Source organism: Vombatus ursinus, unplaced genomic scaffold, assembly GCF_900497805.2.
Source record: "Vombatus ursinus unplaced genomic scaffold, bare-nosed wombat genome assembly UNPS02008996.1, whole genome shotgun sequence".
Taxonomy (NCBI): Eukaryota; Metazoa; Chordata; class Mammalia; order Diprotodontia; family Vombatidae; genus Vombatus; species Vombatus ursinus.
The window spans coordinates 12,598,897-12,670,985 of NW_020948774.1; the positions used below are offsets into that span (position 1 = coordinate 12,598,897).

At 35.1% G+C, this 72,089-nt stretch overlaps 1 protein-coding gene and 1 non-coding gene across 2 annotated transcripts; both read left to right on the top strand.

Annotated features, from left to right (window-relative positions):
• The first annotated feature begins 17,182 nt into the window (after positions 1-17,182).
• LOC114034436 (heparan sulfate glucosamine 3-O-sulfotransferase 3B1-like) lies at positions 17,183-57,006 on the top strand. The gene is made up of 2 exons (XM_027850115.1): positions 17,183-17,706; positions 56,388-57,006. The coding sequence occupies exons 1-2, from the start codon at positions 17,183-17,185 to the stop codon at positions 57,004-57,006; spliced, it is 1,143 nt and encodes a 380-aa protein (XP_027705916.1).
• An 8,056-nt stretch (positions 57,007-65,062) lies between these two features.
• On the top strand, positions 65,063-65,169 carry LOC114034545. Its single transcript, XR_003568116.1, has one exon. It is a non-coding gene; the product is annotated as a U6 spliceosomal RNA (small nuclear RNA).
• Positions 65,170-72,089: the final 6,920 nt, after the last annotated feature.

The window sequence follows — 72,089 nt, forward strand, 5'->3', positions numbered from 1 at the left end:
TATCACTCTTTGCAGATGATATGATGGTATACTTAGAGAATCCTAGAGAATCAAGTAAAAAACTACTTGAAATAATAAACAACTTTAGCAAAGTTGCAGGATATAAAATAAACCCACATAAATCGTTGGCATTTTCCATATATTACTAACAAAGTCAAACAGCAAGAGATAGAAAGAGAAATTCCACTTAAAGTTGCTGTAGACATTATAAAATATTTGGGAGACTACCTGCCAAGACAAACCCAGGAACTATATGAACACAATTACAAAACATTTTTTGCATAAATAAAGTCAGATCTAAATAATTGAAAAAATATCAGTTGCTCATGGGTAGGCTGAGCTAATATAATAAAAATGACAATTCTACCTAAATTAACTTACTTATTCAGTGCTATACCAATCAAACTACCAAAAATTATTTTATAGAGCTAGAAAAAATAATAACAAAATTCATCTGGAAAAATGAAAGGTGCAGAATATCAAGGGAATTAACAAAAAGAAATGCAAGGGAAGGTTGCCTAGTCATAACAGATCTTAAATTGTATTATAAAGCAGCACTCATCAAACCACTTGGTACTGGCTAAGAAATAGAGTGGTAGATCAGTGGAATAGGTTGGGTACACAAGACACAGTAGTCAATGACTATAGTAATCTACTATTTGATAAACCCAAAGACTCCAGCTTCTGGGATACGAACTTACTATTTTACAAAAACTGCTGGGAAAACTGGAAAATAGTATGGCAGAATCTAACATCTTACACCCTGTACCAAGATAAAGTCAAAATGGGTACATAATTTAGATATAAAGGCTGATACTATAAGCAAACTAGAAGAGCAAGGAATAGTTTACTGGACAGATCTGTGGAGAATGCAAAATGGATCATTTTGATTACATTAAATTGAAAAGTTTTTGCACAAACAAAGCCAATGCAACCAAGATTAGGAGGGAAGCAGAAAACTGGGAAAGAATTTTTACAATCAGTGTCTCTGATAAAGGCCTCATTTCTAAAATATATAGAAAACTGAGTCAAATTTATAAGAATACAAGTCGTTCCCCAATTGATAAATGGTCAAAGGATATGAACAGGCAGTTTCAGAGAAAGAAATTAAAGCTATCTCTAGTCATATGAAAAATGTTCTAAAGCATTATTGATTAGAAAAATGCAAACCAGAACACTAATGCATTGTTGGTGGAGTTGTGAACTGATCCAACTATTCTAGAGAACAATTTGGAACTATGCCCAGTAGCACTTCTAGGGCTGTATACCAAAGAGATCATACAAATGGGAAAAGAACCCACAGGTACAAAAGTATTTATAGCAGCTCTTTTTGTGGTGGCCAAGAATTGGAAATTGAGTGGATGCCTATTAATTGGGGAATGGCTGAACAAGTTGTGGTATGTGAATGTAATAGAATACTATTGTTCCATAAGAAATAATAAGCTGGCAGACTTCAGAAAAACCTGGAAAGACTCATATGAAATTATGGAGAGTGAAATGAACAGAACCAGGAGAACATTGTACACAGTAACAGCAACATTGTGCAATGACTAACTTTGATAGTTAGTCTGAGCAATGTAATACAAAGAATTGTATTCTCAACAATGCAAGGATCTAAGACAACTCCTATGGAGTCTGAATGCAGATTGAAGCATGCTATTTGCTTTCTCTCTCTCTCTCTCTTTCTCTCTCTCTTTGTTTCTTCTTTCTAGTGGTTCCTCCCATTGGTTTTAATTCTTCTTTACAACATGACTAATGTGAAAATGTCTAATATGTATATATAAGTGTATTTGCAAAGCCTATTACACACCATGTTGGGAAGGGGGAAGGGGATGGAGGGGGAGAAAATTTAGAACTCAAAATCTTATAGTCTCAAACCACTTGACACTCTGGGCAAGTCACTTAACCCCATTGCCTAGCAAAAACAAAAACAAAAAAAAATCTTATAGAAGTGAATGTTGAAAACTAAAAATCAATTAATTAATTAATTAAAAATATATTTGCAGGAAAAAATGTTATCTTCTTTTACAGAAACATATGTCTGATTGCAGCAAGTAAAAACAAAAGCCCTTTAATAATATTTCTCCACTATCACTGCTGTATGTATATGTAAGTGTAATCATCAATTTTTTAAAATTAAGCACAAACAAATGTAATTTCATACACTAAAGCTAGTATTTATTTGATAAATTATTAGCAATATTTATTTATATTTTAGGACAGAAATATTTTTTGATTATTGATAAGTGTTAAATTTAGAAAGAAGAGGTAAAAATACTGATGACAACATGGCAAAGTCTTTGCTGCCAGGTTGTAGTACATCTAAACTGACAAGAAAAAATAAAGCAAATCATTTTTGCAATATGGATTTACTTTTAATAATGATGATGGTGTGGTAAAACCTCTTTGCTTAATTTGTAATGAAGTTTTGACTGCGGAGAGCATGAAACCAGCCAAACTAAAACAACATCTCACACCTTCATTTATTTTATTTCATCCCAACATAATTGACTTATATCTATGCCCTCTTGTCTGTGTAGATTTTTCCTAACTGTCCTAATAATGATTTAGTCTTGTGTCTGAATGTCAGTTTTCTATTCAGCTCTGGCCTTTTCATTAAGAATGCTTGAGAGTCTTCTAATTCATTAAAATCTATTATTTCTGTGAAAGATTGAATGAATTTTGCTGAGTAGGTTAGCTTGGTTGTACTCCTAGCTCACTTTGCATTCCAGAATATAATATTTCAAGTCCTCCATTCCTTTAATGTGGAAACTGCTAAATTTTGTGTGATTCTGACTGGAGCTCCACAATATATGAGTGGTTTCTTTCTGGCTGCTTGCAGTGACCTGGGAGCTCTGGAATTTGGTTATAATAATCTTGGAGTTTTCATTTTTGGATCTTTTTTTTAGGATCAATGGATTTTTTTAGATTTCCATTTTACTTTCTACATCTACATCAAGGTAGTTTTCCTTTAAAATTTCTTGAAATACAGGACAGCTAAGTGGCACAGTGGATAGAGCTCCAACCTTAGAGTCAGGAGGACCTGAGTTCAAATCCAGCCTCAAACATTTGACACCTAGTAAGTCATTAACCTCAACTGCCTCACCAAAAAGAGAAAAAAGAAAGAAAGAAAATTTCTTGAAATATGGTACCTAAGTTTTTTTTTAATCATAGATTTCAGGTAGTCCAATATTTCTCAGGTTATCTGTCCTTGATCTGTTTTCCCAGATCAGTTGTTTTACTAATTAGATACTTAACATTTTTTCAAATTTTTTCATTCTTTTTACTTTGTTTTGTTGTTATTGGTATCTCATGGAGTAATTAGTTTTCATTTGCTTAATTCTAATTTTTAAAGAATTATTTTCTTCAGTGAGTTTTTGTACCTCCTTTTCTATTTGCCATGTTTTGCTTTTGAAGGAGTTCTTGTGTTCAATGAATTTTTGTGCTTCTTCTACCATTAGACCATTAGGCTTTTACCATTAGTTTTTTAAGATATTTAAGATCTTCAGTATTTTTTGTACCTCTTTTACCAAGCTGTTAATTTTCTTCTCTCTTTTATCTTAACATTCTTTTAAAAATAATTATTATTCATTAAATTAATATATTATTGACATTAATATTATTATAAAATATTATAACATTCTTTTCTTTTCAAATTTTGAGTTCTGAATTCTCTCCTTCCTTCCCACCCCCACCTCCATCCACTGAGAAGGCAAGCAATATGATATCAATTATACATGTGAAATCATGCAAAACAAATTCCCATATTAGCCATGGACCCATATGGCTCTGGAGGAGAAAGTGAGGCTGGTGACTTTGCACAGTCCTCCCTCACTCAAATCAAAGTCAATTGCAAGTCATGTCATCATCTCCCTGATGCCATGGTCCTCTTCAGGAACAAAGGACTAACCACCATATGAGTAGTCAGAGCTGCCTGAATGGGGACCCAGCTGGCCAGTTCTAGTTGGGCAACTCAGCTCCTCCTCTCTTCTCCTCCCCCCTTCCTTCCCCTCCTCTCCCATTTCCTTACCTGAGGGTGTTCTGCACAAAGTAAGGTAAATTTTGATGGTAGAAAGCTACCTAGTTAACTTGGGGTTTACTGGTTATATTTCTTTCTCAAAGACCAAGTCTTAAATCCAATTCACTCTTGATGTCACATTTTGGACACCAATAGGTCCTTGCCCAGGCATCACTTAATGGTTATTTTGTTTTGGCTAGCAACCCTGAGGATCTTCCCCTCCCAGTTTGATTTTTTTTTTTTTATTAAAGGGGCCATCCCTTGACTCACTTCTCAAAGAGGCCTATTCATGGAATGGGCCTTGCCTCACTCCAAGTGAGAACCTGAAAAGACCTTAGCTTAAAAGGGCCAAGGTCTCCCACTGCATCCTGGATCATCTCCAGTCATCCTGATTGATATCTAGCCACTGGACCCAGATGGTTCTGGAGGAGAAAGTGAGGCTGGTGACTTTGCACAGCCCTCCCTCACTCAAATCAAAGTCAATTTCAAGTCATGTCATCGTCTCCCTGATGTCATGATCTTCTTTGAGAATAAAGGACAAAGCACAACCACAATTGCCAAAAAAAAAAAAAAAGCAAAAGATCACTTCAATTTGCACTCAGAGTTCATCAGTTCTCTTTCTGGAGGTGGATTGCAGTTTTTCATCTTTAGTCCTTCAGAATTGTCTAGGATCATTGTATTGATCAGAATAGCCAAGTCTTTCACATTTGATCATTATTACAACATTGCTGTTGTAATGCACAATGATCTCCCAGTTCCTCTCACTTCATTTTGCATTGGTTCATAAAAATCTTACCATGTTTTTCTGAAACCACCTTGTTCAGTCATTTTCAGTCATGTCCCACTCTTCGTGACCTTGTGGGGTTTTCTTGGCAAAGATATTAGAGGGGTTTGCTATTTCTTTCTCCAGCTTATTTTGCAAATGGGGTTAAGTGACTTGCCCAGAATCACACAGTAAGTGCCTGAGGCCAGATTTGAACTCAAGAGGATGAGTCTTCCTGACTGCAGACCCCAGCACTTAATCCACAGTGCTGTCTAGTTGCCCATAGCACAATAGTCCATCACAATCATATGCCACAACTTGTTCAGTTGTTCCCCAATCAATGATCATCTCCTGCATTTCCAATTCTTTGCTGCCACAAAAAGAACTGCTATAAATATCTTTGTATGTATAGATCCTTTTCCTTTCATCTCTATGGGACACAGACTTACTAACAGTATTATTGGGTCAAGGGGCATGCATGGTTTTATAGCCCTTTGGCTATAAAGGTTTAGGGGTGCTGAGACCCTGAAATCATGACACGCAGGTCCTGCCCAAATGAATTTGACCCAAGCCTTCTTTCAGCCTGAGACAAGGTTTATTAAAGATCTGCCATATTGGGTAGAGTCTTAAGGAATCTGAGCATCTTAATGGAGACAATATGGACCTTATATACAGAAAGACTGTGGGAGGGATCTAAGAAGGATCTTGATGGGAGTGACTGGGAGGTTGAGAATGGGGTCTAGTTAGGGTCAAGGGTGGGAGGTAGCCAGGGACCATAGGGAGGTAAGACAATGGAAGGCTAGGCTAGGTTAAGGGTAACAGAGAATTGGGAGATTGGGGGTAGGCAATAATGAAAGGACAGTTGATAGGATTATAGCCTCAGAGGAATGCCAGAGACCTCCTTGATCAAGTGGGAGAATTCAAGGAGAATCCCTTAGACAAATGGGACCCAAATTCTTTTTGGAGTAAGAAGCAAAGGTCTCAGCTTGGGCCCATACCCCATCAGTTCCAAATTGTTCTCCAGAATGATTAGACCAGTTCACTATTCCATCAACAATTTATTAGTGTACCTATTTTCCCTCAACCCCTCCAGCATTTGTCATTTCTGATAGGTGTGATGTGATATCTCAGAGTTGTTTTAATTTGCATTTCTCTAATCAATGATTTAGAACAATTTTTCATATGATTATAGATATTTTTTACTTCTTCTGAAAACTGTGTGTTCACACACTTTGAGCGTTTATCAATTGAGAAATTACTCTTATTTTTATAAATTTGACTCAGTTCTCATTTATTTGAGAAATACAGCCATTATCAGAGAAACTCTCAGTAAAACATTTTTATGTTACTTCGTTGTCTATAGTAATTTTTAGCAAAATGTAGTTTCCCTGATTATCGCTTTTATTTAGGTCTATTTCTGCTTTTGCTTTGTTTGAGATAATGATTGCTACCCCTTCCTTTTTTACTTCTACTGAAGCATATTAGATTCTGTTCCAGTCCTTTATTTTAACTCAGGAGGTGTGTCTTCTTGTGTCAAGTACATCTCTTGTAAACAACATATTTTTGGATTCTGGTTTCTAATCCATTCTGCTATCTGCTTCCATTTTATGGGTGACCTCATTCCATTCACATTCACAGTTATGATTACTATGTATTTCCCTCTATCCCATTTTCTTCCATTTATCCTTTTCTTTCTCTTTTTATCCTGTCAGTCCTGGAAAAGTCTATTTTGTTTCTAACTACTGCCTCCCTTAATTCACTCTTCCTTTTATCATCTCCTTTCTCTTAACTCTTTCCCTTCTTATTTCCTTACTGGGTAATTTAGATTTCTATACCCAACTGAGTGTGTATATATATAGTTCCCTCTATAAACCAGTTTGGATGAGAGTGACATTCAAGCATTGACCACTTGTATACCTCTTTTATCTGAGAAAAATTTCCCCATTTTACTTCTCCTTCCCTCTTCTCCCAGTGCATCCCCTTTTCTCCTCTTTCATTTTTTTTAAACATAATCAACTCATACCCATCCCCTCTGTCTTGGTAAACTCCTTTTAACTGCCCTAATAATGATAAAGTTCTTAGGAGTAACATGAATCATCTTCCCATATAGGAATGTTAACAGTTTAACTTTGTTGCATCCCTTATGATTTTTCTTTCATGTTTACCTTTTTATGCTTCTCTTGATTCTTACATTTGAATGTAAGACTTTCTATTCAGCTCTGGTCTTTTCATCAGGAATTCTCAAAAGTCCTTTATTTAATTAAATATCCATTTCCCCCATGGAGAATTATATTCACTTTTGCTGGGTAGATGATTCTTGGTTGTAATCCTATCTCCTTTGCCATCTGGAATATCATATTCCAAGCTCCTTTAATGTGGAAACTGCTAAATCTTGTGTGATCCTGACTGTGCCTCCATAATATTTGAGAGGTTTCTTTCTGGCTGCTTGTGATATTTTCTATTTGACCTAAGAGCTCTGGAATTTGACTGTAATATTTCTGGGAATTTTAATTTTGAAATCTCTTTCAAGAGGTGATGAATTGATTCTTTCAATTCCTATTTTATCCTTTGATTCTGGAATATCAAGGCAATTTTTCTTGAAAGTTTGAAATTGAAATATGATGTCTAGGCTCTTTTTTTTTAAAATTATGGCTTTCAGGTAGTCCAATAAATCTTAAATTATCTCTCCTCAATCTATTTTCCAGGTCAGTTTTTTTAAATGAGATATTTCACATTTTCTTCTATTTTTCACTCTTTTGACTTTGTTGTATTGTTTCATGATGTCTCATGGAGTCATTAAGTCATCAGCTTCCCGTTGTCCAATTCTAATTTTTAAGGAATTATTTTCTTCAGTGAGTTTTCAGACCTCTTTTTCTATTTGGTCAATTCTGCTTTTTAAAGAGTTCTTTTCGTCAGTGAATTTTTGTGCCTCTTTTACCATTAGGCCAATTCTATTTTGTAAGGTATTGTTTTCTTAAATATTTTTGTGCATCTTTTATCAAGCTGTTAATTTTCTTTTCATAATTTTCTGGCATCACTCATTTATTTTCCCATTTTTTTCTGCCTTTCTTATTACTTTCTTTTAATTCTTCCAGGAATTTTTGTTGGGCTTGTGTACAATTTATATTTTTCTTTGAGGCTTTGCTTATTGCTGTTTTCACATTGTCTTCTTCTGAGTTTGTGTCTTTGTCTTCCTTGCCAGCATGGTAGCTTTTTGTGGTCATGTTCTTTTCTGTTTGGTTAGTTTTTGCTCACTTCCAGATTATTTCTTAACTTGAACTTTATGTTAAATTTGGGCCCTGTTTACTTGGTGATGGGGAGGCACTGTCCCAGGCTTCAGACTTTTTCATACTGCTGTTTTCACAACTAGATCTGGAGGTATTTAAGTTTTTGGTGCTTCCAAGGTGGTGTGATCTGGGGAGAGGTGTGGTTATTTGCTCTCCTGTTTTGCACTCTGGTCTTTCCCAGGAAGAGTCCCTCTTCCCCTGAAGCCACAAGAGCTAAAACCCCTTTGGACCCTGGCACTGTTACCAGGTTCCCTGCTTTCTTGCATCTATAAGTGCTACTGCTTCTTTCTGCCTTGAAACTGTGGCCAAGGCCCCTGCTCCCTTGTGACTGACCACAAGCACTTCTCTCTGCCCTGGAACTATGACCCAGAACTGCACATGGGCAATACAGTTACCAAACAGTTCCAGGCCTTACACCCAGTGCCAGCAAAGGATCCTCTGTAATCTCTTTCTGACTAATTATCTCACCCCCTTACTGTCTCTGGGCTGAGAGCTCCCAAAGCTGCTGTTGCTATTGACCCACCTCCAGGGCCTACCACTGGTCACTTAATGACTTTTAAGTGCCTTATTTTGTGCCAACATTGAACTATAAGAGTGCTGACATTAATCATATCTCAGATAGAGGGTAAACTGAATTCTAAACATGAAAACTTAGAAAAGTCTTAAATTATTCAGCTAGAAGGCTCAACCTAACTGGAAGGAATTAAAGACTGTTTATCACAGTTTTCCTTAAGGTACAACTTTCAAGGAAACAGTATATTCGAATCAGTCTGAGTGGTTTATTCTCTAATCTTCTGGTAGTATGAGTCATAATGGGTTGGGGGAGTGGGCAGAATAGGTGCTTCACAATAAACAACGATTGTCTCTAGAAAAGTACTACCAAAATCATGAAGGCTCATCTTTCTCTACACTGTCCATTTGCAAACACAATGACACATGCTATATGTCATTTAACAGTCAATAAAAATGTTTACTTAGCTTTATGTAGAGAAATATATGTAGAGGAAGATAGGCACTGGGATGCATTTACTCACAAAACAGAAACAAATAGCAGAATGCATTAAAAAAAATCAGAATCCAACACTATGTCATTTACCAGAAACACAATTAAAATGATAGATACACACAGAGTTAAAATAAAGGACTGGAATAGAATGTATTATACTTTTGCTGATGTAAAAAAAAGCAGGAGTAGCAATCATCATCTCAAAAAAAGTTAAAGCTAAAACAGATTTAATTAAAAGATATGAAGCCCTCTTCAGGGAAAGTACACTATGTATCACCAATATTATTTTAGTTATGCTAATAATAGCAATAACAGAAAAAAATGAAAGGAATTAGAATGGAAAATGAGGTAATAAACTGTCTCTTTTTGCAGATGATATGATGATACATTGGAGAAATCCTAAAGATTAAACTAAAAAAATTAGTTGAAACAATTAATAATTTTAGCAAAGTAATAGTATATAAAATAAACCCACATAATCATCAACATTTGTATGTATTACCAACAAAACCCTACAAGAAGCAATAGCAAAAGATATCCTATTTAAAATAACTGTAGCCAGTATAAAATACTTGAGAGTCCCAGGAACATAATTACAAAACATTCTTTATTCAAATAAAGTCTGATTTAAGTGTTTGGAGAAATATTAATTGTTCATGGATAGGCAAAGCCAATATAATAAAAATGGCAATTTTATCTAACTAATCTATTTATTCAATGACATCCTAATTAAACTACTAAAAAAAGCAACTTTTACTGAGTTAGAAAAATAGTTATAAAATTCATTTAGAAGAACAAAAGTTCAAGAATTTCAAAGAATGAAAAAAATGTAAAGGAAGGAGGTTCAGTAGTACTAGTTCTCAAACTATATTATAATGCAGTAAATATCAAAACTATCTAGTACTGGCTAAGAAATAGAAAGGTAAATCAGTGGAACAGAGTAGACATAAAATAAAGTAGTAAAGGATTATAATAACCTTGTGCCTGACAAATGTAAAGATTTAAGCTTTTGGGATAAGAATATACTATTTGGTAAAATTTGTTGGGAAAACTGGAAAGCAATCTGGAAGAAATTGGGCATAGACCAATGTCTTAAACCATGTACCAAGATAAAGTCAAAATGGATACATGACCTATATATAAAGGAAGATACCATAAGAAAATTAGAAGAACATGGAACACATTATCTATCAGACCTATGGGGAGGAGAAGAATTTGTGAGTAAACAAAAGATCAAGAGTATTGTGAGATATAAAATGGATAATTTCAATTATATTAAATTAAGAAGTTCTTATGCAAATAAAACCAGTGTAGCCAAGATTAGAAGGAAAACAGAAAATTGGGGGAAATTTTTTTGTAGACGGTCTCTTAGATCTCAAATATATAAAGAATTTTGTCAGATTTGTAAGAATACAAGTCATTCCCCAATTGATAAATGGTCAAAGGATGTGAACAGGCAGTTTTTGATGAAGAAATCAAAATTACATATGGTCATATGAAAAAGTGCTCTAAATCATTATTGATGAGAGAAATGAAAATTAATACAACATTGGGATATCATTTTGCATCTATCAGATTGGTTAAAATGATAGATGCCTTTCAGTTGGGGAATGGCTAAAAAAGTTGCAGTATATGATTGCAAGGGAATCCTACTGCACTGTAAGAAATGATGAGCTGGTTGATTTTGGAAAAAGCATAGAAAGACTTGAACCTATGAAGGAAGATGCTATCTACCTCCAGAGAAAGAATTCATAAATAGAAGTATGTACAGTATGATTTTACATATATGTGTGTATATATATGTATGTATATAGGTATATGTGTATATACAGGTACGTAAATAGGTATAGATATGTGTATTATCTATATTCATGTTTAATTGTAGCTTTTTGTAAGGTGGGATGGGGAGGGAGGGAGAAAAAAGTGCATGGAAAAAAACAAAAGAAAACTTAGAAGAAAGCACAGAAAAGTTGAGTAGCTTTGAAAACAACATGTAGTATTTATTACATAGTTTCTCCCAAAAAAGTAAACAGTCTGAAATGAAAAGAGAAAATAAGATAGGCACTGAGGACAATCAAGTTGATTAAATTGAGGGAAGATTTGGCTTAAGTAGGATAGAGTAAGAAATATAGGATCCCAGGCTTAGCCTTAAAATGTAAGGTAACAGATATTCTTTGAAAACCCAACCAGAGAATAGGAGTAGAATTTGGGAGGAGAAGGTAAGATGAGGTGTTACACTAAAAAAAAAAAATTGTACAGGCTCTCTTTCACTCTTTTTACAGCTCTACTGTGTGCTGAGGGGAAAATGTTTCCCACTTCTTTAAGAATTTTGGTTCTTGGCCCCTTCCCCCCTGCCCCTCTCCCTTACCTCAGAATATTGAATTAGGAAGCATCTAGGCCCCATGGCATATGACCATTAAGTTTTATAACAATCATTTAAGTAGCATAAACACTGGAAATAAACAATTTGAAAATAGTTCACTGAGAGGCAAAAGGACAGAGTAGGCTTTCCCCCTTCTACTCCTTCTCTTTTGAATGAGAAGAAGAAAAACAAGAATGGAAGGACTGACAAGTAAATGGGAAAATGACTCTGTCAGTGGAGGGATGGGGAAAGATGGGAAAGAAAGCTATCTTCAATCACACTGGTTTTCCTCAATGGCCCCAGTAATGTTAGTCATTGCCATGTTTCATCTTGCCTCACTTACCTTCCAATTACATTTGATATACACTTTCCCTATTCTGCTCTCTTCCCTGCCTCAGCCTACATGACCTCTGCTTGAGACCATCAAATGGGGAATGACCAAGACTATCATACACCCTACTTGGGAAATCCAAGATGCAAGGTTCTAATTCTAGAATCATAGATTTGTAAGGAACTTGAAAGGCCATCAAGTTTATCATTCTCTCATTTTACAGGTGACAAAACTAAGGTACAGGTTAAATGAGACTGTGACTTTCAAGGGTCACACATGAGCCCAGGTCGTCCTGACTCCTGCAAGTTCAGTATCCTATCCATTACTCCATGTTTCCTCTTCTTCCTGAGGCTATCTCCAAAATCCTAATTTCTGTCTCCCCATCCTCTTTTCCAGCAAGATGGATACTGCTTTTTGGCATAGCCACATCTGTGAAATCTTTTTGGAAATCTGTTCAAGGTCAAGAGCATTTTGCTCAGAAACCTAGGTACTCTGGGTAGTCTGCTTGGCTTACAGTTTCTATGGTAATGCCTCAGTTTGGGATGGGACAAGTCTGGGTTATATGGTCATTTGTATCTCTACTATAATTATATCCAGGACTATGCTGTTAAAGGACAAGTTTGGTGACTCCAAACATCACTTTCACTGATGGTAAAAAGAGTTTGTTATAAAAATCTTTGCAGCCTTTTCCCATTTTTTATCCTTCATTTTCATCATAATAGTATTTAACTTGTTTCCTTCCTTCCTTCTATCACTATTTCATTTTTATCCTTAAAAATGCATTTAAATAGGTCTTTTTGGAGTTGTTTTGAATGTATGCCATATCTTTTTCTCATTTTCATTCTTCCATATTTGTTCTAATTTTTATCTTTACTCTAAAAGTAAAAGGGCTTTTAAGCTGGTAGTCTAATTATACATAGATGACTAATTCAGGATTCCCATATAAGTGAAGAGTTGTTTCTTCCATTAAAATAAAATCAGGGTTTGGGGTTTTTTTTTGGTCTGTTTTTAAGTGTGCAACTGTCTTCTATTTTTTTTTTAATATGAAGTATTCATAGTATACACGAGCCTTCTGTATAACATTCAGGTCTTTAGCCTCTTTCATCATTCTTGATTCATTTTTTCTAACATTTTTCAGCATCCTCACCTTTGCATTGAAACCACTATGTTGATTTAATTTGTAGGGTCTTATCAAATTCTTTCTAAAATTTCTCTACTTATTCATTCTCTGCAATAGCTATGGAACCATTAAGCTATAATTATTTTCATTTATATACTTTGCAAACACACAGTTTGAAATGATAATATCCAGTGAGATGATCTCTTCTTGCCTTTAGATGCACAATAAAACTGATTCTTCCAACTCCTTTACTTTCTCTTTAGGGATAACCTGTGAGCCATTCTTCCATTTTAACTGCAACTTGTACTTTTAAAATCACCTTTTTTTTTTTAAGGCCAAGTTTAAGACTGAATTCACCAAATCTGTCAATGTCTTAGAAGGGTCAAGTTCATGAATGGAACTTCTGTCATGAATCAGAGGGACTTCATTGTTTCAAGAAGCTGTCCTATGGGACTGTACCCTAAATTTTCTTATGAGCAGACTATGTCAAATAGAAGGGGGAGAAGGAGTCTCATCTCCATCAAAAATAAGATTCAAGATCACCTGGCTCTTTTGTCTTTCAGCTTCTGTAGTTGCCTTTTGTGACTTCACACTGAAGATCCCATGGTGGGGGGTGGGGGGGAAGGATTCTTTCTGTGACTCATTTCTCTAGCCCCTCTCAGTCCTCTTTCCAAGCTCTTAAGAAGCCCCACGGAAGTGGTGGGGAGGGGACTAAAGAAGGGAAATTGAAAGAGATTGCCCGTTTGTTGCTTCGATCCTAAGTAGGTGGGGACTTTACAAGGCAATGTAAGTAAAAGATGAGAACTTGTGGGCCTCACATGTTCAGAGAAAGTATTAAGATCCTCTACCTTCCACTCCTCACCTCTACCCCCACCCACCAATCTTTAGATACTTCTCTCCCATCTCTCCATAAAATTATAGAAAAAAAGAACCAGGGTTGTTTTTTTCAGGAAGGGAAACCTAGGTTAGTCTGCCAGTTATATACATTGCAAGGGACAAGTTAATAATAGTCAGACCCTAAATCATCCTAGATCAATAATAGATTGGGAGCAATTCAGACTTCTTTATTGCTCAGCAAGTTGTGGATAATTGTATGGGAACCCTTTGCTTTCTTCTCTCAGTGAGAAGAATCTGGGAAGGAAGAGGATTGTTTTCAGGTCACCTCAGCTGGAAATCCAAGGTATTTTCCTTTTCGTGCTGGGTCTAACTTACTTTAAGAGACAGGGAGGGAGGGAGGGAGAGAGAGAAGAGAGAACGAGAGAGAGATCCCATCTCATCGAAAGTGCAGAACAGAATGACCTGAAATCGTGGTCCTTTTAACTGCCATTTCTGTGAGCCTCAGGAAAGAAAACAATTTTAATTATAAATGGACAACCAATGTAATTTTTTATTTTTAAGTGTTGTTCGACTGAGATTCACCATAAAAGATCTGTCTTGTTAAAAATATCTTTTCCTTTTTGGAGACTTAGTTTTTTTTTTTTTCCTTCATACTTAGCATAGTTCATTTAAGTAAAAAATTTCCCCTCTACGACCTAAAGGTAAATTTAAACACACCTCGGAAGCTTTAAATTTTCCCCCTTACGATCGAAAGAGAAATGCCCAGAAACATTTTTTCTCCAAAACAGTTTGAAGGTAAAACATTGCCCTCTTCTGAATAATCTATTTCCACCGAACAAAAGGAGCTCCCGCGGAGGAAAAAGTGACTGGGAAACAATTCTTCCTGTCGACTTTAAAAAAAAAAAAAGTCTGTGTGAGGGAGAAATCCTCTGCCTATATTATTCCCCACCCCACCTCAACCTAACTTAATTTGTAGTGAAAAGTGCTTGAGCCTGGGAGCGGTTACGAAAACACAATGCAGATCTATTGGTGGGCACACAGATTTTGTTAATAGATTGTTTTTTCTCTCCCCTCCCCGAACCTCCTCCTTGCCCCCAGGATCAATAATTTACTGTGGTCCTTTTAGGTTGCAGAAGGGAAGTTTTAAGGGATAAAGAGTTAAGTGAAGACTGGATTTTCATTACATTCCAGCAATTTCCCGTTCAAAAAAACCATCGGAGAGGAAAGATGTGGAGAGGTGTGCCTAACAATGAGACATTTTGGAGTGCTCTCACAGATTTATTAAGAAAAGAAATAGAGTTGGGGTGAAAGTGTTCTGTACAGTGAGGTTATCAAAAATTAGGACTGGCCAGATGCTTATGAGAAGTTAGATGACGCGATTTTATTGCTATTGATTACATCGATGATAATAACTTAGGATAAAAATATAGGGCAATCCATCTCTGAAGGAGGAGGGGGCGTGGAGACTAATGTTATTAATATATGCCAAAGCCTGCATTGATTTTTTTGTTTTGATTTATTTGCTATTACTCGGGCGAGTCTACTTAATGAATCACTGGCCACTCCCATCTATTTCAGAGTCCAGGATAATTCCCCAGATAAGCGGAGGGATGGATAAATACAAAGTTATAGCTCTATTTTTGTTTTGCTTTAATGGTAAAAATAAAAAATAAAAAAAACCCACAAATAAATTTTAGATAGAGCTCTTCTCAATACGACTGATAAGGTGACTTTTTGCAATATTTGATGTCAAGGAGAACCAGGAAATGACTTGAAAATTTTAAACTTAAATCCTCTACTCCCTAAGCAAAGAAAAGAAATGCGCACCCTGAGACATCTCTCCCTTTTTGTCTTTTGATAAAGCCAGACAGGACATAAAACAAGATAACACCAAATTACACCTCAATTGTTGAATGAATAGAACTCACTGATTGATTTCCTCAAAGCTCACTTTTGCTTTGCAATTTAAAAAGATCAGGTAAAGCTCCTCTCCACTACTATGAAAACAACTACTTTCTACAAATCTGGTAGATTTTTCTCAAAGTGAAAAATAATTTTTTTCTGACAAAAAAATGGACTTAAAAAAAGAGTTTTATTTAACCAGATTTAAAGCTCCCAATTAAATACATCATCGGATAAAAAAAAGTTCCCACATTTAATGGAAATTTTTAAATCTCTCAAAAACTAGACATTTTGTTTTCATTCACTTGATTCCTTTCCCAACCCCCAGCCTTCATCGCTCACAATTTCGGGGACTGATACCACGGTTTTGCAAGGAGATCCATGCCCTCACAAAGAGTCGAACTAAAAAATACACTTTCTAAGTTGACGGCGATTCTCCGTGGAATCCGTAGGATTTCCGTCGAATACTCACGAACCTAGCTGCTGGTTCCCAGCCTTGAACCATTGATTTTCGAGTAGTTAGGTTCGGGTATAGGTTTCTTAGGCTTTTTTCATCCTATCCAAGATCCTTCTCTAGTTCTCAGTTTACCCTTTCCTTTTTTTTTCCTTTACCCACTTCAGTTGCACCGGGACGTCGGAACTTAGTAAGTGCCTGGGAGAGGAGGCCGGAACGGGGTAAGATTCTATTCAGCCTTTCTCCTCGGATTAGCCTAAGGAACGGCGAGGGAGCTAGGGGGAATGGACTGATTCTGCCAGATTTCTCCCAAAGCTCCAACCTCAGTCGCGCCTGTTCTGCACTCCCCTCCATCTCTGTCTTCCGCCTCCTCCCTAACCCCTAAACACACTTCGTTCCTGTCACTGGTGTAGTTTTTCTCCCAGAGCAGTCTCCCTGCCCTAGGCCAATGGCATTCTCATTTTTCTCAGTTGACCGCCTGCTCTCACCACACCCCCAATTCCAGAAAGCTGGTTGGTTGTTACTTCCTCTATAAACTATTTGTATTTGCTAGTCACACTAATTTCCTGGTAGGTTGATAGACCTTTCAATCAGGGAAGGTGTGGCCCCGCCTACCTTTACTTCTATTACCTCCTCTCTTTCTGAGTTACTCTCCCCTTTTACTTCATCTGCTGGCTACCCGAAGCATCAGACTGAATCAGTAAACTGCGAGGATTTTTCAAGTAAGCTTCTTGCTTGCGCAAGCTTGCCCGGTCAGCGGTGGGCAGTAGCTACAGCTTAAGAGTTCTGAAGTATTCTGGGAACACAGTTTTTAACAAAAACTACTTTTTGTAAGTAGTCCACTTGGCTCCTTAGCCCCAGTCACAATTTGCTTGGCTTCAACTTCGAAGGCGCTTTTCCTTTCTCACCAAAATGTCAAGAGAAGCTGAAGCTATGGCTTTCGCCACTCGGGGAAGAGTCGTATTAGGGGCTGCGGCAGCTCCGAAGCTTTAAAGCCCGTCATTTAGTAGGTGTTTGCAAGTGCTTAAGAAAGGAGTAGTGAAAGTAGCTAAGGGAGTGCATCCCGCTGAGCCATGCCCCTCTCAGTGTGCATAAGCAGCGTATGTGCCTAAGCGACAGCAGCTTTTGCCTCAATGACACCAGTCCTTTGCTGTCTTTGCTGCCTCAGGTGAGAAGAAAACTAGTACTGTTGTTCACCATGCTGTGCTTCTGGCTTTATATGTTCTACTCTTGTTCAGATTCCTGTGCTTCAGTGAGGGGCCTAGTGCTGCCGGGCACAGCGCCCCGCTTGCCAGCAGAGTACCAAGCCTCTATCACATCTGCTTTGGCTTCAGACGCTATAAGCTCCAAGATACTCTTTGGGTTGCCACAGGCTCCTTCAACTGTAGCCAAGGTTGAGAGACAGGAGGAAACAGGCAGAGCACTTGCTGATTCCGCCAGTCCTATCTCTAGCTTCTTCAGTGGTTCCGCCAACAAGAAACTGCCGCAGGCAATCATCATAGGGGTGAAGAAGGGTGGCACCAGGGCGCTCCTGGAGTTCCTACGGGTGCACCCTGACGTGCGTGCAGTGGGTGCCGAACCTCACTTCTTTGACCGCAGCTACGACAAGGGGCTCACCTGGTACAGGTAACTCAGACTTCCGAACTCAATGGGGGAGGAGGGCAGTAAGTAGAATAGTATCGGATTGGGGTGGGGAAAAGGAGATTGACTTCCTAAGGGCATTGCAGACCCTTCTTCTCCCCAAACGGAATGATTAGGCTCGATAGGTGACCAGAGAGGTGCAGTTCTTTGTCAGAGCAGAACGCTATTCATATTGCACTAACTGCAGATATGCTGGCGGTGTGTTCTCCAGGCACACAGTCCTTCCCCTTCCCTTTCCTCCCTCCTCATGCCAGAAAGAAACCTTTCAGTGTAGCTGATAATTCTGCCACTGTATTTCAGTGTGGACAGCCAGTACCCTCTTTCAAGAAACCAGAAAAAGGTATCTTGCTGGTAAATTGGTAGAATCAGAATTTCAAACCCGGACAACATTTAATAGAGCATTCTCTCCGCCTAGAGACACTTCAGCAGGAAAACTCTACAGAACGCTGCAAAGTTTGCCCCTTTTCACAATATTAATTTCACAGGTAAACACATTAAAAAACAAACCTCTAACTGAAGGAGAGAGGGAACGATACTTCTGCAGTCACGAAGTTGGAATGAACAGCAAGCTCGCGAACTTGGTGCGTCATAACATTTTATAGCTGGAGTAGTGGAGTAATTATTCCAACTGTTCCATTAAAATCGTTATTTATTCCTGACCTGGGAGTTTCGGAGGTCCCCCTGGAGTATAATGGGATGTACCTGCCCCAGACCAGATTTCGGAATTCGAAAGATCTAAACATCTGACTCAACAGATGCTGTGGAACCTGCAGAGGGCGTATGCTTAATAATTTGGGTTTGGTGGTGTTGTTTTAAGATAGTTCTTCTGACAATCTCTGAAGGGGTTTTGAACCCGCTTTCCTTCAGCCGGGAATCCTGGGTGTTGTTTCTCTCTGACTCACGGTGGGCTATGGGTAGCTGCCGCCTCTTCTTGCAGGCTAGAGCTGAGACTATTCGAAACAGCTCAGCACGTACCTGTGTGGAGCGGTGCTGGTCTCTGTTGGACAAATCGGCTCACTGCAGCCGAGGGCTCTTCACACAAGGAAAACGAATTTAATCTCTCTGTGGGCTGCTTTGAACTAGTTCACAAAACAATGAAGCTGAAGAACATAAACCCACTGGTAAGCAATTTATGAGCATTCTTTTCTAAACATTTTTGTGGGAACTCAATAAACAACTTCTTGGTCGTTGGTGGATTAAGAAACATTTGTCGGGTGGTGCACAACCATAAGCACAGTCCTCGACTTTCAGGCTCCTGGGGCAGAAGAAATCTGGGTGAACTTTGCATGATTTAGCCGACAGACAGCCTAGTTCACCTGAAGCGACTGCTGCCGTATATCGTCTCCCCACTCCTCTCGTCCCCTGGCTTCGCTAACCTGTGTTTCAGGCCTCCTCGAGTAGGTTCTAGATTAGTGAAGTCCCAGATGGGTCCCCACCAACTGAACTCAGCCTTTTCGTGGAGGCTTGGTTTGCAAAGCAAGGAGATGAATAGTGGGACAAATGAAGCTGTCTGTCTGACTACACCCAGATTTCTTGATCCCTTGAATTTCACCACCTTGTCCTACTGTCTCGCCTCCCTCCTTCCATTCATCCTGATTCTAGCGGAAGAGAGGGCCCCATTTCTAGAGACTGTGTTCTCTGCTTTTCTGGTTGTATACTGAACTGCATCCAAGTTCTCCCACTGTTACAACTTGTCCCCAGTTTTCACTACTGCACAGTTCCAAAAACAAAAGAGAACGGAACAATTTAAATCCGTCACCCCTCAGATCCTTTCCCCTACGACTCCTCTCCTCCATTTCCCTGAAGCCCTGGGGCGGGGGGGGGGGGGGAGAGGGGGAAGTAGAGGAGAATATGAGAAAGACAGGAGCATAAATGTAAAGATTGTGGAGCTGACCCTAAGGATTAAAATCCCCTTTTCCCGTTTTCCCCATTTACTTTACTTTCTTTGTTACTTTCATCCAAAAAAAAAAAAAGCAACCATGGTTGAATGTCTCCAAAGTCCCAAGTTTCTTATGGAAATAAAAGAAAGGAACCTTTCCAACAAATTTCCCGGCAGCAATTGTCAGCCTCCTGTGGGGTTAACATTACAAGCCAGTCAAGGACTTATCTTTGAAATCTAAAGTTTAGATTTTGTGTGCAAGAATTAGCAGAACAGCGACCAAAAGCTTGGTATTTTAGAGGTTATAGAGACCACTGACGTAGGAATGAAATTCCTTGGATAAACATTCACGAAATTTCTAAAAGTGTGGTTGCAAAATTTGCCAGTCTGAGTATTTCCTTTAAGTCTGGTCTGAAAAATAATAAATATTTAATGTAAGAAAGAAAGAAAAAAACCCTCGTACCCTGTGCAGTCCCGAGCAAAATCGAGCCACGGGTAATCATCTCATCTCTTTATTCACATTCTCTGAATATCAACCTCAGTTTAATCCGTTGTCAAGAAGCATATATACTGGTATATGCTTGTACAAGTATACACTTGTATGTTTGTAATTATTGGTTTCTTGCACCAGCTACTTTACCGGGTGGCTGGCAGTGGTCAACAATCTATCTGTTGACCTACGCCTATTTCCTTTACCTTCCTTCTCCAACCCTAGAATCTCACCGGTTTTCCACTTTCCCAGCCCGAACCTGCAAGTAAACTCTTTGCCTACAAAGGGGAGAAAATCCTTGCCCAAAAGGGGACCATCGGAAGTATTTGAAGCCACGAGCGCCCTTTTATGTATTGTTAACTGTAATATACTGAAGTTCGAGTAAATAGTATACATAATCTGTTTGTATTAATGAAGATCTGATTCAGGAAACAAAACTTTAGAGGAAGTCTCCCTCTCAACGTTTAGGGTATAAATACGGACATGTGAAAAGTTTTCAAACTTCAACACAGATCTGAAATTCCGTGAACTTTGTGCAAAAGGGCGGGGGTGGGGGGTGGGTGGAGATGCCACTACTGCTTCTTTGCTCCCCACCGCATAACCCCAGCTTGGCAATTTTTATTTCTAGCTCATGAGTTCATTAGTTCAGCAGACTTCATCTAACAATTATTATTCTACTCAAGATCAAAGTGCGTTGAGAGGCATACAAGAAAATTTTAACATTCTTCTGAAACTACTACACAAAACTAAAGAGCAAAAATGCCAGTGATGAGGAACATGCATTGTGGGGTGATTTCTGCTGAAAGAACAGTATTAGAAGAACATTGCCTTTCATGCTATAGAATTGTGCCCAAAATGTAAATGAAAATAGAACCTTTTCAGTTCGATACGTGCACCCTTACTACATCTTCACACAATTCTGTCTTTTAGTTGATTTTTAAATTTTAAGTTACATCTAAGATAGTCTATTTTTGTTTGAAATCAATTGACATTTAAATACACATTTTTGTTGACTACATTCCTTCATTGTTATCTTTGCCTAGATCGCCGTGGGAAGTTAACTTTTTTTTTTTTTTTTTTGGTGAGGCAATTGGGGTTAAGTGACTTGCCAGGGTCACCCACCTAGTAAGTGTATTATGTCTGAGGCCGAATTTGAACTCAGGTCCTCCTGACTCAGAAGCTTATCTACTGCGCCACTTAGCTGCCCCGAAGTTAACATCTTTTAAATAAAAATAAATAGTGCCCAATCAGAATAGGAATTTTGCTTAAAGGCAAGCAATGATGCCATTAGCCCCAATTAGCTCTTACTTTAATAGTTGTAGTCTTAGGTTCTACCTCCTACCCTGATCCTTTCGCTTGAAGTTTTGCCGCAGTTCGGAATCATCTAATTATATTTATCGAAACCCATCGGATTGAAGGAAAGTTGTTTTTTGTTTTTTAATTATGTACACGTGTGGGTTATCCAGTTATCCAGTTGGTTATCCAGAAAACAGTCACTATTTGAAAATGTTGTCATAAAAAGACATCACAACTTAAAAAAAAAAGAGAGAAGGAATGTTCATTTGGTAAAAATGTGGGATAAACTATGGAAGGGGCAGTCTTCCCGTGGCCAAAAAAAAAAAAAAAAGTTTTAGGTGCTGAGAAAAAAGCTAAGCCTTGATTTACATTATGTTTGTGAGAAGTGTTAGGAGACAGTGAATGCCTGGAATAGCTAGTTAAATAGATTTTATGAACAATTGCAATGGTAGAATTAGAAAAGTAGTGGTATACATTATGTTGAGTTTAATAATGGTGCCTCCCGTCATAATGCAGCACTATTAAACAAAGCTCATCAAGATGTGTGTTTGGAGGCTTCCCTGCCCCCCCCCTCCTTCTATTTGGCTTGGATTTGTGACCCTATCTGTTGATTCAGGATTATTTTGAACGGCAGGTAGGTGGCGCAGTGGATAGAGCACCGGCCCTGAAGTCGGGAGGATCTGAGTTCAAATGTGACCTCAGGCCAAACACTTGACACTAGCTGTGTGACTCTGGGAAAGTCACTTAACCCCAATTGCCTAAAAAATAAAGAAACAGGATCATTTTAAAAAACAAACGATAAAGATAGTCCATCTGCCACAGAAGTAAAATTTCTATTTAGATTCTTTTGTTTTTACCTACTAAGTTGATTATCTTCAACTAAAAAAAAGTAACTGATTATGATATCTTTTTTTGGGAAGTGCACTTTAATTTTCAATCACAATAATATTCTGTGAGAAGTCTGGTGTCTTTCAATAGTCTTTATAATGTGCATATGTGGAGAAAGGAAAAATTCTCACATCATTCACTGAATATTTTTATCATTAATTAGATAAGTACATATTGAATTATTTTCAATTAGCCACATAAAGTCCTCAGTACTTTTTCTTCCATCTTTCATCTAGCCTTGCATCAGTGAAGCATTTTGTTTCTGAATTGACAATTAGAATTTATATAATGGTGTGTTTCAAGATAACAGCTTTTAATGAATGTTAATGATTTTGAGTACTGTTTGAGAATCAAATTGTCCAAATATACTCTGATAATTTTTGATACCACCCAGGATCATATGTTAGAATTCATAGTGTCAATCTCCCCTTCTTTACCAATTTTTAGCAGTAAAAAATCTATAACAAGGCTGAAGTTCTATAACAGTATGGGTGAAGTAATTGAAACCTGTTATTGCTTCCATATGAAAAAAACTGACTTTATTTTTTTAAATAGTTCTGAATTTTTGTGTAGTTGAAATAGTGGGTATTTTTAACATATTTATATCTTCCTTTTATTCACTTTCTCTAATATCAATCTCTAGAATCTGTTTGCAACTAAAATGATAATTAAATCATTCTTTAGCTTCATTTCTCTCCATAAAACAATTAAAATCATCTAGTCATAAAGTGACAAAATTTCTTTCTCCATCATAAAGACTATTAAAGTACAGAAATTTACATATGAGCATATTTATATTTTCAGTTTACCCTTTTTAAGGTCAGGATGTGTATGTCAAGTTAAGATGAAGTGACCACTTTTTAAACTTCTTAGAATTCAATTAATCATCAATTGATATCAATCCTATCCTAAATTTAAAATCAGCATTCAATATGCTCAGCAGAAAAAAAACCCTTTAATTCTATAAGTAATATTTTAACAAGTCTCCTTAAAATTAAATTTTAAAAAGTAATATACAAAGAATTTCACCTGAAAAAGTAATAGCTGAAAATAGCAAGCTATCTTCTATCTCTTAATTTCATTACACATTGATAAAACTGTATTTCCTTTTCTTCCTTGATGACTTCTAAAATCCAGTTTGCAGACTATCCTACTTCATTCATTAAGGGGAATGCAAGATTTAATTTGAAGTAATTAGCACTTTGCCAAGTTCGGAATTTCAACTAAATATGCAACTCACTTCCCAGCTTCTGAGAGAAGATAAAAAAAAATCTACATTTATTTATATGTAGGCATTTGAAATAAAAACCAATATGTGACAAAGCAGAAGAGCTGTCACGATTTATTAGAAAGATAGAGTGTAGCACGTGTTGAACTTTGTTTTTAATAAAATGGTAGAATCTTTTGTAAGTTTGGAAGGAAATATTGCATACATCAGCCAAATCATGTATTTTCCTACATATAATTCCTACATTCTTATTTTCTTATGTATTCTAATACATTTCCTACTTTGAATTAATGAAATAGGCAACATTTAATAGCAAATTATTTGTTTTAGGAGAGGAAAATCCTAAAGTGCATGCCTTAAGTGATGCATAGTAACTGTGAAATGATAAGCACTTTAAAAATTGAATTTAAAGTTTTCATTTATTTCAATACATTTTTAAAAGACATCTGTTCATATTTTTTTTATGGAGTTCTTTCTATATTTGAATGAGAAAACTCTCTCTGACACTTTTTTTATCCTTAATAATAGAGGTGGCGTTTACTAAAAGTTTTGTAACTAAAATATCAGTATCTGTGGATCACTTTTCAGTATATTAATTTTTTGTAGACTAGTTGTCTCTGCTTTATGAAGGGGAAGCTTAAATTAACATTCCCATTAGAGGTAGTATAATGCATTGTTCTTCCACTCTGAATAGAGAAAATATGCTTAAAGCAGATAAAATTATAACAGAGGTAAAACATGGAGGAGGGGAGGTAGGTGAAATATTTGATGATCCTGCTAAAACAAGTTTCACATATACATAATGCATGAATTTTAAAAATTAAATCTATTTTTGGATAAAATACAGTTCTTGCTGGTACTTAAATTGCTTTTGTTTTTTTTTAAAAAGGTTATTTAGATTGGAGATAGTATGGGAGAGGCTTTCATATAATGTACATCTGCATATATTTTATTTTGGAGTAGGGTAGAAAAGTAGGGCTAAGCTGAGAGCATTAGTGAATACTGATTTTAAGTACTTTATCACTTTATTACATTTTAGGGAAAATTTCACCTTGTGAGAATCAGTCATAATAATAATACCAGGATAATAAAAATATAATTTATTGCATCCAAAACATGGGTGATTGGATATCACTTAATAGATGATCAATAAATTTTATCATTCACTTTTCTTTATAGACTTTTCTTTTGCACTTGCCTCCTACTTAGAATAGCTATATTAATTTACTTTTGCTGATATCTTAAATATCTCTTTTGAGGGTAATAATAAATATGATGAACTAATAAGCTATAAAAAAGTTGCTTCAGTGTCTCTGAGTCAATAGTTGCAGCAGTGCCACTATATTATTCAGGCTTATAAAAAGAGGTTTATTATCTGGGAATGTATTTAGAGTTTGGTATCAATAAGCATTTTAAGACATAATATTACATGGAAGAATTCTCCCTTCTCTCATGGTGACTTTAAGTTGATAAAAATCTGTAATTACCACATTTTATTCTGATAAATTTATCTCATTATTTTAATATAGTTTTGTTAGATCAACAAACTTTTAGAAAGGTTAACCTCTATCCTAAAATTTAATTGTATTTCAAAGTGAGAAAAGTCTTGGTAACAAGACTTTTTTCAGAGTTTTAAAAAAAATCAGTTGACTACTATAGGTACAGTTTGGTGGGCATGACCCATACTGAAACTATATTACTTCCAAATGTTTTTTTAAATTATTATTTAGCATCATTAAACTTGCACAGAAACCTGATTATTATTAGTATCTCTCTCTCTCTCTCTCTTTCTCTCTCTCTCTCTCTCTCTCTGTATGTGTAAAACAACTAAGAAACGCATAATGTAGGATAAGGACTTGGGAAAAAAACATGAAAGAGTAGACAAAAGAATAAAAGAGAACCAGTTGGAAGATTTCTCACACACAGAGAACATGACATGATTTCATATATTGGAGAAAACACCTTTTTTATTTTCCTACTCATAAAGTTCTAGAGGCAAAAGTATCCAGCATGGTTCAAAACAAGGCTCATACTTGGATACATGTTCATTTTTAGTACTTCTTGATTATATTCAGGTTTCAATAGACCTGAATTGTAATGCTGTGGAGTTTTGAAGGAAATGGTTTTCCAAACTAGACTGGGACCTTGTTATCAGTCAGCAAGGTCCTTATGTTTGAATGGAATCATTTCATTCAATCTGGAGAGAGTTGAGCAGTTCAGACAGATGGCTAAGATTATTTGTCTTTGGGGAACAGGAGACTGTCTTAGTTTTCCACTCTGTTTCAAGAATGTTGTCTGATATGACTGACATATGAACTCCACACTTTGCTTAAAGGAACTACATTGTTTGCCATGATCAGATTTCACAGCCTCACCTGTTAAGCTGAGCTTTCCAAAGTTATCCCTACTTGGGACTGATTTACTTGAGTTCTGGTATTATTTAGAATGATATTTTCTTTTTGATATCAGCAATTTGATTGTCTCCTTGTTTTTATTTTTTTCATCAGGGTAGCTGTTTCTTCTATTAGTTTAAAAAGAAACTCACATCCTAGTTGTATTTATCATTTTGTTTTCATTTAATAAATAACTTGTTTGATTTTTCAGAACTTCAAATTTGGTTTTAGTTAAAATTTTTATTTGCTGCTTTTTAAATTGCATGCCAAATTTGTTATCTGTTCTTTCTCTCTTCTATGAGTGAAGGAATGTAGACATATAAAATTTCCCTTAAAGATTGCTTTGGTTGCATCTAAAAAAAATTGGTATATTGTCTATCATTTTCCTTGAAGAAATTAGATTTGTTTCTATGATTTGTTCTTTCACTCATAAATTGTTTAGAATCAAATTAGTTTCTAATTGATTTTTAATCCCAAAGACCTCTTATTAAATATAATTTTTATTGCTTTGTTGTCAGTAAAGCATGTGTTTGGTAGTTCTTTTCTGTATTTGTCTGTAACTTTTTAAGCCCTGGTAAATAGTTATTTTTGTAAAGGTGCCATACTCAGCTGAGGAACTTTTATATCCTCTCTCTTCCTATTCAGTAATCATCAGAGATCTATTGGATTTAAGTTATCTAAGACTCCATTCAAATCCTTAACTTCATTTTTGTTTCTCTTTTTGTTAGATTTATCTAGGTCTAGAAGGGGGTATATTTGTATCTCCTACTATTATTACTTTTAATCTCAATTTCTCCCTGTAATTTGTTTAACTTTTTCTTTTCTTTTTCTTTAAGTATTTAGATGTTATATCATTTAGGGCAGCTAGGTGGTATAGGATAGAGTACTAGGCCTGAAGTCAAGAAGACTTATCTTCTTGAGCTATGTGACCCTGGGCAAGTCACTTAACCTTGTTTGCCTCAGTTCCTCATCTGGAAAATTAATTGGAGATGGAAATGGGAAACCACTCCAGTATCTCTGCCAAGAAAAACCCAAATGGGGTCACGAAGAGTAAGACAAGACTGAAACAACTGAGCAACAACAGGTATTTAATGTTAGTATTGACTTATTATTGATGGTGTTTTTAAGCATTATGTCGTTTCTCTCTAGCTTATTAATATTCCTTTCATGACCCACCATCATCAGATGGGGTTTGTTTTCCATATGACTTATCTCTCATTGATCTTTGCATTCCTTTTAACTCCATCTTTCTCTTCCTGTCCCCATCTAGTTCTTTGTTGGGATGAAAACATTTTAAAATAGGTTCTTTTTTATTTTATATCCCCATACATTTCCTTGATGCCCTTCCTCCTACTCTTGCCAGAGCAATATCCCAAAAACAAATAATATTTTTAAAGGCACAAAAAAGAAAATCAGCATAGTTGATTAATAAATTGAAAAAGTCTGAAAATGTGCAATATACCTCAAGTGTGGACCTCACATGTTTGCAAAAGGTTGTCAATCAGTCAGGTAGCATTTATTAAGCACTTATTTATTAAGCATTTATTATCATGTGTTATGTACCAGGCACTTACTTTTTATATTTCTTCTTTGGAGGTCTACTTATTCTTTATAATTTTACAACTTTTTTTTTTTTGATTTGTGGATGTGGACAGTTGTTCTTCCTGTTTACATTGTTGTAACCATGTGTATTGTTTTTTTAGTTGTGCTCACTTACTCTGCATCAATTCATATAGACCTTTCTACATCATTTCTTAAAGCACAGTAACATTCCATCACAATAGTTTGTTTAGTTATTTGTTTATAGTCCAATTATTTGCTATCACAAAGAGTGCAGCTACAAATATTTTGGTGTGTATATGAGGACTTTATTTCTTATCAATGGCCTTCTTGATGTATAAGCCTAGTAGTAAAATTACTGAATCAAAGGGTATGAAAATGATAGTCACCCTATTTACATAAATCCTGATTGCTTTCTAAAATGGTTGTATTGATTCACAATGCACTAGTGAGCCTAATTTTCTGCAACCTTTCTGCATTTATTATTATCATTTATTTTTTCCATTTGTTTTCATCTTTGCCAATTTATAAAATATAAAGTGAAATCTCAGGATTGGTTTTTTTTTTAAATCTACATATCACTTTTTTATTAATGATTTAGAGAAGAGATGTCAAACTCACTGCCCAGAGGCTGCACGCTGCCCACAAAATTCCCAAATGCAGCCCAAACCAGATTAAAATATACTTGGGAAATATTTGAGAAAATAAATAAAAATACAATACAACATAGATTATGCTAATTGTGGTTTTCTAGATCAATATGCAGCGTATAGGATCTGTTTCTACTTGAGTTTGACAACTCTCATTTAGCACATTTGTTAATATAAATATAAATAGTTTGCAATTCTTCTTTTGAAAACTGTTCAAATCCTTTAATGATTTACCCATTGGTAAATTGGCTTTTGTGGGTGTACACACACGTATATACATGAATGTATGTATAGTTGCACAAATATGTACATGTATGTGTTGTGCATCTACAGAAAATATATGCATACATGTATACATATGTGTTATGTGCCTGCATTTGTACATAAGGTTTATATGTGTGTGTACATATATATATTTTAAAATTCTATCTATCTATCTACATATCTATCTATGTCTTGGATTTCAAGCACTGATCAGAGAAATTTTATATAGAGATTTTTAGAAATAAATCAACCATTTCCTTTCTTTCCTAGGTATATTAATTTTGTTTGTTCAGGAGCTTTTCAGTTTCATGTAATCAAAGTTATCTGTTTTGTCTTTTATAATTGCATCTATCCCTTGTTTTGTTTTGAATACATCTGTTACCTATAGCTGTGAAAGGTATATGATCTGCTTTTCTTCCAATTTTTAAAAAGTGTGATCTTTAATATTAAGGTCACATATCAATTTAGAATATATTATAGAATGTAGTATAAGGTATTGACCTATGCTTAATTTCTGTTAGACTGCATCACAGTTTTTCCATAACCCCTTTAATATTTGTAATTTTCCTTTTTTAAAAATCAACTTTGCAATCTGATTGGTCTTATGTGGTACCTTAGAGTTGTTTAATTATTCTTATCTCAAATTACTGGTTTAAAACATTTTTCATATGGTCACTGATAGTTTGACTTTCTTCCTCTGAAAACTGCCTAGTCATGTATTTAGACAAATTATCAATTGTGGAATAGCTCTTATTCTTATAAAGTTGAATCAGTTCTCTATTTATCTTACAAATGAGACCTTTATCAGAAAAACTTGCAAAATTTCCCTGTATTTCCCCACTTCTCTTCTAATTTTAGCTTCACTGGTTTTGTTTATGCAAAAACTTTCTTATGTAATCAAAACTGTCCATTTTACCTCCTGTGAACCTCCTAATCTCTTGTTTGGGTATGAACTTTTGCCCTGTCTACAGATATGACAGGTAATTTTTTTCCCATGCTACTGTAATTTGTTTATGAGGTTGTGCTGTATGTGTAAATCATGTATCTATTTAGATCTTATCTTGGTATACTTTATGAAATGTTGCTTTATACCTAGTTTCTTCCAGACTGCATTTCAATTTTCCCAACAGTTTTTATCTAACAGTAAGTTCTTGCCTAATAACTGGGATCTTTGGCTTTCTCAAACAATAGGCTACTGTTCTCTTTTGCTTCTGTATATTATGTGTTCAACTGATCAATCTTTCAATTTTTTACCCAGTAACAAACTGTTTTAATGATTATGGGTTTGTAATGTAATTTGAGATCTGATACTGCCAGTCCCCCTCTCTTTTTTCAGTAATTGCTTTGATTTTCTTTTTAAAAATTTTGCCTTTTTTCCATGCAATTTTATTTCATGTTCAATTTCAGATTCTCTCCCTCCCTCACTGCTCCACTACCCATTGAGAAAGCAGTTCACAACTCCACAAAATTGTGCATTAATGTCCCGATTTTTCCACATTCCCTCCAGCATTTATCATTTTCCTTATCTGTCATATCTTAGCCAATCTGATAATTGTAAGGTGATACTTCAGAGTTGTTTTAATTTGCATTTCTCAAATCAATAGTGATTTAGAGTATTTATTCATATGACTATAGAGAATTTTGATTTCTTCTTCTGAAAACTACCTGTTCATATCTTTTTTGTAAATTTAATTCAAATATATATGTGAAATAAGGTTTTTATCAGAAAAACTTGCTGTAAAATTTTTGACCAGTTTCCTGATTTCCTTTTACTTTAAGCTGGAGTGGTTTTCTTTATGCAAAAACTTTTAAATTTCACATAATAAAATTTATCCATTATACTTTCCATTATCCTCTTTATATCTTGTTTGGTCACAAACTTTTCCCTTATCTAAGATCATAAAATTTTCTATGCTCTCCTAGTTTGCTTATCATATCATCCTTTCTGTCAAAATCATGTATCCATTTTGACCTTATCTCAGTACAAGATGTGAGATATTGGTCTGTTCCTAGGATCTTCCAAACTGCTTTCCAGTTTTTCCAACAATTTTTGTCAAATGGTGAGTTCTGGAGTTTTGGGTTTATCTAACACTATATTACTATGGTAATTTATACCTAATCTATTCTGCTGATTCATCACTCTATTTCTTAAGCAGCATCAGATTGTTTTGATGATGACTACTTCGTAATATAGTTTTAAAATTGGTATTGCGAGGCCACCTTGCTTTACATTTTTTCTTATTGATTCCTCTTGATATTCTTGACGTTTTGTTCTTACAGATTAATTTTATTATTTTTTCTAGATCTGGAAAATAATTCTTTGGTAGTTTGGTGAGGCACTGAATAAGTAAATTAATTTAGGTAGAATTATAATTTTTATTATATTGGCTCAACCTACCCATGAGCAATTAATATTTTTCTAATTGCTCAGGTCTATCTTTATATGGAAGAGTATTTTATAATTGTGTTTATAAATCCTACCGGGTCATATTGTATGGTCTTTGTGTTATATTGTTATTTTTTCTTTACTAGTATTTTATTTAAAGACTTTCCATCAATATTCATTAGTGAAATTGGTCTATGATTATCTTTTTCTGTTTTTTTTTCTCTCCTTCATTGAGGTTTCAAAATCATATTTGTGTCATAAAAGGAATTTGATAGGGCTTCTTCTTTCTCTATTTTTTTCAATAGTTTATACAGTATTGAGATTTGTTGTTCCTGAAATGTTTCTTACACTTATAAATCCATCTGGTCCTGGAGTTTTTTTTTTCTTAAGGAGATCATTTGTGACTTGTTCAATTTCCTTTTCTAAGGTAAGGTTATTTAAGGATTATTCCATTTGGTCTTCTGTTAATCTGGGCAATTCGGGTTTTTGTAATTAAATCATTTAAATTTACATGCCAGACACTGTGCTAAGTATTGGTTCTCCAGAGGTCTATTATATCTAACTTTTCTAAAATTCTCTTCAATTTTTCACTTCCTTTTTGACTAATTTTTGATTACTTTGATCTACATCTGTCAGGAATAAATTGAAATCTTTCACTATATGTTTCTTCTCATAACACTTAAATTTTCCTTTAAGAATGTAGATTCTTTGTTATATGTGCATATATGTTGAGTATTGATATTGATTCATTTTCTATGGTATTTTTAAGAAAATTAAATTTCCTTGTTTATTTCTTTTAATTAAATCTATTTTTGCTGTTGCTTGTCTAAAATCAAGATGGCTACCTTAGGCTTTTCTATTTCAACTGAAGCATAATGGACACTCCATTGATTTTTAAAAACTCTCTCTCCTCTCTTCTTCTCTCCTGCCTGTTAGGAAACATGCACAATTCCATGGTATTTCAGGAAGGTTCTAATGTCATCTTTTCCCTCCAGTTCCTTCTTCCTCATTGTATAGACTTCTACAAGTGCACCTCACTTATGTTAGTTAATTTTCTCTCTTCTTCCTCTCTTCTTCCCTCTTCAATGTATATATGATACCAGATGATTTTTGATGATTCTTGCTTTATAACATAGCTCAAGGTCTGGACGTGCTATTCCCTATCTTTTTTCATTATTTATCTTGGTATTCAATTTTTTCCAAATGTATTTTGTTATTTTACTGGGTTCTACAAATGTCTTTTTCATAGTTTTATTAGTAAGGAATTAAAAGTGCAAGTAAACTTTGGTAGTATGGTAATTTTTATTATATTGGCATGGCACAACTATGATCAATCAATATTCCTTCAGCTTATTTTTAAATAAACTTTTTTTAAAAAAAAAAAGCCTTATTCTCTTAAAAAAATTTCCACTTAATAGTATTTTATTTTTTCCAATTACGTGTAAAAATGGTTCTCATCATTCACTTTTATAAGATTTTGAGCTCCAAATTTTTGTCTTCCTTCCTTCCCTCCCCTCTCCAAGACAGCAAGCAATCTGATATAGGCTACACATGTAAATAATATAAAAATATTTCCCCATTAGTCATATTGTAAAAGAAGAATCAGAACGAAAGGGAAAAACCATGAGAAAGAAAAGCAACCAAAAAGAGAAAATAATATACTTCAATCTGCATTCAGACTCCATAGTTCTTTCTCTGGATGAGGATAGCATTTTCCACCATGAGTTTTTTGGAATTGTGTTAGATCATTGTATTGCTGAGAACTAAGACTATCAAAGATGGTCACTGCACAATGTTGCTGTTACTGTGTACAATGTTCTCCTGGTTCTGTTCACTTCACTCAATATCAGTTCATGTAAGATTTTCCAGATTTTTCTGAAATCCACATGCTCATCATTTCTTGTAGCACAATAGTATTCCATTACATTCATATACCACAATTTGTTCAGCCATTCCCCAATTTCCAATTCTTTGCCACCACAAAAAGAGTGCTTTAAATATTTTTGTACATGTGGGTCCTTTTCTCTTTTTTATAATCTCTTTGGGAAACAGACTTAGTAATGGTATTGTGGATCAAAGTTTTATAGCCCTCTGGGCACAGTTCCAAATTGCTCTGCAGAATGGTTGGATCAGTTCAGTATTCCATCAGCAGTGTTTTAGTGTCCCAACTTTTCCATATCCCTTCCAACATTTGTCATTTTTTTCTTTCATATTAGCCAATCTGATAGGGGTGAGATGGCACCTCAGTTCAGGTTCATTTGCATCTTTTAAAAAAATTTAATACATCATTTTCACTCAATTACATGTAAAAAACTTTTAACATGTTTAAAAATTTTGAGTTCCAAATTCTTTCCCTCCATCCCTCATATACCTTCCTGCATTGAGAAGGCAAGCAGTTTTATATAGGTTATACATGTGCAGTCATGAGAAACATATTTCCATGTTAGTTATGTTGTGAAAGAAAATACAGATTAAAAAAACAAGAAAAATAAAGAAAAATTATGCTTCAATCACATTCAGATTCCATCATTTCTTTCTCTACAGATGGAAAACGTTTTTCATCAAAGTCTCTCAGAATTGTCTTGGATCATTGCATTGCTGAGAATAGCCAAGTCATTCACAGTTGATTTAGACATTTACACAATGTATATGCAATATTATATACAATATTACTGTCACTGTATATAATGTTCTCTCAGATCTGTTCATCTCACTTTGCATCAGTTCATGTAAGTCTTTCCAGGTTTTTCTGAAAGCATCCTGTTCATCATTTCTTATAGTACAATAGTATTCCATCACAATCATATACAACAATTTGTTCAGTCATTCCCCAATTGATGGACATTCTCTCAATTTTCAATTGTTTACCAACATTAAAAGAGCTGCCATAAATATTTTTGTACATATAGGTTCCTTTCCTTTTTTTTTATTGTTTTGGGATGCAGACTTAGTAGTGCTATTGATAATTCAAAGGGTATGCACAGTTTTATAGCCCTTTGAGCATAGTTGCAAATTGTTCTACAGAATGGTTGAATCAGTATACAACTATAACAACAGTACATTGGTGTTTCAATTTTCCCATGCTCCCTCTAACATTTGTCATTTTCCTTTTCTGTCATATTAGCCAATCTAATAAGTGTGGGATGGTAACTCAGAGTTATTTTAATTTCATTTCCTCTGATAAATAGCTATTTAAAGAATTTTTAATATACCTAGAGATAGCTTTGATTTCTTCTTCTGAAAACTGCCTGTTCATATTCTTTGACCATTATTGATTAAGGAATGGTTCTCATTTTTATAAATTTCACTCAGTTCTCTATGTATTTGAGAATTGAGGTCTTTATCAGAAAAATCTGATGTTATATTTTTTCACAGTTATGAGTACTTGCTCTGTGTTTCTCTTCATCCTATTTTTCCCCATTTAACCTGCTCTCTGTCTCCTTTCACCCTGTCCATCCTCAAAAGTGTTTTGCTTCTGAGTTTTACCTCCTCCAATCCACCTTTTCTTTTATCAGCCCCACTTCCTTTTTTCTGATCCCCTTCCCCTGTTACTTTCCTATAGGGTAAGACAGATACTCAACTGAATGTATATGTTATTCCCTCTTTGAGCCAATTCCAGTAAGAGTAAGGGATACATGCTCCTCTCACCTCTCTCATCTTCTGCTCCACTGTAAAAGCTCTTTCACACCTCTTATATGTCAGATAATTTATCCCATTCTACCTCTCCCTTTTTCCTTCTCCCAGTGCATTCTTCTTTCTCACCCCTTAATTACTTTTTTTAAAAAAGATAATCATTCCATCATATTCAACTCAAACCCATGACCTCTGTCTATGTGTACTCCTAACTGCTCTCATAATTAGAAAATTTTTAGGAATTACAAGCATTATTTTCCCATGTAGGAATGTGAACAGCTTAACCTTATTGAATTCCTTATGATTTCTCTTTCCTATTTACCTCTTTATGCTTTTACCTTTTTATGCTTTTCTTGAATCTTGTATTTGAAAGTCAAGATTGCTATTCAGCTCTGGTATTTTCATCAGGAATGCTTGAAAGTCCTCTGTTTCATCAATTGTCTATTTTTCTCTTGAAAGATTACATTCAGTTTTGCTGAGTAGGCAATTCTTGGTTGTAATCCTAGCTCTTTTGCCCTCCAAAATATCCTATTCCAAGCCCTTCAATGATTAAATATAGAAACTGCTACATCTTGTGTTATCCTGACTATGGCTCCATGATATTTGAATTGTTTCTTTCTGGCTGCTTGCAGGATTTTCTCTTTGACATGGGAGCTCTGGAATTTGGCTATAATATCCTTGGAAGTTTTCATTTTTGGATCTCTTTCAGTAGGTGATAAATGGATTCTTTCAATTTCTATTTTACCATATGATTCCAAGATATCAGAGCAGTTTTCCTTGATAATTTCTTGAAAGATAATGTATAAGCTTTTTTTTATGACTTTCAAGTAGTCCAATAATTCTTAAATTATCTGTCCTCAATCTATTTTCAAGGTCAGTTGTTTTTCCAATGAAATATTTCACATTTTCTTCTATTTTTTTCCTTCTTTTGATTTAGTTTGATTGCTTCTTGATGTCTCATGGGGTCATTAGCTTCCACTCACCCAATTCTTATTTTTAAAGAATTATTTTATTCTATGAGCTTTTTTTTTTAAACCTCTTCCATTTGGCCAATTCTGCTTTTTAAAGGGTGCTTTTCATTAGTGGATTTTTGTACAACTTTTCTTATGTGGCCAATTCTGCTTTTTAAGGAGTTCTTTTCTTCCGTGGATTTTTGTTACTCTTTTACCATTTGGCCCATTCTGTTTTTTAAGGTGCTATTTTCTTCAGTATTTTTGTATCTTTTACTATTCTTTTTTCCATTATTTTCTTGCATCACTGTCACTTTTTCCCTCCATTTTTCCTCTACCTCTTTCATTTGGTTTTTCAAATACCTTTTGAGCTCTTTCAGGAATTATTTTTTGGGTCTGAGACTAATTCACATTTTTCTTTGAGACTTTGGATGTAGCAGCTTTGACTTTGTTGTCTTTGTTGAATTTGTGTTTTGATCTTCCCTGTCACCATAGTAGCTTTGATGGCCATGTTCTGTTGTTGTTGTTGTTGTAACAACAGTTGTTGTTATTGTTTGCCTATTTTCTAGCCTATTTCTTGACTTTTAACTTTATATGTTAGAGTTGGGCTCTGCTCCCAGGGTGAAGTGGGCACTGTCCAAAGCTTCAGGTTTTTAGTGCTGCTGTTTTCAGAGATAGTTGTGGGGGTCTGTAAGTTTTTAGTTCTTCTAAGGTGGTATGATCTAAAGGGAGGTGTATTTACTATTCTCGTGGCCTGTGTTCTGGTCTGTGAGTGACCACAAGCACTCTTCTCTGCCCTGCCCAGGGTCCCTTCTCCCTTGAAACTGCAAGCTTCTCCTTGCCCTGGGACCGAGACCCAAGACTACAATCCAGATCCACATATGAACAATTGAACAGAATCCTGCACTCAGTGGCAGCAAAGGGAGCCCTGTAATCTCCTTCTGACCTGTTTTCTGACCCCCTTACCATCTGTTGACTGAGAGGTCTGGAAGTCTCTACTGCCACACCTGATTCAATGATCCTCAAGACCTGCTGTTGGTTTGCTTAGACATGGTCTGTGCTGGTACAACTTGTACTAGATTGCACTCCACTTTCACCCTGGTGTGGCAGACCTTTCCTGTTGTCTTTCTAAGTTGTCTTGGCCTGGAAAATTGTTTCACCCCATCCTTTTGTGAATTCTGCTATAGAATTCATTTTGCAGTGTTATTTAAAGTTGTTTGGAGGGGAATTTGGGAGAGCTCAGGAAAACCCCTGTCTTTTCTCTTCCAACTTATCTCTGCTCTTCCAACTTCAGTTTTTTAAAGCAAATAAATCAGAATCAAATCCAAAAAAAGAACATACATGGACTAAAATTCTATAAGTTTTAGGCAATAAAATTCAGGTTATAGAAAACCTAATGTTGATATTACCTTGTTAAAGTTAGTTAGAGCATATAACCTTTCATTAATAAATGATAACTTATAAAAGCATTCTTTTGTCTTCCTTTACACTTTGTGAAGTAAATACTCCATAGTTTGAATACTTATGTTTATCAGTTGTGTTGAAGCAAATTTATCGGTTAAAAAAAAAAACACGGCAAGTCAGTCCTTGCCTCCCTTTATATAAAAAAAAGTTTAGGTTTGTCTCCTTTTCAAATAAATTTTCCATAGTTTCCCTTTACAGATGAAGCTGAGGGAATATTTTAAGTTTACTTAAAACCCTGACACATGCAAAAATGTACTTTTTTAGTTTGAAAACTAATGGCCTCATTTTCAGCTGGACTCCATAGTCTCCTAAGTTAATATGTATACACAATCAGTACCAAGTAACATAAATGGGTACATTTTTTCAAATTTATCTATGACTTTAAACATTATCTTTAAGCTGAGTTACTCACTTTGCTTCTAGAAATAATAGATATGACACAGTCAAAGTTCTGTCCTGGGGTAGGCAAAGAATGAAACAAGCAGGACTTCAAATAAAATATAACTTAATGTACATGCTAGCTAAAAGGTCCATATTCTTTGGCCCAAAGATTGTACTCCTAGACTCAGACACCAAGTAAGTAAATGATGTAAAGAAAGGCCTGCACACTCCCCAAAATCTTTATATTGACATTTTTCACACCAGCAAAAAACTAGAAGCAAAGTAGATGCCCATCAGTTGGGGAATGTATAAACAAATTGCGATATATGAATACAATGTACTTACCATAAGAAATGATGAACATGAATACAAAGAAAAATATAAAGACTTAAATGAATTGATGTAAAATTAAATAATAGAACCATAAAAACAATATACACCATAATTAAAATGATACAAATGCAAAGAACAATAACAAAACTATCAAAATTGAATGCTGGAAAATTATAATGGTATGATAGGTTACAAAGGTATGATATGGTTAGGCACCTCCCCCACCTTTGTTCATAGGTGGGGGACCACGGGTATGTGACATTGCAAATAATATCTTACTTCTTAAAAAATATTTTGGTTAGTCTTGCAGAACTTTTTCTTTCTTCTTTTAAAAGCGTTTATTATAAGGGATAGCTCAGGGAAGGGCAGGGGGTGACTACAAAGTAAAATGTAGGTGACATAAAATATGTCAATAAGAATAATTTTGGAGATAATAAAACTTGATGCTATAAAAGTATCACTATGAAGCTGCACCTACATTGCAAAAACAAATACATGCACAAGTCACCTTAGATGTTTTCTATTTAGATCTAGACATATTAACAAACCACAGCATGGCTTGGATTGTAGCATACTCCTAGCAGTAGTCATTTTTCCCTCAAAGATGTTGAGGAACTCTTCTGCTGAGCAACCGCCACCTGACCAAAGAAGTCCTCACCTCTTGAACTCATGACATAGCCATCAAGGATAGAAAAATCTGTCTCAGGATGGCTTTTCATTCACCCATACTCAGAGAAAGAAACGTAAAGCAGAAAAGGCAGCTGAGGACATGAGGTCCAACCTCAAGCTCACCTAAACAAGTTCATATTCTCACTGAGGTAGCCATAAAGGCTAGAAATATCTGTCTCAGGATGGCTCCTCATTCACCTGTGCACAAAGAAAGGTTCATGAAGCAGGAACGGCAGCCTGGAACTTGAGGTCGAATCTCAAACTCACCTAGGCAAACACATGTTTTCATTACCAATGTGCTAGGGTTAGAGGAGATGGAAACCCTTTCTTTCCCCTGTTTTTACTGGAAATTTAAGAAACAATCTATGTTCCAAATCAGGCAAGACTGAATAGAAACATATATAGAATCCTTTATCCTTGTTCTTAAAAACTACTGAAGGGGCATCTCTTAATCTATCAATCCTCAATATTTTGGACATAGCTCCCATTCACAGAACTAGGAATTTCTAGTCACAAATGTCCTTTAGTTAGGGGCAAGAACTCATAGTCCACTCAAAGGAGTTTGGGTAAATTCTCTGTCCCATTATCCATGTTACACAAGCAATAACGACACCCTTGATGAAGTCATGAGAAGTGAACAGACAAATGATATTTCATAGCCAAACATAGCTTTAAAATCACACAGTTGACTAAAATGAGTATGACAGCATGGTACAGTGAAAAGAGTTGTTGTACACTTAGACAACCTGAGTTCAAATCCTATCCCTGGCATTTAAAACTTACATGGCCTTGGGAAGTCACTTAACTTCTTTGGGCCTCAGTTTCCTCATCTGTAAAATGAGGGATTTAGACTAAGGACTTTTAAGCTCCCTTTGAACTCTGAATCTGTGATCCTGTGATATGCTTTGCAGTCAATTTTTTCTATATGAATTTTTGACTCTAAGTCTATGAAATAACCTATCAGTATTATGCAGCAAATTGCTAAGTTAGTTTAATTAATCAATCAACAAGAATTTATTGTTTACTACTATACTAGGTGCTCAAGATACAAATATTTTGAAAATGAAATAATACTTTCAAGGAGCTTGCTTACATTCTATTTGGGAGGCAAGTACACAAAATAAGCATGTAGAGAATAAATAGAAATTTTGTAACCTATTAATTAAATGTAAGCTAGTTAGGAAATGAGAAAGCTAGCATTTGGACAAATCTAGGAAAAGCTTCAAGTTTTTGCTACATTTGCTATATTTACCCTACCTAACTGGCAGGTGATACCCCCTCCATTCATTCGGTATTTCCTTGATTTCAGTCAAAATAATTTTCAAGTTATCTTTAAATAAATCTTTTGTACGTCTTAAAGCCCAAATATCTGATATGTTTTGTGGTTATTTTCTGTCACTCTGTCTTAATTCTTGGTCATCATATATAGAATCCTTTTTCCTAATAACTTTATTAAAGCAATTTTTCACATCCACTCATTTTTATTGCTTACTTTCTGGGCTTACTAGTGGAAAACTAATATGTAGAGATATTTTAGCATTTTTTTTGCCTAATTACATTCATTTTAATGCCAAATTACTAGTGAATAACTATCTAAAATATATTACATTTGAGTAGCAATAATGGTTTAATTCAATTTAGTGCCCTTTCTGGTTTCATAATTTGACAGTAGCGTGATAAATTTTGATCACCTTTTCATTTTAAATACATTTAGATTTTTCCAGAATAAATGTGTTTTTTTGAGCAGTGTTTTTGTTACATTCTGTATTTAATCCATTAGTAACTCTTCATTTTATTAGAAATTTAGGTCATACTTATCAATAATTATTATTAAGAGAAATATTAGACTAGAAATAAGAAATTTAGAAAAATCTCTGATTAGAAATTCTTAATCAGAAAAAGTAGAATAGAAACTTGCTAATAATAGAAATATTATTGACCCAAATTTTATAGAACAACTCCAGAATTTCTTTTTGTCTTGTATACTTTTTTTTTTTTTTTTACACTTGGACTTCTTTGTAAAAGATGGAAATTTTGAATAGGGATTACCTTGGCTCCCTTCTCTTTTCTTTTTTCCCTTTCTTTTTTCTCCCCACTCTTTCTCTGAAAAACCCTTTCGAAACTTTTAGTGGTTTTCTCTGCACAGGGTTTAGAGAGGTCTTCTGTTTTGTTGCTAACATTTTATCTTGATTTGAGAAGTATGACTTGTTTTGAATATTTATATTTAAAGATTTGCTTGAATTATATTTTCAAAGCCTATTTCTCAAATGTCTGTCTTCTGCTTTCTTGGAGAGTTCTGAGTTTTGCTGGATAGATAATACTGGATTTATGTCCTATACCTCCATGATATGTAGGCATGAGGTGGGGTTCTACTACCATCTCAATTAATCAAAGAAGGCACAGACAACTCAAGCAAATCAGTCACCAGAATAAACTAGTTAATAAGGAAATTTCCTGCAACTTCATCAAAGTGTGGGGATAATCTCTTAATCAATTTGAAAGAATAATATAGCTTTTGCCAATGAGATGAAAAACAGATGCCACAAGGAAAAGTCTTAGCTTGTAACTGACTAAAAGAATCAAATACAATTTTAAGGGAGAGAGAGAGAGAGAGAGAGAGAACGTGTGTGTGTGTGTGTGTGTGTGTGTGTGTGTGTGTGTGTGTGTGTGCAGGGCAGCTAGGTGGCACAGTGGATAGAGTACTGGGCCTAGAGTCAGGAAGACTTATCTTCCTGAGTTCAAATTTGGTCTCAGACACTAACTGTGTGACCCTGGGCAAGTCACTCAACCCTGTTTGCCTCAGTTTCCTCATCTGTAAAATGAGCCATAGAAGGAAATGGCAAACTACTATAGTATCTTTGCCAAGAAAACCCCAACTGGGATCACAAAGAGTTGGGCATGACTGAACATGACTGAACATGACTGAACAATAAACAACAAATATAAGAAGAGTAGCAAGTTGAGTGGCAAAGGACTCCGCTGTGTAGTGCAGGAACAGCTTGAGGAGACAGCCCTTTGCACCTGTCCTTGAGATTATCAAGAGATTGTGAGTGATGTCAGAAAGAACATTATCTTCCCCTCCAATCCCCCTCCCTCATTGGAAGGAGAGGATAGAGATATTAGAAGGAGAGATATTTAATAAATTGGATCAGTAAGAGAAAATGCATCTAGCTGGGAGCAAAGAAACACTGAAGACAAATCACAAAGATGGATACAAAAAGAGAGCTGCCCAAAAGATGCAGCTTGAAGGAGACAATATGGAGAAGTGTAAGCTATGACTCTTGGAGTCAGCAGAGGTCCCCGAAAGGGAACCTAATAAAGACTCTACAAAAAGAGAAAAGGATTTCCAGCAATTTGAACCTGTGAGATATGATATACTCACCTGCTTCACTAGCATTTTACAATAATTTTGAGACCACTCACCCCAGGGCCCCTGTGTGTACTGGGTTTTGTGAAGGAAAGTGTTTGATATCAAATATTCCTACTATGCCTGCATAGTAAATTCTCTTTGCTAAAACCTAATTAAGGCTACTAGCTTATTATCAATAGGAAGCACAGTAAAAGAAATGGAAATCAAAACAATCCAATATCCTATACCCTGCAAATTCACAAAAGTGACAAAAATATGACAACAGTCAATGTTGGAAGAGTTGTGGAATAATAGGCACACTAATAAATTGTTGATGGAGCTATGAAATGATACAACTGTTTTGGAAAACAATTTGAAATTATGCAAACAAAGTGAATAAAATACCCATACTATTACTACCCGCTTAGGAAGCCATTAAAAAGAAGTCCCCATATACTCCAAAATATTTATAGGACCACTTTTTGTGATAACTAAGAATTGAAAACATAGTAGATGCTCATCAATTGGGAAATGGCTAAACAAGTTGTGGTGCATGAATGTAACAGAATATTGCTCTGCTTTAAGAAATATGTGTAATGATATACATAAATGATATACATAAATGATATACATAATCCTTCCCAGCAAGATCAGGTGTGAAAAAAGGATGCCCACTCTCACCAATATTATTCAATATTGTATTGGAAGTCCTAGCAATGGCAATAATAGAAGAAAAACAAATGGAAGTAATACAAATAGGGAATGAGGTGATAACAGTATCTCTTTTTGCAAACAATATGATGATATTCTTGGAAAACACAAAGATTCAACTAAAAAGTTAGTTGAAACAATTAACAATTTTAGCAAGGTAGCAGGATATAAAGTAAATCTACATAAATCATCAGCATTCCTACATATCACAAACACAACTGCAAGAAGAGATAGCAAAAAACCCCCACCCCATTTAAAATAACTATAGACAGTATAAAGTATCTGGGAGTATACTTGCCAAAACAAACCCAGGAACCATATAAACAATTATAAAAAACTTTTTATACAAATAAAATGAGATGTAAATAATTGGGGAAATATTAATTGTTCATAGGTAGGTAGGACCTATATAAAAATATGATAATTTTACTCTAATTTGTATACTCAATGCCATCCCAATTAAATTACCAATTATTTTAATGAATTAGAAAAATAAAAACAAAATTCATTTAGAAAAACAAAAAGGCAAGAATATCAAAGGAAATAATGAAAAAATGTAAAGGAATGAATTTTAGCAGTATCAGACCTTAAACTATATTACAAGGCAATAATTATCAAAATTATCTGGTACTGGCTAAGAAATAGAAAGGTAGATCAATGGAACAGAACTTTGTACTTGACAAGTATAAAGACTTAAGATTTCGGGATAAGAATTCATTATTTGGTAAAAAATTGTTGGGAAAACTACAAAGCAGTATAGCAGAAAATAGGTATAGACCAATATCTTACACCATTTAACAAGATGAAGTCAAAATGGATAGATGACCTAGATATAAAGAGAGGTTTTACAAGAATATTAGAAGAACATGAAACATATTACTTGTCAAACTTATGAATAGGTGAACAATTTATTGGAATACAGTTGGACAAACTAGCTCTTAATTATTGTTTTAATTTTCCCTTCATTGGTGGTGACTTCACCCCTTTCATTTTTGATACTGGTAGGTTTTTTTTCTTTCTTTTTTTAAAAATAAAATTAACCAAAAGTTTATCTATTTTTTTTTCATAAAAACAACTCTTAGTTTTATTTATTAGTTCAATAGTTTTCTTAATTTTAATTTTATTAATCTTTCCTTTGGTTTTCAGTATTTCTAATTTGGTTTTAATTGGGGATTTAAAATTTGTTCCTTTTCTAGATTTTTTAGTTGCATGCCCAATTCATTGATCTCCTCTTGCTCTTTTATTCATGTAAGCATTTAGAGATACAAAACCTCACCTAATAACTGCTTTTGCTGAGTCCCATAAGTTTTGGTATGTTGTCTCATTATTGTTGTTCTATGGGATGAAATTATTGATTGGTTCTATGATTTGTTGTTTGACCCACTCATTCTTTAGGATTAGATTGTTTAGTTTCCAATTAATTTCTAGTCTATCTTTCCATGGCCCTTTATTATGTGTAATTTTTATTGCATCATAATCAGAAAAGGATGCATTTAATTTTTCTGCCCTTCTGCATTGGATTGTGAGGTTTTTATGCCGTAATATGTGGTCAAGTTTTGTGTAGGTGCTGTGTTCCACTGATTAAAAAAAAGTATATTCTTTTCTATCCCTATTCAATTTTCTCCAGAGGTCTACCATATCTAAGTTTTCTAAAATTCTATTCACCTCCTTAATTTCTTTCTTGTTTATTTTGTGGTTAGATTTATCTAGTTCTGAGAGGGGGAAGTTGAGGTCCCCTACTAGTATAGTTTTGCTGTCTGTTTCTTCCTGTAACTCACTTAACTTCTCTAAGAATTTGGATGCTATAACATATCCACTTGGTGCATATGTTTAGTAATGATATTACTTCATTGGCTATGATGCCTTTTAGCAGGATGTAGTTCCTTTCCTTATCTCTTTTAATTAGATCCATTTTCCCTTTTGCTTTGTCTGAGATAAGGATTGCTACCCCTGCTTTCTTTACTTCCCCTGAAGCATAATCTGCTTCAGCCTTTTACCTATACTCTGTGTGTATTCCTCTGCTTTAAATGTGTTTCTTGTAAACAACATACTACAGGATTATTGTTTTTAATCCACTCTGCTATCCATTTTCATTTTATGGGAGAGTTCATCCCATTCACATTCACAGTTATTATTACTATCAGTGTCTTTCTCTTCACCCTATTTTCTCCCCTGTTCATGTTTTTCTCTCTCCTTTCTCCCTTTCCCTCCTCACTAGAGTTTTTCTTTTCACCACCTTCTACCTCAATCTGCCCTCCCTTCTATCAGCCCCCTTACCTTTTCTTTCCCTTTTCCCCTACTACTTCTTCCCTCCCTTCTATCCACCCCCTCCCTTTTCTTTTCCCTTTCCTCTTCTACTTCCTATAGAGTAAGTTAGATTTCTATACCTAACTGAGTATGTTATTCCATCTTTGAGCCAAATCCAATGAGAGTAAAGTTCAAACAATGCTTATCTCCCTCTCTTTCTACCTCTGTTGTAATAGGTCTTTGCACCTATTCATGTGATATAATTTACCCTTTTCTGTCTCCTTCTTTCCTCTTCTCCTAGTACAATTCCTTTTTACAACTTAATTAGATTTTTTATCTTCACATTAAAGTCAACTTATACTCATGCCTCTGTCTATGTATAATACCCCTTCTAAATTTTGTAATAAAGATACCGTTCTCAAGAGTTACAAGTATCATCTTTTCATGTAGGGAGGTAAGCAGTTTGCCCTTATTGAATAACTTTTTTTTCTTTCCTGTTTACCTTTTTATGCCTCTCTTGAGTCTTATATTTGAAGATCAAATTTTTCTGTTGAGCTCTGGTCTTTTCATCAGGAAGATTTGAAAGTCCCCTATTTCATTGAATATCCATCTCCTCCCCTGAATGATTATGCTCAATTTTTCTGGGTAGTTGATCTTTGGTTATAGTCCAAGCTCCTTGCCTTATGGAATATCACATTCCAAGCCCTCCAAATTTTTAATGTAGAAGCCACAAGGTCCTACATTATCCTGACTGTGGTTTCAACTTTTTTCTTTCTGGCTGCTTGCAGTATTTTCTCCTTGACTGACAATTCTGGAATTTAACTACAATATTCCTCAGTGTTTTCAATTTGGGATCTCTTTCAGTAGGTGTTCAGTGGATTCTTTCAATTACTGTTTTACCCTCTGGTTCTAGGACCTCAAGGCAGTTTTCCTTGATGATTTCTTGAAAAATGCTGTCCAGGCTCTTTTTTTCATCCTGGCTTTCAGATAGAGCAATAATTCTTAAACTATCTCTCCTGGATCTATTTTCCAGTCAGTTATTTTTCCAATAAGGTCTTTTATGTTTTCTTCTATTTTTTTTTTATTCTTTTGATTTTCTTTGACTGATTCTTGATGTCTCATAGAATCACTAGCTTCTACTTGCCCAAATCTAATTTTTAATGAATTATTTTCTTCAGTTATCTTTTGTACCTCCTTTTCCATTTGGCTAATTCTATTCTTCTCTTCAATGCATTTTTCTGCCTCCTTTTCCATTTGGCCAATTCTACTTTTTAGGAGATGTTTTCTTCAGTGTGCTTTTTTCTCATTTAGCCAATAGTATTTTTTAAGAAATTTTTTTATACAGTCAATTTTTGTCTTTTTTCCAAGTTGTTGACTCTCTCGCATACCTCTTATTTCTTTTTCTAATTTTTCTTCTACCTCATTTATTTGACTGTTAAAATCCTTCCTGAGCTCTTCCAAGCTTTTGGGCTTTAGAACAGTTCATATTCCCCTTTGAGATTTCAGATGTGGACGTAATGACAATGCTGTCCTCTTCTGAATTCATGTTTTGACCTTCCCTGTCCCCAGAGAAAGAATCTATGGTCATTGTCTATTTCTGGTTTTTGCTCACGATATTTGCCTATTTCCTGGCTTTTAGAGTTGAACACTCTTGCTGGAGCACAGGGGGCACAGTTCCAGGCTTTTTATGCTAGCGGCCAGAGATCTGGTCACTGGCTTTGTGTGCTGGGGCCTCAGGTGCTGGCAGCCTGAGGCTGTAGAGGTCTGGCAGCTTATCTGGTGCTAGGCTGGGGTCCTAGTGGTGGTGGCTGGCATGTGCTGAGGCCAGGTGGGGTTTTTCTGCATTTCCTAGGGCTATACTGAAGCTCTGAGTGGGTCTGGCCCCTGGAGGATGCCTGCTCACCCAGGCCAGGCTGAAGCACAAGGAGGTTTAGCTGCTGGAGGACACCTGCCCACCTGGAGTTGCACTGAAGCACAGGGAGTTCAAGTACTAACACCCTTTCTTATACTTCTTTTAAAATTTTATTCTATTTATTTTTTGTTACATTTTGAATTGTGAGTTGTCTTTCTCCCAACCCTGCATTAAAGAAGGCCAACATTTAATAGATAGATAAGATAGATAGATAGATAGATAGATAGATAGAGAGACAGATATAGATGTATGGAACCATATTATACATACTTCTATTGGTCAGTTCTTTATCAATTTATCAGTTATCACAACATTCTCTAGAGGTAGATAGCATCTTCCTTCATAAGTTCTTTGTAGTTGATTTGAGTATTTATTTATTTATTTATTTTTGGTGAGGCAATCGGGGTTAAGTGACTTGCCCAGGGTCACACAGCTAGTAAGTGTCATGTGTCTGAGATCAGATTTGAACTCAGGTCCTCCTGACTCCAAGGCCAGAGCTTTACCCACTGCACCACCTAGCTGCTCCTAAAATAGCCATGATAGACGTCTGGCAATTATTGAATAGGCATTGTATTAGATAGATAGATACAGATATAGATATATTTTAGGCAATTGGGGTTAAGTGACTTGCTCAGGGTCACACTGATTTGAGTATTTATAATGCTCAGAATAACTTAGTTGTTCACAGCTACTCTTTGAATAATATTGCTGTTACTGTATACAATGTTCTCTTGGTTCTGCTCATTTCATTCTACATTATTTCATACAAGTTTTTCTATGTTTTTCTAAAATGAACCTGCTCATCATTTCTTACAGCACAGTAGTGTTCCATCACAATCATATACCACAACTAGTTTAGCTGTTCCCCAATTGATGGGCATTCCCTTGTTTTCCAGTTCTTTGCTGCCATAAAGAGAGCTGCTATAAATATTTAAGAACATGTAGGTTCTTTTCCTTTTTTTGCTGACCACCTTGAGAAACAGACAATATAGTTATTCCTTCCACATTGCAGGAGTTAGGGGGCACAGCATCCCCAAAATCTGCATAAATTTTTTTGGCCCTCCTTTAGTACCAGAGAATAAGTCCGAATTTTTTTCTTTTTCTTTTATAGGGTGTTTACAGTACTTTATTGTAAAATTTGGGTTGATATGGTGCAATACTACACATATATTTTATGCATTCCTGAGTTTCCAAATTTTTTCTGTGTCAACTGCTGGCCTTTGTGTATTGTCTGCAGCTTCCACAAACTCCCAAAAAATTCCCATGTAATTTCTTATGCTGACTCTAGATATATCAAAACCTGTGATGGGGTAAGTTTCAATGTGGAAGAGAGAACTGCAATGGTATTGCTGGGTCAATTGCTGGGTATATATGGCTTTATAACTATTTGGGCATAATTCCAAATTGCTTTCCCAAATGGTTGGATCAGTTCACAATTCCACCAGCAATGTCCCAATTAATGTCCCAGTTTTTCCACATTTGTAGTTTTCTTCTTCTATAATTTTAGTGGTACCTCAAAGTTATTTTAATTCACATTTCTCTAATCAATAATGATTTAGACCAATTTTTTCACATGACTATATATATATATATACATCAAAGGTGTATATATATATATATATATATATATATGCCTTTGATTTTTTCCTTCCAAAAGCTACCAATTGTTTGACCATTTATCAATTGGGGAATGAATTATGATTCATTTAAATTGCCTTTTAAATTTGACTCATTTTTCTATACATCTGAGATACAAGGACTTTTATTTGAGAAACTAGCTATAAAAATTTCCCCGTTTTCTACTTTCTGCTTTTTGTACAAAATATTTTAATATATTAAAATGTAATCTAAATCATCCATTTTAGATCTCACAATACTCTCTATATCTTGTTATCTCATCCATAAATCTGATAGGTAATGCATTCCAAGTTCTTCTAATTTACTTCTGATATCTCCCTTTATGTATCCATTTTCACCACATCTTAGTAAATGATATAATAAATTATCTACATCTAAGTTTCTACCAAACTGCTTTCTAGTTTTCCCCCACAATTTTTACCAAATAGTAAGTTTTTATCCCAAAAGCTTAGATCTTTTCATTTATCAAACATGAGAACACTATAATCATTTACTATGGTGTATTGTTTACCTACTCTGTTCCACTGATCAACCATTCTATTTATTAGTTAGTGCAAGATAGCTTTGACAATTATCACCTTTTACCAGTTTAAGACCTCCCCCTTTACATTTTTTTTTATTAATTCCCTTACTATTTTTGGCCTTTTGTGCTTTTAAATGAATTTTATTATTTTTTTCTATCTCAATAAATTATTTTTTGGAAGTTTAATTGGAATGGTACTGAATAAGTAAATTAGTTTAAACAGAATTGTCCTTTTTATTATATTGGCTCTGCTTACCCATGAACAATTAATATTTCTCCAATTATTTAAATCTGACTTTATTTGTATTCAAAGTGTTTTATAATTATGTTCATGTGGGTCCTGGGTTTCTCTTGGCAAGTATATTCCCAGGTGTTTTATGCTGTCTGTGGTTATTTTAAATGCAATATCTCTTACTATTTCTTCTTGCAGGGTTGTGTTGGGGATATATAGAAATGCTGATGATTTATGTGGGTTCATTTTATATCCTACTACTTTGCTCAAATATTTTTAGTTGAATCCCTAGGATTTTTCAAGTATACCATTATATCATTTGAAAAATAGATAGTTTTATTTTCTCATTGCTCATTCTAATTTCTTCCATTTCTTTTTCTTCTCTTATTGCTATTGCTAGCATTTCCTTTCTAGTACAATATTGAATAATACTGGTTATAATGGGCATTCTTGTTTCATTATTGGTCTTACTGGGAAGGCTTCTAGATTAATTCCATTACAAATTATGCTTGCTGATGGTTTTAGGTAAATGCTTCTTATCATTTTAAGGAAAAATCCATTTATACCTATCCTTTTAGTTGTTTTTAATAGAAATGAATGTTGTATCCTATCAAAAACTTTTTCTGCATATATTGAAACAATCATTGGATTTTTGGTGACTTTGTTATTGGTATAATAAATTATGTTAATAGTTTCCCTTATATTGAACCAGCCCTGCATTCCTGGTATAAATCCCACTTGATCACAATGTATAATCTTTGTGATATATTGCTGTAGTCTCCTAACTAGTATTTCATTTAGGATCTTAGCATCTATATTCATTAGTAAAGGTCTATAATTTTCTTTTTCTGTTTTTACTCTTCCTGGTTTAGGTATCAGCACCATATTTATTTCATAAAAGGAGTTTGGTAGGACTCCTATTTAATATTGGAATTAGTTGATCTTTAAATGTTTGGTAGAATTCACTTGTAAATCCATCTAGTCCTGATGCTTTTTTTCTTAGGAAGGTCATTTATGGTTTGTTCAGTTTCTTTTTCTAAAATAGGTTTATTTAGGGGCAATTAAGTGGTGCAGTGGATAGAGCACAGGCCCTGGATTCAGGAGGACCTGAGTTCAAATTCAGCTTCAGACACATAACACTTACTAGCTGTGTGACCCTGGGCAAGTCACTTAACCCCATTGCCTAGCCCTAAAAAATAATAAAATAAAATAAAATAAAATAAAATAGGTTTATTTAGCCCTGGAGTCAGGAGGACCTGAGTTCAAATCCGGCCTTGGACTCACTAGCTGTGTGACTCTGAACAAGTCACTTAATGCCAATTACCTCACCAAAAAATAAAAATTAAAAAAAAAATAAGTTTATTTAGATATTCTATGTTCTCTTCTGGACAGTTTCTATTTTTCTTAAGTATTCTTCAATTTCACTTAAATTGATAAATTTACTGGCATGTAATTGGGCAAAATAACTCCTAATAATTGCTTTAATTTCATCTTCATTAGTGGTGTATTTACTCATTTCATTTTTGATACTAGTGATGTTTTAAAAATCATATTAACCAATGGCTTATCTAGCTTTTTTTTTTCATAAAACCAACTCCTAGTTTTATTTATTAATTCAATGGTTTGTTTTTTTCCTTTAGTTTTTAAACAATTGGGATTAAGTGACTTGCCCAGGGTCACACAGCTAGTAAGTGTCAAGTGTTTGGCTTGAGGTCAGATTTGAATTCAGATCTTCCTGACTTCAGGGCCGGTGCTCTATCCACTGTGCCACCTAGCTGCCCAATTCAATGGTTTTCTTAAATTCAATTATATTAATGGCACTTTTAATTTTAAGGATTTCAAATTTGGTGTTTAATTTTGTTGTTGTTCAGTTGTGTCAGTTGTGTCTGACTCTTCATGACCCCATTTGGGGTTTTCTTGGCAAAGATACTGGAGTAGTCTGTCATTTCCTTCTGCAGCTCATTTGACAGATGAGGTAACTGAGGCAAACAGGGTTAAGTGACTTTCCCAGGGTCACACAGCTAGTAAGTATCTGAGGATAGATTTGAATTCGCAGATATGAGTCTTCCTGATTCCAGGCCTGGCACTCTATCCACTACACCACTTAGTTGCCCCTATGTTTAACTGGGAATTTTTAATTTATTTTCTTTCTAGTTTTTAAAATTGTATACCCAACTCAACGATCTGCTCTTTCTCTGTTTTATTGATGTAAGCATTTAAAGATACAAATTTTCCTCTTATTACCACTTTTGCTACACTTGATAAGTTTTGGTATATTATCTCATTATTATCCTCTTTAATAAAATTATTGTTTCTATGATTTGTTCTTTTACCCACTCATTCTTTTAAATTATGTTATTTAGTATGTATTCAGTTTTCTCCAGATAGGTATCGTATCTAACTTATCTAAGATTCTATTCATCTCCTTGACTTTTTTTTTATTTGGTTTTTGTTTAGATTAATTTCGTTCTGAGAGGAGGAAGTTGAAGTCTCCTGCTATTATAATTTTGCTATCTATTTCCACCTATAATTCATTTACCTTTTCCTTTATAAATATGGATGCTATAGAATTTGGTCTTTATATGTTTAGTGTTTATATTACTTCATTATTTATGATACCTTTTTAATATAATATAGTTTCCCCACTTATCTCTTTTAATTAAGTCTATGTTAGCTTAGTCTGAGATCATGATTTACTACTCCTGCTTTTTTTTTTACATCAGTTGAAGCAATATTCTATTCCAGCCCTTTATTTTTACTCTATGTGTGTCTCTCATTTTCAAATGTGTTTCTTGTAAATGACATATTGTAAGGTTCTGGAGTTTGATCTATTTCCATTTTATAGGTAAGTTCATTCCATTCACATTCAAGGTTATAATTATTAGTTTTGTATTTCCCTCCATCCTATTTTCCTTCTTTTGCTCTCTCTCTATCTCTCCCTTCCTCTCCGTGTGTGTGTGTGTACTATATGTACATATAATAAATATCTGTATGTGTACACACACACTCACACATACACACACACACACACACACACAAATATGTTATTCCCTCTTTAACCTAGTTCCAATGAGAATTAGGTTCCTACACTGCTCACCCTGCACCCAATCCTCCACTCCACTGTAAAAGTTCTTCCATTCACAAGCCTTTTTTATGAGATAATTTACTCTATTTTACCTCCCCTTACCCAATTTTGTTTTTTAGGATAATAAATTATGATCAGCTCAAACTCAAGCCCCTATATCTATGTATACTCTTTCTAACTACCATAATAATGATAAAATTCTTGAAAATATTTTCCCATATGAGACAGTAAGTAGTTAAACCTTATGATTAGTCTTTCATGTTTACCTTCTTATGTTTCTCCTGATTCTTGTATTTGAAAGTCAAATTTTCTGTTCAATTCTGTTCTTTTCCTCAAGAAAAATTCATTAAATATCTATTTTCCCCCTTGCACTCAGCTTTGCTGGGTAGGTTATTCTTGGTTGCAAACCCAGCTTGCATTACTCTTATTTTTTCCCCTATTTTTCCCTCTATCTCTCTTATTTTGTTTTTAAGGTCCTTTTTAAGCTTTTCCAAGAACTCTTTTTGGGCTTGTGACCTTTTTACATTTTTCTTTGAAAAGCTTTACAAATAGTTCTTTTGACTTCATTGTCTTCCTCTGAGTTTGAATTCTATTCTTCTGTATCACCAAAGTAACTATCTGTGGTGAGGTTCTTTTTCTTTTGTTTACTCATATTTATGTCCTATTTCTCAATCATTAATTTTATGTTAGGGTCAGGCTCTGCTTCTGGGGCATTGGAGATGACATCTCAGGCTTCAGGGTTTTGTGGTGTTGCTTTCACAGCTCTATCTGTGATCTATCTGAAGATCTATCTGTCTTTTGGTTCTTCCAATGTGCTATGATCCAAGGTCAGATGTTGTCACTGCTCTTCTGGCTTATACTTTGGTTTATGAGTAACCTCAACCTTTTCTACCCCTGAGCCAAGACCATAACAAACACTCACTCCCTACTACCCCAGAAATGCACCACCAACCTGCATCTAGAAGCATCAGTTAACCCCTCTGCCGTGGAACCAAAACCAAGGACTCTGCTCTCCTGAAAGTGACCACAACCAGTCCTCTCCATCCAGGAACAGTGAACAGTGAACAGGGCCAGTGTCCCTCTGACTACATTCACCAGCTTGTGCTTGCCCTTTCTCACCAACAGTCACAGCCTGAGGCCATGTCCAGTCAACAGGCCTGGGCCCCTTGTCCAGTGCCAGCAAAGGGCCCCCACAATCTTCTCCAGATCAGCCACCCACCCCCAACTCCCAACCATCCCAAAGCCTTGGCTGCCACCAACACAGCTGCCCCCAAAACTTGCTCTTTGTTATTCTCATGTGTCTGTACTTTGTTCCCAGCCAGACCACCACACTAGTAGATTAGATCTTTCCTAATGTCCTCCTCTTTGACTGGATGACTGTTTTATCATGACTTTTTATTATTTATGCTGCTCTAAAATTCCATTTGAAGTGTTGTTTTAGGTTAATTGGAGGGGAATTTGGGAGAGTCAGGTGATTTTCTGCCTTATTCTGTCAACTTCCTACAATCTTCCTCTTATCTTTCTTATAAAATTTATTGCAACTCTGCTTGTTTTATCTTTGTAAGTGATTTTTGAACATCTTTTGGCAGCTTATATTTTTTCTTAATGTTTTAGTGTTGGAATTTATGCTATGTCCATGCATGCTAAATCTTGAGTTCCTTCTTATTTGGGGATTTTGTGGATGATTTTGATTTGTTTTTCATAAGTTGTTTTAGCCAATTCTCAGAATTTTTCTTTAATGGATCCATTATTATTTTATATCCCTTATAGTAAATTGGTTTTTCCCCCTAAGTAACACAGACTAGAAGTAATCCTGAGAATGCTGTATCATGATCTATGTTCCAGGTCTGTCATTTGAGTTTTCTAATAGTTTGAATAATTTCCACTCACTGTACATTATATTTTTTGCAATATTATTTTCCATTGGAGTAAGTCTATTACTTGCATTTATGAATTTTTCTGAGATTTTTTTTTCGATTTTATTATTCATATTGGTCATTTTCTTCATTATTGCTTCTACTTTTTAAAATGGCTTTGAGTCTCAGTTTCCTTATGGAATTTTTACTTTCTTCAAACTCTTTTTTTATACCATCTAGTAGTTCACTCTCAATTTTACTTTAAAGAAAATTGGTGCAGTTGAGGACATCTTTTAAGATGTCTTGCATATTTTATTTTTCATTCTCCATTGATTCTGAGTACTTCAGGCAATTCAGTTGCCCTATAGTGTTTGATAATTATGTCACTGCTTTTCTTTGTTTTGCTGATTTTTTATTTTGGATTGTGTGTGTGTGCGTTTTAAGTTACATCCCCCTCAGTTTTGTGTTTCTTTTTATTTTTTTCCCATGGGGTAGTGGGATGAAAAGCCAGCATCCTTTTAATCCTTTCACTGCAACATTTTTGCTCAATTTGGCAACATACGTTTTTCATATGCTTTGCAATGTGAATAGTTAAACCAGTCTCTTTTCGTATCTCTGTAGATTTCATTGACAAGACTTTATAGTGTTCATGTTCAATTCAATATATATGATATCATCTACCAATAGAAACATTTGGAGACACCCCAAACACCATGTCTGGTACTTTGTCATTGTAGAATGCCATATAATTGCTAGCTATTGTTATTAGTGCTATTTCTTTGCATATAGTCATTTTAAATTGTTATTTATTTTTAAAAAATAAAAACCAATGTCAGAGAGCTCCCAAAGAAACTGTGCATTTTCAACCTGGAGAAGATGCAGGGGTACATGATACCTTTTGAGGAATTAATTATGTAGAGAAGAAATTAAACATGTTTTATTTAACTCTTGAAGACAAAACCAGTCAGTCAATAAATATTTAAGTGCTTACTATGTGTTATCGCAGTCCTAAGTACTGGGAGTAGATAGTGCCTGTAGTCAAGGAGCTCACAATCTAATGTAGGAGACAATAAGCAAACAACTATGTACAAACAAGCTATATACAAGATAAATTTGAATGGAGGAGAGTCCAAATTTTCAATGGAAGAGAGTCACTACATTTAAAGGGAATCCAGAAAGGTTTCCTGTAGAAAGTAGAATTTTAGTTGCGACTTGAAGGAAGTCAGGAAACAGACAATTGGTAGAAGTTGCAAAGAAGTAAATTTAGGCTTGGTGTTAGGAAAAACTTCCTAACAATTAGAGTTGTCCAAAAATGGGAAAGGGCTGCCTCAAGAAGTGGAACTCCTTGGAGGTCTTCAAGCAAAGGCTAGACCCATTATGTCACAGTGAGTATTCAGATACTCAGCATTGAATTGGATAATTTGCCCCCAGACATTTTAGTATAATACTTTTCTAACATTACTATATTCATACTTATAATGCAGCATAGCAATATGTTGGTACCTATTTGAAGAGGACAGTCAAGTTCTTTCATTCTTCAGTAACATCAGCTGCAACTTTTATTTTGGATAATAATCACTAGCATCTACCTCTTTTTCTCCTCAAATGACAATGATACATTTCTATCATAAATTAGTTGTCTTTATCTGCATGGTTTTTGTTATGTTGATTATGTGATGTGTAACATACATCTTTTCCTGTTATATCTGAAGCTTTGTGGAATAGTTCATAAAGGTTTCTGATATATTCTTCTATAGTAAATGTACAGTGATTTTGCTTATACCATTGTGATATCTATGCACATGTATTTCTTAACACTCTCTCATCAAGATGAATTCACTTTGTCAGTTGTTTATCATGGTAAAACCAACTGAATGTGGACTAACATACTTCCAACTAGAAGAAAGGGTAGATTAGATATATCACTATTACTTTCTATTTCTACAGAAAGCATAGAAAAAATGACTGGAAAGAATTTTAAAGATTATTTAATGCAATCTCCTTATTTTACAGATACAGAAATAGGCTTATAGAAATTAAGTGACTTGCCTAACACCAAAGAGCAAATATTTGGCAGGGCAGCAACCTCACTCCTGGATTCTTTTCCAAACCACTGTATTACGCTGCTTTTTGGGTGGTTTATGTTCTCTGGAATGGGGAACACATTGAGAAAATATAAATAAGAAAATAAATTCCCAGCTTGATTTGGTAGCTCTCTATCAGATTATTTCTGTTATTATTTATAAGGTGCCTATAGATTTATATCAAGTACAGGCAATTTTTATGTGTTTAAAACCACCTTTTCATACTAGAAGTCCCCAAAAGCTGTATTTAACTGCTCAGAAAAATAGGGAAGAAATGATACCCAATGGGTATTATTTCTTGCCTTTTTTTCTATTGGAGATAAATTTCATTCAAAAATGAGAATACAGTAGACCAATTTAATCACAGAAAGAGAGATATCATACACAAGGCATGAGAGTGGCATGAATTTTTGAAATCCAATCCTGAGACAATCTCACAGGGTCCCTAAAAATCTATTGTACTACTCTTCACATTCCTAAACCCTAACTGTGAAAAAGGATTTTGGACTACTGAAATTTTAGCACATGTTTTTTCCTTACCTGTGTATCATTTGTTTGTTTTCAGAGATCTGATGCCAAGATCCTTGGATGGACAAATCACCATGGAGAAAACTCCCAGTTACTTCATCACTAAAGAGGCTCCTGCTCGCATCTCAGCTATGTCCAAAGATACCAAGCTCATTGTTGTGGTCCGAGACCCAGTGACCAGAGCCATCTCAGATTATACTCAGACTCTCTCCAAATGCCCTGATATCCCCACTTTTGAAAGTTTAACTTTCAAAAACAGAACTACAGGCCTCATTGACACATCCTGGAGTGCCATACAGATTGGTATCTATGCCAAGCACTTAGAGAACTGGCTCCTCTACTTCCCTATCAACCAGATACTGTTTGTGAGTGGGGAGAGGCTGATTGGTGACCCAGCTGGAGAACTTGGAAGGGTCCAAGACTTCCTGGGCCTTAAAAGGGTCATCACAAAAAAGAATTTTTACTTCAACAAGACCAAGGGCTTCCCCTGCCTGAAAAAGTCTGAGGGCAGCAGCAAATCCCACTGCCTTGGTAAAAACAAAGGTAGAACACATCCCAATATCAACCAGGAGGTTGTCCAGAGACTCCGTGAATTTTACAGGCCTTTTAACATGAAATTCTACCAGATGACTGGACATGACTTTGGCTGGGATTGAAACAAAAAAAGTGCTATCTAGTTTACCATATAAATATAAAGCAGGGGCATATATATGTAAAATGTACATATATCTATTTTATAATAATTTATTTTTAATTCATCAGTAATTATACTCTTTGAAGAGTTAACATCAAAACTTATTAACATTCCAACACCTTTAACTCAATTATTTTGTTTTTTTTCTTCTCACAATTGATGGTACTTCTATTTTCTAATTATACTATTTAAAAAGAATAGAAGAAAAGCACAAGTTTTGTATTTTCATGTTACTACGGGTAGTAAACCTTTGCCAACCTTTAAGTCTGCCATTTGCTTTTTTGAGGAGACTTCCATATCTCTTCCTTCCTAAAGGGTTATATAGAATCAGAGTTATGCCTTAGAATCTCTGGGAAGTCAATACCTCACGCTGCTAATCTTTCAAATAATGTGACACCATTTCAAAAAGTACTGAATAGCTTATTCTTAAACTGGCTCTGGAGATTCTGCTCAACCCAAGATCATTTGGTATTCTGGGAATCAGTACAAGAAGATTATATCCTCTTCAGAGACATCAGCATCCCTTTGAAACTTGAATTCTGATGTTTGATTCATTTTGGTTTTGACTTGGAAGGATAGTCCTGTACTTTGTCACCTCATACTTAATTTTCCTCCTCTATCCTACCCTAGGATGATTTTCTGACTTGGAATTCTATGTATATTTTAGCTTCCTCTTCTCTCTTCTACTTCTGTGAAATGCTTGGTACTTGGTGAAATTGAAATTTTTTCCCCTCATTTAAAAAAAAAACAACTTCAAAAACCTTGGTATCTCATCTTCAGACAGGTGGCTCTGTGCTTCAATAAACCAAAGAACTCTATAGAATGGCAAAAACCCCCAACAGAAAACTGGTAGGTAGGCAGATATGACTTGAAAGGTATAGGTGCCAGTTCAACTTCTCCTTAGTCTTCAGTAAAAGACCTACAATGTACAGAAAGCCTATGCTAAGTAGTGAAGCCAAGGGTGGAAGGGTGTAGTGGGATGGGGACAAAAGAGATTGAAGATAAGCCTCTATGTTAAAGAAGGTGATGGAGATAAAAGATCCTTTTTGGTTAACAGGAAGGCTGTTGTCTCAGGCTTTTTCCTACTCAAAAATCACATTGTGGGTTTTCCACCCTTATTCATTCAGCCCAGTCAGAGAAATATATCCAGAAAATGAGTGAAATTTAGAAATAGTAAGGGCTTCTTTAGGGGTAGCTTGGGAAACCTTGCCCCATGCCTACTTGCAGTCACTTCTGCCAGATATGAGTCCTGACATGCAATATTTTTATACAGAAAACTTAGCAAGATCTTGATGGGAGAACCCATGTTGGGTAGAATTTTCAGAATTCTCATCAGCCCAACCTATTTAGGGAGTAATTGTTGCTCATTTAATTACTATTTAATTAGAATAGGGCCTCTCTACTCTGTCTCACAGACACATAGTTAATATATTTGTCCTCTATCTTAATTAAAATGATGAAATCATGCAGTAATTATTTTTGAAATCATTAAACATACTTATTAAAGAATCTGTGGAAACTTTATAAAAAAGCTAGTGTAGTGTTTATGGATTGCATTTATAAAACAAACTATAATGTTAAGTAATGATGTATGTGCTCTACTGTAATGTAATGAAGAATCACCTGAAAGAAAACTAGACCTTGGTTTTAGGGATATGGGTTTTAGTTTGTTTGTTTTGTTTTGTTTTAGTTTTGTGATATGTTAACAATTTGACATATATTTAGCCATATGTGACTTAGGATAGATTTGAGCAACCTATCTTTGCTAGCAAAACCTATATTAGGCCATTGTTTTGGAGCAGGGTAACCAAAGTTTCTGTTTGACAATTACACCCTCCTCTCAGTATTGATATTAATTATGAAGTTTCTTTACTGGTTTCTAGACAACTGTTTTTAGACAATCACAGCATTGTCTAGGTTGTTATGTTTACATACAAGATTAAGGTGGTAATTAGTCTGAATTAAGGCATTAATTGGTCTAAAATATCCCTTTCTAAGTAAAAGGCTTATTTTAAATAAAACTGGCAACTTTAGATGGTTACTGAGGTCCCATCCAGGTGTGAAATTCAGTGAAATTAGTTTACTGTAGTAGATAGTAAAAATCAATAACACAATCATATGCTGTCTCTTGCACATCAAGCAATATTACCTATCCCAAGCTATAGAAGCTCAGAAAAATTGTAGAATGGTACTATACAAAGAAAGGTAGTAAAAACACACACAAGAAACCTGAAATAACATGTGAAAACTAACTTTTCACACAATCTTAGACCTAGAAGTAGGCTTAAAAGTCATCCAATTAAATTCCCTCATCTTACAGCTGAGGAAACAGAGTAAGGGGAGTGACTTGCCTGAAGTCACGCAGTAAATTTTAATAGAAGACTGGGTACAAGCTTTTTTTTTTTAATTTGATTTTTGTTTGGTTTTGTTTTTTATCATTTCATCATGTTTTCTCTCAAATTCTAGTTGTTCCTTGTCCTGAATGTAAAAACAAAACAGGTGTTAATTTTCTTGGGGACAGAGGTGAGGGGGAGGGTGGTTTCCAGGTAGAAGGAAGGTCATTCTGTCATTAACACTGAAATGTATTTAAATTCTATTTGGGGTCAAACCCTGAATCTAAGGAATAGCCATTGCTATATTTAATATTGCACTGTGTAATGTGAATAGGCAAAATATTGTATGCAGCTCTTCACATGAGCTTCATAGGAGGATTTTTTTAACTTAGACAAATCACTTGTTTTATAGTAAAACATTACCATTTGAAAGTTACTGTTATAGAACGTGTCTTCATACTGGAGAAGCAATGCAATATTTGGAATTCAACCTTGTTTTGTTTTTTTTCTTCATATGTAAGGTGACCAGTCTAACTTCTTAGCTGCTAATAAACATCTACATCCATGCTCCAGAACTGTTCAGTATTTTGACGACTCTATCTTGGTGCAATTTATATTTCTTCCTATTTTAAGTATTTATTGAATTCTTCTTAATCATCTTATTTCTGTGTCATTCATCATTTTTTAAATACCCAGAAGTTTGTTCCAGATCTTTCATTTCACTTTCTCTGAATTATTTGTTTATATGATAGCCAACTTGGTAAGCAATAAACTAAAATGCCAGCAGTTGCTCAATATAAGTACTATTGATGATTTGACAATAATGATGAAGTTAGGTCTTCCTGATTTGCTTTGTATGGTAGCCATACTTTGGGTGATAGAAATGGATTATTATTTACTCTATACAGCAAAACAAAATATAGAGTCTTGCTTTAAAATGTTTTAGAAAGGAGAAAATTAAAGACTGGTTAAGGGAAAAGGCTGGTTCTAATAAACATTTGAGACATATTTGAAAGTCATTGTTCAATCCTTTCATTTCCTTGAGAAGTGAGCTCATGAAATTTTGAGATGTGTTTTTTTATTTTGCAATATTAATTTATGACTGAGTTTCATTCAGTCAGGTATGCAGAAATACTGAGCAAATATCAATCAGTCCTTTGTAACATTAACTAGCTAATTTGTACCACAAAATGTAAATCAAGTATTTTGTGGCATGAACACTACAAATTAATTTTATATAGAAAAATATTTTTCTAGGAAAATGAAAGCCTGATAATTCATACTATTTCTTTCTATGGACAAGTAAAATATATTTTGCCAAATTGTGGATAGTTTCATCTTTAGAAATAAAATTGTCATATTTAAGAAGGAAAGACCATCACATTTCACGCTCATTTAACTACTGAACCGAATATGAATGTCATACTGAATAGCAAAAATGAACCTTTCAAAATTTAGGAAATCTAATCCTAAAAATAATATTATATATGTATTATATATAATATTATATGCTATAATAACAACAATATATATACACAGAGAGAGAGAGTCATTAAATCAACAAGTATTTCATTAGCATTAAGAGGGATGCAAAACAATATAAAATAGAGGATGTGTCCTTAAGGAGCTTGGAATCTCTTTGAGAAAAAAAAGAAACATCTGATATAATCAAGTATTAAATCCTATGTTAAGTACAAGGGAGAAGTCCTGAGGAGAGACATTGCTGTGAACTAGAATCGTTAGAGGAAGCTTCTTGGACAAAAATGAGACTTAAACCAGGTCCTTAAAAAATAGATATCACTTACTCAAGTAGAAAAGAGGGAAAATGCCATTATGAGCTGAAAGGACTGCATCCTGTTGGCAGTCATGAAGAGTAGACTGAGCATCCCATTTGCAGAGGATAGTAGAAACGTGTCTAAGTAGAGTAGAAGAAGTCAGTTGGAAAATAATGGAAAAAGTTAAATAAGTAGGTTATAGCCAGAATATAGAGGAATGAAATGTTGGGCATCCCTTCAAGATTTGAGTTTACTAGTCCAGTGCTTGAAACACATAACATTTGGGTAACTGCCATGACTGTTTCTTGATGTGTGAAACCACAGGCTCTCCTCAGGCTCTAATAGCTGACATGCTCTAAGTCAGTTATGTTTTGTCTATAAAAAAATAAAACTAAAAAAAAATAAAACTTTTCAAAAAATAATAGTATTTACTATCTCTAGTTAATCCCTAGAGTTTTTGTAATTGAGGCAAAATGCAGTTTACCACAAACAAAACAGTTTTATTTTTATTATAGATTTCTATTGAGATTTTTAGTGTCTATAAAGAGTCAGACATCAAAAGGGGAAGTAAAGGAAAAAGCTGACTTAATCTTGGGACTTACCTCAGCATGGATCGTCCCTTATGGTTACCAAAAGAGCCAAGAATTCTCCTAGATATCTGTCTTCTCAGCTATAGCCCAGTCATCCTTTTGCTACATACTTGCTCTAACCACTCAAAACCAGATGCTTAAAATTTCTTCCCTGACTCTAAGACACCTTCTCACTTTAATACAAAGTGTTTAAAGTATAACTCTGTCTACCCTATAATGGCCTTCAAAGAAGTATACAGGCCCAATTTGTGCTCAGTTTTAATTTTTTGTCTTGAATATTTGCACTCAGTCAAGACACCATAGCGAAATGGAGTGTGTGTTAGAAAGAATATCCTAACTCACCTCATGCATGTTAGGCTGTTTTTCTCAAAAGTTATTAATACAATCCTTAGCTAGCTTTAGAGACTGAAGGTTCAGGCTATTGACATCGCCTCCATATCTTCATGGGCACTCTGATACTTGGCTGGTGGATCACAGTGAATAACTTAGGCAAAGGAGTTTTGCTTGCTGAATCAACTCAGGTGTCTATGCTTATTGAAAATCCTCCTGATATTGTTCAGTAAATCTTTTTGTTAACTGTCGAATGGCCTGTAAGTGTCTAATTTTGTTCCAATATCAAACAACCAGGGACTGGCACAGCCCAGAACACAGTGATTTTGGCTGCATTCTAAAATAAGCTTCATGGTAGGGCAGGTATACATCTCAGGGCAGGATCATCCTTGAAGACAGTGATGGAAACAGACAAGTGAGTACATTTAGTTAAATAATGTGGGAGCAGGGATGAAAATTAGACATGAGAACATTACCATCAAGGCCACCTGGAATTCTTTAAGACCCTTTCCTTATCTTCTTGCAATAGGTATATTACTAGTAGGAGCACTGACTACTCTAAGACTATTGCTTGGGTGTGACCCATTCAGAGGGGGTGTTTATCTCACAGAGTTCAATGAAAACCTGTTATAATTTATCATCACCTAAGAATAGAACATCCAGAAGAATGAGCTTTCTGAATAGATGGCAGCTGCAGGGTAGGTCAGTGGGATACAAGCCTACCGTGCAGTCTCTTGTTGGTCCTGAGAGTTTTACAGTACCCTAAACAAAGTAGCAACTACTTGTTGAAAGTCTAGTTTGTAGGTGATAGTGGTTCCCTATTAAGGAATTAAATGTGCAGGTGGTGATGTCTTTTTTTGTTTGTTTTTGTTTTTTGTTTTTGGATAGTCATTTGGGGTTAAGTGACTTGCCCAGGGTCACACAGCTAGTAAGTATCAAGAGTCTGAGGCTGTATTTGAACTCAAGTTCTACCTGACTACAGGGCTAGTGCTCTCTTCACTGCACCACCCAGCTGCCCCATTTTTTTTTTGCAAGGCAATTGGGGTTAAGTGACTTGCCCAGGGTCACACAACTAGAGAGTATCATGTGTCTCAGGCTGGATTTGAACTCAGGTCCTCCTGACTCCAGGGCCAGTGCTCTATCCACTGTGCCACCTAGCTGCCCTTAGTTGGTGATGTCTTATGGCAACTTTGCAAATACTATTAACCTCATAAAACAGATGGTAAGTATAAGAGATAGGATTTAAACCTGTATTATCTTATGACTCTAGGTCTAATGTCTAATACTTTATACACTACACCAAGCTGCACAGGTCCATCTTAATGAATAATTATGATGGAGTTTTTAAGGATCAAGATAGGGTTACACTACAAGGTTGTGATTGGAAAGAAGCAGATACAACAAGCAAGAGAAGAGATTATGGACACGACAGATCAGAATCATGCTGGTAAAGCAAAATCAGTTAGGCTGCTCAGTGGATAGAGCTCTGGGCCTGGAGTCAGGAAGACATGAATTCAAATACAGCTTCAAACACTTACTAGCTATGTGACCCTGGGCAAGTCACTTAACTTCTATTTGTTTTAATCCACTGGAGAAGGAAATGGTAAACTACTCTAGTATCTTTACCAAGAAAACACCATGCATGGTCACAAAGAGTCAGACACAACTGAACAACTCAACAAGATCAAAATCATATTATTAAGGGGAAGAGCCAAGATACCAGAGAAAACTCAGGTACTCATCTGAGTTCTTCCAAATTCCCCTCCAAACAACTTTAAATAATGCCTCTAAAAATTATGGATCCACAGAATCCCCAAAAAGGACAAGGCAAAACAATTTTCAGCTCAAGACAACTTACAAGTTTGGCAGTAAAGGTCTGTCACACTGGGGTGAGAATGAAGCACAGCCCAGATGGCACCAGCAAAGGACTGCCCTAGCAAACCAGCAGCAGGCCTTGGGGACAACTGAATCAGCTGTGCAGTGGTGGCTTCCAGAGATCTCAGCCTACAGCTGGTAAAGGGATCAGACAACTGATCAGAAGGAGATTATTGGGGTCCTTTTGCTGGCACTGGGAGCAGAACTCACGAGTGGATAATAATAGGAAAAAGAGAAAGCATACCAAATTGATACTGCTCTATTATCATTATTCTAGAGCTGGAAATAGAAGTGGGTACTCAGACCCACTATATAGGCATTGGCCTTGTTCTGCTTCTACAGAATTAGTAAATCATCTTTAGATTGTGTTCCATTTTCCAAAAACCTATCTATAGAGAACCAAAAGTTAATAACTTCCAGGAATTTCTTGGCATCAACTTATCCTTCAATGTGTGTGGTCTTGGGGACCTAAACTTTCCTGGTATTAGAACACCTAGGAATATAAGGAAAAGCATCCATTGCCAAGAGCTTCATGCATAGTTTATGGACCACTGAAAAAATACAATGAAAAAACCTTAAGAAGTCAGCCAGAAAGAAAAAAAAAATCCAGACTTTTTGAGCACACGCAGCTCTAGAGACTCAAAACAAGAGGATCAGCACTATGGTACTGATAAAACCACAAGAGAGAATAAAGGAGTAAGAATGGATCTTTGAGGCAGCAGATTATTGCAGAGGATTCATGTTCCTGGTCTCAGCAGAGGAAGTCAGTATAAAAAGCTCACAGACTTTTGGCAGTGTTTGTTAGAGAGACAAACATGGAAACAAACAACTAGTGGAGCCTGAAAACAAAGCAGGTGGGCGGGGCGGGGGGGAGTCACACCTAAGTAGGGATTGACCTCTCTCCCTATTCTCTGGGTATAAGACTTGTCTCCCTATCAATTTCTCTTTCTTTCTCCCATAAACACACCCCTGTGACCCAAAATTTCTGAGCCTTGTGTTTCTACCTCCTTAATGCTTTCATGACAGATTGTTAGAATCTAAAGCTCCATGAGTGCAAGGGCAATCTTGTTCAACCAGCATGGCTCTTCTCCGGATCATTCAAGAATCGACATGTGGTGCTTGCTTTGGCAGCACATATACTAAAATTGGAATGATACCGAGAAGATTAGCATGGCCCCTGTGCAAGGATGACACTCAAATGTGTGAAGTGTTCCATATTTTTGAGCCCTGGGCCAGACCTATACTGATGAAGAGTTTGATGAACTGTGCTTCGTATTTGGTCTGGAGCTTGATGAAATCACTTCTGAAAAGGAGATCTTAAGTAAAGAACAAGGAGATGAAAGGGCAGAGGGTAGCTCAGATGTCATTCTCTACAAAACTGATGTACCTGCTAACAGATATGATCTCCTTTGTCTGGAAGGATTGGTTTGAGGTTTTTAAAGGTTTTTAAAGAGAAGGTAAAAGCTCCTAAGATACAAATAGATAAAACCCAATAATGGATAGATCCAGAGGCTGATTATCACAGAAGAGACTGTGCCCATATCTGTCCTTATGCTGTAGCAGCAGTCTTTGAAGTGTGAAATTTTCTTTTTTTCTTTTTTTATTGTTTTCTTGTTGTTTTTTATTTTTTTAAGATTTATTAATTTATTTATTTTTAGTTTTCAAGATTTTGAGTTCCAAATTTTCTCCCCATCTCGTCCCTTCCCCAAACCCAAGATACTGTGCATTCTGAATACCCTTTCCCCTAATCTGCCCTCCTTTCTATCTCCTCCCCCTTCTCTTATCCCCTTCCTATTCTATTTTCTTGTAGGGCAGGATAGATTTCTATACCCCATTGCCTGTATATCTTATTTCCCAGTTGCATGTGAAAACAATTTTTAATATTTGTTTTTAAAACTTTGGGTTCTAAATTTTCTCCCTTCCTCCCTCCCCACCCACCCTTATTGAAAAGGCAAGCAACTTGATATAGGTTATACTTGTGTGGTCATGCAAAATACTCCAGAGTAGTCATGTTGTAGAAAACTAACTGTATTTCCCTTCATCCTGTCCTGCCCCCCCCATTTATTCTATTCTCTCTTTTGACCCTGTCCCTCCTCAGAAGTGTTTGCTTCTGATTACCCCTCCCCCAATCTGTCTTCCCCTCTATCATTCCCCCACTCTCTTATCCCCTTCCTCCCTATTTTCTTGTAGGGTAAGATAGCTTTCCATACCCAATTGAGTGTGTATGTTATTCCCTCCTTAAACCAAATCTGATGAGAATAAGATTCACTCATTCCCGCTCACTGTAAAAGCCTTTTCTTGTCTGTTTTATGACATAATTTACCCCATTCTACCTCTCCCTTTCTCTTTTTCCCAGTATAATCCTCTCTCACCCCTTAATTTTATTCTCCAGATATCACCAATTCATCTTCAACTCACCCTGTACCTTCCATCTATCAATCTATCTATACATATAATTTTTTCCCTCCAACTACCCTAATACTGGCAGAGTCTCATGAGTTACAAATATCATCTTTCCATGTAGGAATGTAAACAGTTCAACTTTAGTAAGTCTCTTATGATTTCTCTTTCCTGTTTACCTCTCCATGTTTCACTTGAGTCTTGTATTTGAAAGTCAAGTTTTCTATTCAGCTCTGATCTTTTCATCAAGAATGCTTGAAAGTCCTCTATTTCACTGAATGTCCATTTTTTCCCCTGAAGGATTATACTGTTTTGCTGGGTAGGTGATTCTTGGCTGTAATGCTATCTCCTTTGCCCTCCAGAATATCATATTCCAAACCCTCCAGTCCCTTAATGTAGAAGCTGCTAAATCTTGTGTTACCCTGATTGTGTTTCCACAATACTTGAATTGTTTCTTTCTGGCTGCTTGCAATATTTTCTCCTTGACCTGGGAACTCTGGAATTTGGCTACAATATTCCTAAGAGTTTTCCTTTGGGGAGCTCTTTCAGGAGGTGGTTGGTGGATTCTTTCGATTTCTATTTTACTCTCTGGTTCTAGAATCACAGGGCAGTTTTCCTTGATAATTTCTTGAAAGATGATGTCTAGGCTCTTTTTTTGGTCATGGTTTTCAGATAGTCCAATAAATTTTAAATTATCTCTCCTGGATCTATTTTCCAGATCAGTTGTTTTTCCAGTGAGATATTTCACATTGTCTTCTATTTTTTCATTCTTTTGGTTTTATTTTACAATATCTTGATTTCTGATAAAGTCACTAGCTTCCAATTGCTCCATTCTAATTTTTTTTAAGGCAATTGAGGTCAAGTGACTTGCCCAGGGTTACACAGATAATAAGTGTCAAGTTTATTTATCCTTTTTCTTTCATCTCTTTGGGAGATAGACCCTAGAGTAGTATTGCTGGGCCAAAGGATACACAATTTTATAGCCTTTTGGCCATAGTTTCAAATTATTCTCCAGAGTGGTTGGATTAGTTCACAGCTCTACCAGCAGTACAGTAGTGTACCTATTTTTCCACATCTCCTCCATATTTGTCATTTTCCTTTTCTGTCATGCTAGTCAATTAGATTGGTGTGAGGTAGTACCTCAGAATTGTTTTAATTTGCATTTCTCTAATTATTAGTGATCTTTTGACCATTTATCATTTGGGAGATGGTTCTTATTTTTACAAGTATGTCTCAATTCTTTATCTATTTGAGAAATGAGATCTTTATCCGAGAAATTTGCTATAAAATTTTTTGCTCTGTTTCCTGTTTTCCTTCTAATTGGCTGCATTGGTTGTACAAAACCTTTTTAATTTAATGTAATCAAAATTATCTATTTTATCTCCTTTGATCCTCTTTATCTCTTGTTTGGTCATGAACACTTTCTTTATCCATAGATCTGAGAGGTATTTTTTTTTCCTGTGTTCTCCTAATTTGCTTATGGTATCACTTTTTATGTCAACTCCATGTACCTATTTTGAGTTTACCTGGGTGTACTGTGTGAAATATTGATCTATGCCTAGTTTCTGCCAGACTGACTTCCAGATTTTCTGGCAGTTTTTGTCAAATAGTGAGTTGTTGCCTGAGTAGCTGAGATCCCTGGGTTTATCAAACATTAGGTTACTGTGCTCATTTGCTTTTGTACTTTGTGAATCTAATCTATTCCACCAATTAACCATTCTATTTCTTACCCAGTATCAAACTGTTTTGATGATTACCATTTTATAATATAGTTTAAGATCGGGTACTGCTAGTTCCCCTTCCTTCATATTTTTTTTTCATTGATTCCCTTGATATTCTTGCCTTTTTCTTCCTCTAGATTGATTTTGTTATTTTTTTTATAGTTCTTACAAAAGAATTCTTTGTTATTTTGATTGGCATGGCACTGAATAATTAAATTAATTTAGGTAGTATTGTCATTTTTATTATATTGTCTCAGCCCACCCATGAGTAATTAATACTTTTCCAATTGTTTAGATCTGACTTTATTTGTGCGAAGAGTGTTTTGTAATTGTATTCCTATAGATACTGTGTGTGTCTTGGCAGGTAGACTCCAAAGTATTTTATATTGTTATCTGTAGTTACTTAAATGGAATTTCTCTAACTTTTCATGATAGGTTTTGTTGGTAATGTATAGAAATGCTGATGATTGTGGGTTAATTTTATATCTTACAACTTTGATGAAGTTATTAATTGTTTCAATTAATTTTTTACTTGATTCCCTAGAGTTCTCTAAGGAAATCATGTCACCTGCAAAAAAAGTGATAATTATATCATATATGTAGCATAGTTTGACCTATGCTTATTCCTTCAATTTCTTTTCTTGTCTTGTTGCTATAGCTAGTGTTCCTAGTACAACATTGAAAAATAATAATGATAATGGACATTTTTACTTTGTCCCAGATTTTATTGGAAAGATTTCTAGTTTGTCCCCATTACAAATAATGTTTGCTTTTGGGTTTTAGATAGATACTACTTGTAATTTTAAGAAAAATTCCATTTATTCCAATGCCTTCTAGTGTTTTTTTTAAAAAGGATTAGATGTCATAATAAACTTTTTTCTGTATTTATTGCTATAACCATATGATTTTTATTGTTTTTGTTATTGATGTTGTCAGGTATGCTTATAGTTTTCCTAATATTGAATCAGCTCTGCATTCCTGTTATAAATCCATCCTGGTCATAGTATATTATTTTTGTGATATATTGCTATAATCTCCTTGCTGGGATTTTATTTAAAAATTTTGCCTTACTATTTATTAGGGAAATTGTCTATAGTGGGTTTTTTTTCTGGTTTTGCTCTCCCTGATGTAGATATTGAAACAATATTTGTGTCATAGAAGAAATTTGTTAGAACTTCTTCTTTACCTGTTTTTTTTCCAAACAATTTATATAGTATTGATATTAAATAGTCTTTAAATATTTGTTGGAATTTGTTTGAGGGGCAGCAAGGTAATGCAGTGGATAGAGCACCAGCCCTGAAGTCAGAATGACTTGGGTTCAAATCCAGCCTCAGACCAAACACTTGACACTTATTAGTTGTGTGACCCTGGGCAAGTCATTTAACCCCAATTGCCAAAACAAAAAAAAAAAAATAATTTACTTGTAAATTTATTTGATCCTAGGGTTTTCCCCCCTTAAGTAGTTCACTTATGCTTTGTCCTAAAAGAGGTTTATTTAAGTATTCTATTTCCTCTTTTGTTAATCTGGGAAACATTTTTATAGATATTCACGCATTTCATTTTAGGTTGTCAGTTTTATTGGGGAGTTTTACTGAGTTTTATTTATAAAGTTGGGGAAAATAACTTTGCTTTGGGGAAAATAATTGCTTGAATATCATCTTTGTTGACTGTTGTAGACCCCTCCCAAAACCATTTTGAACCCCCAACACCTGAGAAAGACCTAAAACCTGGATCAACCAATCAGGAGATTTTGGCCCACTCTGAGCTTAATCTGCCATAATGCTTTGTGTGTTCTGGCCTAACAGACATGCCTTGCTTTGCTCTCTGAGTGAACTGAAAATGCCCTTTCCTGTGTGAACAACTACAAGGCCAAATGAAGCTGACCAGGAGCATTCTTTTGTTTGTGACTACCAAGGACAAGGTGCCTTGAACCAGATATTATCTTGAATAGTGAGATTTTTCTTATCTTGGTATTTTATGGACATATGCTATGTTAAACACAGACATTCTGGATCTATAATTTCAGTTGACACTTTGAAATTCTCCTATCTTATTGTATTTACAATCTATTCACTTAAGAAATCTCTTTCTCATATCATGGTTAACACATTTGGAGACTGTCATTTCAGCTGACATAGGCATCTTGATCCAGGGAGGGAGAGGTGAGAGGGAATTGTTGTGAAGATATAAGGTCTTCTTTGCCTGTCCATCCTTGGGTTCATTGTTTCACGATGAGCTCCCGTACATATCTCTATATGCATGTTCTGTAAGCTTTGAGAGAAATAAACACTCATATTGTAGCCTAATTTCATTTGTCTTTCTAAGAATGAACTCAGTAACAGTTGACACTGTACATTCACCTTTTTTTCATTTTGGAGACTGGTTTTTTCTTTCTTTTTTTTAAAAAAATCAAATTAGTCAGTGGTTTATCTATTTTATTGTGTTTTTTTCCTTTCATAAAACTAGCTCCTACTTGTATTTATCTATTCAATGGATTTTTTTATTTTTAATTTTATTGATCTCTGATTTTCTGGATTTCCATTTTGGCATTTAATTGGGGATTTTTAATTGTTCTTTTTCTAGTTTTATTAAGTTGCATATCCAATTCATTGACCCTTTGCTCTCTTTCATGGATGTGAGAGTTTACACAAATAAACTTTCTCCTAAATACTGCTTTGTGTCATTATGTACATCCCACATTTTGGTATGTTGTCTCATTGTTATCATCTTTACTGAAATTATTGTTTCTATGATTTTTTTCTTTGACTTACTAATTCTTTAGAGTTAGTTTATTTAGTTTCCAGTAAATTTTAAATCTATGTTTAAAATGTTCTTAACTGAATGTAATTTTTATTGCATTATGGTCTGAAAAGGTGCATTTAATTTCTCTGCTTTTCTGCATTTGTTGATGAGGTTTTTATGCCCTAATACATGGTCAATATTTGTGGAGGTGCCGTGAAAAAGAGGTGTGCTCCCTTACTTCCCACGGAGGCCTATCACATGTAACTTCTCAAAAATTCTATTCATTAATTTCCTTCTTCTTTATTCTATGGTTAAATTTACCTAGGTCAGAGAGGGGTAAATTGAGGCTCCCCACTGGTATGGTTTACTGTTTGTTTCCTTAGTATTGATATTAATTCATTGCCTATGGTACCTTTCAGCAAAATGTAGTTTCCCTGAATTAAGGTTATTTTTGTCTGAGATCATGGTTGCTACCCCTGCCTTTTTTACTTTAGCTGAAATATAATAGATTCTGCTTCAGTCCCTTATTTTAACTCTGTGTGTGTCTTTTTGTGTGTCTCTTGTAAACAACATATTGTTGGATTTTGGTTTCTAATCCATTCTTCTACCTTCTTCTGTTTTATGAGTGAATATATTACATTCACATTCACAGTTGTGATTGCTAATTGTGAATTTTCCTCCATCCTATTCTCTTCTATTTATCCTTCTCTTTTTTTATTCCACCCCCTTCTCAAAAGTTCATTTTGCTTCTGACCACTACCTCTCTTAATCTACCTTCTCCTTCATCACACCTTTTTTTCTGAACTCCTTCTGTTACTACTTTCTTTTTGGGTAAGATGAATTTCTATACCTGATTGTGTATAAATACTCTTTCCTCCTTGAACCATTTCAGATAAGATTAAGGTTGCTCCTCCTACCCCTCCATTTAAAAAATTCTTCCTTGCATACCTCTTATGTGAGATAATTTTCCCTATACATCCTTTCCTCTCCCCCTTCTTTCAAAGCATCCCTCTTTTCCACCCTTTGATTCTTCTTTTGAAATCATCCCAATAGACTCACATCCATGCCCTTGGTCTAAGTAGATTCCTTCTAACTGCCTTAATGATGATCACATTATTAGGGGTTACATGTATCATCTTTCCATATGGTAATGTAACTTATTTTGTTGTTCTTCAGGTCATTTTCAGTTGTATCTGACTCTTCATAATCTGATTTGGGGTTTTCTTGGTAAAGACACTAGAGTGGTTTGCCATTTCCTTCTCCAGTTCATTTTACAGAT

What these genes read in the sequence shown, in the direction of transcription:
- LOC114034436 (XM_027850115.1), top strand. Translation starts at nt 17,183, where the DNA reads ATGTGCCTAAGCGACAGCAGCTTTTGCCTCAATGACACCAGTCCTTTG. An exon ending in AAGGGGCTCACCTGGTACAG is followed by an intron (nt 17,707 to 56,387) that starts GTAACTCAGACT and finishes GTTTGTTTTCAG; the next exon opens with AGATCTGATGCCAAGATCCT.